We start from the raw sequence: 72,089 nt of genomic DNA, 5'->3' as shown, positions 1-72,089 counted from the left end.
CCAACATCGACAAATTTGTGGATGTGAACGCCATTAGGATCTTCTCAGTTCTTAATCCCGTTCCGACTCTGTTGGGTGATGCCTATTTCTCTTTGCATCTGAGGAATGCAAAGAGTGGAGGAGTTATTGTGTGCTGTTTGCCTCTGTTGTATAAGTGGTTTATTTCTCACTTACCGCAGACGGTTGCTTTCAAGGAGAACAAGGGATGTCTACGGTGGTCCCAGAGACTCATGTCTCTCACTAAGGATGATATCTCTTGGTATGATCGCGTGTATGATACTGTTCAGATCATTGATTATTGTGGTGAATTCCCTAATGTGCCTCTTCTTGGTACATGTGGTGGGATCAGCTACAGTCCTATCTTAGCACGTCGTCAGCTTGGATTCCCCCTAAAGGATAAACCTCATAAAATTCTGTTAGAAGGTGTATTCTTTTAGGAGGGTAAAGATCCGCAAGGCCTGAAAGCCAGGATGGTCCGCGCTTGGCGCAAGATTCACAAGAAGGGTAGAAATGAATTGGGTCCGAAGAACTGCATTGCTTTGGAGCCATATACTTCTTGGGTCAGATAGAGAGCTTTTGAGTATCTTATGCCGTATGATTATCTGAGACCTACACCGTTGGTTGTGGCTGGGCCTTCAACCCTCCCTAACCAAGATGTAGAGGAGTTGAGAGAGGAAGACCTTTCACGTGCCTGGATTCGTGAAAGAGAAGAGTTGCTTCAGCAAATCAAGGAGAAGGACGCTCTTATTGAATTCCTCGAGCATCAGGTGATAGATGATCCGAATGATACCTGGACTTCTCTGCTTCCTCAGTCCTCCAAATTCTGGAAGAGGAAGTATGATCGACTTGCTAAGGAGAAAGCGGATATGGAAGCAGCATATGAGAGAGAGATCAAGAGGCTTTGTGTTTCTCGTCTTCCAGCATCTCGAGCTTCTAGGGATCCATAGGATGTTTATTTTCCTTTTCCCTTGTAATAATAAAAAATGTTGTACTTCTTTGTCTCAAATATATATTTGATGAGATATTTTCCATATGCTATTAAATGCTTTAAATATTCAAAATTTGCATATAGAACCCTAAAAGTTCCTTGAAATAAAAAACAAAGCATATGCACAAGCATTGCATGCATCATTTTGCATAAGCAGGTTGTTCTGGTCTTCTTGTCTGTGGCCTAACTCTGTGCTCTTCATTTATTTTGAAGACAAGTTGACTCACCGGTACTATACCAGAGCCAATTCTGCAAGAGTGATGGATCAACTTGAACAAGAGAACAGAGAGCTGAAGGAAGAGGTCGCCAGATTGGGTGCTCTGATGGAGCAATTGTTGGCTGCTCAACATCAACCTTCTCCACCTCCTGCAACTCCTCTCCAGAGGACTGTTATATCAGAGGTTGCTTCTTCAACTGTGCCAGCTGCTAGTACTCACTTTGTGCCGGATGCCATGCCAGCCGGGTTTCCGTGGGGTATGCCTCCTGGTTTCATGCCAGATATTCCAGCTCCTACTTTTGCTTCCATGCCGGCATCTAGCCCCGGTCCTTGCTATGTCTCCTCCTGTCGTGCATACCATTCCCAGGGTAGACGACACCATCTATCATTCTGAGCCGTCTGAGGGCCCAAATGTTAATGAGAAGATGGATGCAATGAATGATCAATTCCTCGAGCTCCGAAAGGAATTGAAGACCCTCCGAGGGAAAGATCTGTTTGGCAAGTCTGCTGCTGAACTTTGCCTAGTTCCCGGTGTGAAGATTCCGGTCAAGTTCAAAGTTCCTGACTTTGAAAAATATAAGGGGAACACCTGCCCTCTCGCTCACCTGGTCATGTACGCTAGGAAGATGTCTACTCAGACAGATAATGATCAGCTTCTGATTCATTACTTTCAGGATAGTTTGTCCGGTGCGGCTCTTCGTTGGTATATGAGCCTTGATAGTGCAAACATCCGATCCTTCAACGATCTTGGCGAAGCCTTCGTCAAGCAGTATAAATATAATGTTGATATGGCGCCTGACCGTGATCAACTCAGGGCCATGTCCCAGAAGGATAAAGAGACATTCAAGGAATACGCCCAGAGGTGGCGAGAGTTAGCAGCTCAGATTACTCCTCCGCTGGAAGAGAAGGAGATGACTAAGATCTTTCTGAAGACTCTTAGTTCATTTTATTATGAGCGGATGGTCGCTAGTGCTCCCTCTGATTTCACCGAGATGGTGAACATGGGGATGCGTTTGGAGGAAGGTGACCGTGAGGGACGTTTAGCTAAAGACGAGAGCTCTTCTAAACGGTATGGGGCGTTTAAGAAGAAAGATGGGGAGGCACATGCTGTGCAATCCTATGCTAAACCAAGAAGACCCTTTGTTAAGAGGAAGCCTGTGCGTCATGCCGGCAACCAGCACCAGGTGGCTCATATAGCACCCGTTTTCAGAGATAATTCTCAGCAATTTCAGCATCAGCAACAACCTCAGTACCAACAACAACATCGTCCACAGCAACTGGCTTACCAGCCTCGTGGCAGTACCAGTAATCAAGCTAATATGAATTATGATAGGAAGAAGATCAGTTTCGATCCAATTACCATGTCATATGCTGAGCTATATCCTTCCTTGTTGGAGAGGAAACTGGTTACTCCCAGGGAGCCTCCGGCTGTGCCTGCTAACCCGCAGTGGTGGTACAAGCCCGATCAGCATTGTGTTTATCATTCCGGCGCTCCGAGACACAACATTGAGAACTACTATCCGTTGAAGACCAAGGTTCAAGACCTTATGCGATGCGACATCCTGAGCTTTGAGGACTCAGGCCCGAATGTTACAAAGAACCCATTGCCCGAGCATGGGAAATCTGGGAACATGGTCCAGGGTTGCCCTGGCAAGTATAAAGTCAAATATGTGAGCCATATTCGACAGTCATTGGTCGAGTTGCATCGTTTGTTGTGTCCGTACAGTCATATGGAGCACGACCATGACAGATGCCGCATCTGTTCTGTTAATAGATTGGGTTGTCGCCAAGTGCGAAGAGAGCTTCAAGAGCTGTTGGACGAAGGTACCATTGAGATTCTGCAGAATCGAAATGTTGATGAAGACGAACCAGAGGTGAATGTTATTTCTCCTGTGTTCAAGCTTCCCGAGCCTGTTGTCATCTGTTATGATGGCAGCAAGCCGAATGTTTCTCCTTCTCTGGTCATCAAGCCTGCAGGCCCTGTGCCTTATTCTTCGGATATAGCTATTCCTTTCCGGTACAATCCCGTTACTGTGGAAGATGGGAAAGAAGTGTCGTTGCCTTCTACTTATGTGGTTAACATTGCTGATATGAGCGGGTTGACCCGTAGTGGTCGTGTGTTTTCTGCACCCCCGAAGCCTCACGTTGTTTCTGATTCCGCTGAGCATCCGGTTGGGACTGCAGTGAATGTTCAGAACCCGGCACTTGCTGTTTCCAAACCCTCCTCTGTACAAAAGACTCCTGTTTCTTCTGTTGGTCCGAGTGGCACTGTGAATGAAGAATGTGATGAGATGCTGAGGCTCATCAAGAAGAGTGAGTACAATGTTGTAGACCAGCTTCTACAAACGCCGTCCAAAATCTCCGTGTTATCTTTGCTTCTGAATTCAGAACCCCATAGGGAGGCTCTGCATAAAGTTTTGGATCTGGCTTATGTTGATCATGATGTCACCATTGAACAATTTGATAGTATCGTTGCAAACATCACTGCTTGCAACACTTTGAGTTTCTGTGACGCTGATCTCCCTGAGGAGGGAAGAGATCACAACATGGCTTTACATATTTCCATGAATTGCAAGACTGACGCCATGTCCAACGTGTTGGTGGACACTGGGTCATCTTTAAATGTATTGCCAAAGACCACTCTTTCGAGATTGTCATATCAGGGGCCTCCCATGAGGCAGAGTGGTGTTGTTGTGAAAGCTTTTGATGGGTCGCGTAAGACTGTGATTGGGGAAGTTGATCTCCCAATCAAGATTGGACCAAGTGATTTCCAAGTTACCTTCCAGGTAATGGACATCTACCCATCATATATCTGTCTCCTTGGTAGACCATGGATTCACGAGGCTGGCGTCGTGACATCCACCCTACACCAAAAGCTGAAATTCGTCAAGAATAAGAAACTGGTTGTGGTAGGGGGAGAAAAGGCTCTCCTGGTTAGCCACTTGTCTTCTTTCTCCTATATTGATGCTGAGGATGAAGTTGGAACTCCTTTCCAAGCTTTATCTATTGCTGAGCCGATTGAGAAAAAGTCTCCTTCATTTGCTTCCTATCGTGATGCGAAACTGGCCATTGAATGTGGTGCAGTTGCTGGGTTGGGGAAGATGATCGAACTCGAAGATAATAAGTCCCGGGCTGGCATTGGCTATTCTTCTAGGGCATTCAACGATCAAGGTTTGTTCAAGAGTGGAGGGTTCATCCATGCTGATCAAGCTGAAGAAGCTGCTGCTATCTTGGAAGAGGATGCAGAGGACTTGAGCAACTTTGTTATCCCTGGTGGTGTCTGCCACAATTGGGTCGTTGTAGATGTTCCTACAGTCATTCATAGATCAGAGTAATGGTTCACTTTGTTCAAAACCCTTCTCCCATGCCAAAAGGAGAAGTGATGACATTCTTGGCAGCATTTATACAATGATATTTCATTCAATTAATGCATCGTTAAACATTTGTTTTTCCATTTGTTTTCACTTTTTGCTTTTGCATGAAATCAGTGATCACAAAAAACCCTAAAAAAAAAGAATAAAAGCAATCTTTTTCATCTGCATAATGGTTTGCTTGTTTAAATTCTAAAGTTTTCATTATCCAAAATCATTATGCAGGTTGATTCTAAAACCCATTGAACATAATGATCCAAAGCCATCTCCCAATTTTGAATTCCCTGTATTTGAAGCAGAGGAAGATGATGTTGAAAGGATTCCTGATGAGATTACCCGTCTCCTTGAGCACGAGAAGAAGATCATTCAGCCGCACCTTGAAGATCTGGAAACAGTCAACTTGGGGTCTGAGGATTGTGTTCGTATGGTGATGATTGGGGCACTTCTTGAAGAGTCTGTCAAGAAGGGGTTGAACAGTTTGCTACGAGAATATTCCGATATCTTCGCTTGGTCGTATGAAGACATGCCAGGTCTAGATACAAATATTGTGCAACACTTCCTGCCTTTGAAGCCTGAGTGCGTGCCTGTGAAGCAGAAGCTCAGAAGAACTCACCCAGATATGGCAGTGAAGATCAAAGAGGAAGTTCAGAAGCAAATTGATGCGGGGTTTCTGGTGACTTCTACATATCCTCAATGGGTGGCCAATATTGTGCCTGTGCCTAAAAAGGACGGAAAAGTCCGTATGTGTGTTGATTACAGAGATTTGAATAAGGCTAGTCCTAAAGATGATTTCCCTCTACCACACATTGATATGTTGGTAGACAATACAGCTAAATTCAAAGTCTTTTCCTTCATGGACGGATTTTCCGGTTATAATCAGATCAAGATGGCACCCGAGGATATGGAGAAGACAACATTCATCACACCTTGGGGAACATTCTGTTATCGAGTGATGCCCTTCGATTTGAAGAACGCTGGAGCCACGTATCAAAGTGCTATGACTACCTTGTTTCATGATGTGATGCACAAGGAGATAGAGGTCTATGTTGATGATATGATTGCTAAGTCCCGAACGGAAGTTGAACATGTTGAGCATTTGTTGAAGCTTTTTCAGCGTTTGAGGAAGTTTAGACTTCGCCTGAATCCGAACAAATGTACATTTGGAGTCCGTTCCGGCAAGTTGTTGGGTTTTGTCGTCAGCGAAAGAGGTATTGAAGTTGATCCTGCAAAGGTCAAAGCGATACAAGAGATGCCTGCACCCAAAACTGAGAAGCAAGTCCGAGGTTTTCTTGGTCGCTTGAACTACATTTCCAGATTTATATCCCACATGACTGCCACATGTGCGTCGATATTCAAGCTCCTCCGGAAAGATAAATCCCATGATTGGACCGAGGATTGCCAGAAAGCTTTCGACAGTATCAAAGAGTATCTGTCTGAACCTCCGATCTTGTCTCCGCCTGTAGAAGGAAGACCTCTGATCATGTATTTGATTGTTCTTGAAGACTCGATGGGTTGTGTACTCGGTCAACAAGATGAATCAGGGAAGAAAGAATCTGCTATTTACTACCTCAGTAAGAAGTTTACTGATTGTGTGTCTCGATACTCTATGCTTGAGAAGACGTGCTGTGCTTTGGCTTGGGCTGCTAAGCGTTTGCGCCAGTACATGATAAATCATACAACTTGGTTGATATCCCGAATGGATCCAATCAAGTATATTTTCGAGAAGCCTGCTTTAACTGGGAGGATTGCCCGTTGGCAGATGTTGTTGTCTGAGTATGATATCGAGTATCGAGCTTAGAAAGCTATCAAAGGTACTATCTTGGCTGACCATTTAGCGCACCAGCCGATTGAAGATCATCAGTCTGTTCAGTACGACTTCCCAGATGAGGAGATTCTGTATTTGAAAATGAAAGATTGTGATGAGCCTACACTTGATGAAGGTCCAGAACCTGGTTCCAGATGGACGATGGTGTTTGATGGCGCTGTAAATCAGTACGGAAATGGAATTGGGGCAGTAATCATTACTCCTCATGGCACGCATATTCCGTTTACAGCAAGGCTAACTTTCAAATGCACGAATAATATGGCTGAGTACGAGGCTTGTATTATGGGATTAGAAGAATGTATTGATTTGAGAATCAAACATCTTGATGTGTATGGTGATTCGGCCCTAGTTGTTAATCAGATCAAGGGTGAATGGGAGACGAATCAGCCAGGTCTCATTCCGTATAGAGATTATGCGAGGAGGATTTCAACGTTCTTTACAGAAGTTGATTTTCATCATATTCCTTGAGAAGATAATCGGATGGCAGACGCTCTTGCTACGCTTGCGTCGATGATTGTAGTCAAGTATTGGAATGAAGTTCCCAATATTGCCGTGATGCGCTTGGATAGACCAACTCACGTGTTTGCAGTTGAAGAAGTGAATGATGACAAACCTTGGTATTTTGATATCAAGAATTTCCTTCAGAACCAGGTCTACCCGCCTGGGGCATCTGTGAAAGATAGGAAAACTTTGAGAAGGTTGTCAGGCAGTTTCTACCTCAGTGGTGAAGTGCTGTATAAGAGAAATTTTGACATGGTTTTGCTCAGATGCGTGGATAGACACGAAGCAAACCTGTTGATGACTGAGGTCCATGAGGGTTCATTTGGTACTCATTCCAATGGACATGCCATGGCTAGAAAGATGTTGAGAGCAGGCTACTATTGGCTGACAATGGAGTCTGATTGCTGCAAATATATGAAGAAATGCCACAAGTGTCAGATTTATGCGGATAAGATTCATGTTCCTCCGACACTTCTGAATGTGATTTCATCACCATGGCCTTTCTCTATGTGGGGAATTGACATGATCGGCATGATTGAACCGAAAGCGTCCAACGGGCACAGGTTTATTCTCGTAGCAATTGATTACTTCACCAAATGGGTTAAAGCCGCTTCGTATGCGAATGTGACCAGACAGGTGGTTGTGAAGTTTATCAAGAACCAGCTGATTTGCCGTTATGGTGTGCCAGATAAGATCATTACTGATAATGGATCTAATCTGAATAATAAGATGATGGATGAGTTGTGCGTTGAGTTCATGATTGCACACCATAATTCCTCTCCTTATAGACCAAAGATGAATGGGGTTGTTGAAGCTGCTAATAAGAATATCAAGAAGATTATCCAGAAGATGACAGTTACGTACAAAGATTGGCATGAGATGCTGCCATTTGCTTTGCATGGTTATCGTACATCTGTCCGCACTTCAACAGGGGCAACCCCTTTCTCTCTTGTTTACGGAATGGAGGTTGTTCTCCCAGTAGAGGTGGAGATCCCATCAATGAGAGTCTTGATGGAAGCCAAGTTGACTGATGCTGAATGGATTCAGAGTCGTTATGACCAGCTGAATTTGATTGAAGAGAAGCGATTGACTGCCATGTGCCATGGTCAGTTATATCAGCAGAGAATGAAGAAAGCATTTGATAAGAAGGTCAAGCCTCGTGTGTTCAGAGAAGGTGACCTCGTGCTCAAGAAAGTCTTGTCTTTCGCGCCCGATTCCAGGGGCAAGTGGACTCCAAACTACGAAGGTCCATATGTTGTTAAGAGAGCCTTTTCAGGCGGAGCTTTGATGCTTACAACAATGGATGGGGAGGATTTCACTCGTCCTGTGAATTCAGATGCAATCAAGAAATACTTTGCCTAAAAAAAAGTATATGCAAATGAAAAACAGAATAGCTCGCTAAGTTGAAAACCCGAAAGGGCGGCTTAGGCAAAAATGAGCGTCTCGGTGGAGAACTCGAAAGGGTGATCCAGGCAAAAGTTAGAGACATGGAAAAAAAAGAATATTTGCATCCCACTAGATTGAGTACCTCATCCTGGGGCAATCTAGGCAAAAATTAGGGATTTGGCAAGTAACTGCATCCTGACAAGACTTTCTGTTTCGCAGCTGTCTTTTCGTCAGAGACTCTCGATTCGTCGTCGACTGAAGCTTCGAATACATCGAGATTCAAATTGGTAGAGAAAGGATCATTATGTTCAATGTAGCCCTCTTCCAATATATATCATTGATTTCAAATTTGTACAGATCTATGGAGTCTTGCCATTTGCAGGATACCATTCCATCAAATCAATTTGAGCTTTTTATCCAATTATTTGCACTCTTATTTGTTTCAATTCAACAAATGTTTTGCATGATTTAATTGATAAAATATCATTGTTTTAAACAAATAATTTTTTAAATTGTTGTTTTAAACAAAGTGAACATTCACAATGATGAAAGGATACTTAAGAATTTCTCAGTGCTCTCCCGAGGGTGGCATGATTTCCAACAGGTAAGACATTTGTTCATATTCCTGGCATGGTTGTATCCTCTTTCTCCAGATTTTTATTGGGGTTGTTCCCCAAGCAGAGCCTCTGTTGAGATCTTGTTCCCCAAGCAGAGTGCTTGTTGTTAGGACTTCATAGTCCTCTCCAACAGTTTTTCTCCCCAGCATGGGTGCTTTCCTTTAGAAGATTAGGTAGTAGGTGGTTTGAGACCCCGGTACCCCATCACTCTCCCCGGTGCAGTCGCCAGCAGAGTTGTTGCTTCTCTCCTAAACACTGTCGCCAGGGTTGTTGATATGATATACTGCATTTGATGCTATATCTCCCCATCAGAGTGCTTGTTGAGGTTTTTACCTCTTATCCCTTCAGCAGAGCAGTGTTTATCGTCCTCCTCGGCAGTTGTGGGTTTATTCTTGGAAGGTTCAGCATTTGGTGGTTGATCCCCAATTCTCCTCCTCATCCCAGGTGGATTCCCCCAATGGATTCCCCAGTGACGCCAGTAGATTTGTGGTATTGTGGATGGCATAAGTGATATTCCCTTTTATCCCCAGAGGCCCCAACAGAGTCAGGATCCCCGCCGGAGTTGCTTTCCCCAGTTGGGCCGGTTGGTGATCTATCATCCAGAGATTTGGTTGATTTCCTGTTGCTTTTGATCCCTAGTAGAGTGGCTTGTTGCAGAATCTACTTGTGTAATCTATTTTTCCCTCAGTGGGTTTATCCCCGATGGAGTGGCTGATATTTTTCCCAGTAGAGTTGCTTATGCAGTTAGATTCTACATGGATGATTTGTTCTCCCTTTGTGGGTTGTTCCCCAGTGGAGTTATTTGGAGTTGCTTTCGTGGCAGTTTTCGCCTGAGCAGTGAATTGCTATCTCCCAGTTGATACTGAGAATCTCCCTACAGATATCTCGGGATTTCTCCATTTCCCCAACAGATTTGTCTTTGTGGATGTTCATGCCTGTTGTGACTTTTTGTACTCCAGTTGGGTTGATTGTTGATCCATCACTCAGAGATTTTGTGATTTCCTGATATCTCTGATCTTTTGCCTCCCCGCAGATCTTTGCTTCTCAGCATGTGGATCTTCAGCAGATTGGCTTTCCAGTTGGTTTTTCCCCTGGAAGTGTAGTACCGGGTGTTTGATTCCTGGGCCTGTTTGTGTTAGATATGTCTGTTTTGTCAGCATTCATCAAACATAAATCACGCATATTCATGCATAATCATAAACGTTCAGATATTCATGTTGCATTTTTTGCCATATATCTCTTGTTTGTTGTCTCCTGCTATGGGTGATATAGATCTCCAATAGATCTTCCCAAGCAGATGCCGGGTGTTTAATCTCTCAATATAGAGTCCGCCCCATAAGCAGAAAGTGTATGTCTTTCCTTCTGCAGTTCCCCACTGAGATATATCCTCGTGGATGACGGTTTCTTCCGTTTCCTCCCAACACATATATTGGGATGGATTTTCCTATTGAGTTATATCCTCATTAGGATGAGTCTTGATTCAGTCTGTCTTTTCAGTTTGACCCTGAATTGGCATTTTGTCAGCTGTTTCTTGTGCTTCCCTGTGGAATAGATGAATGAATTTCCCAGTAACCGGCAATAATTCTTTTATCCCCAGCGGAATCTTTTGGGCCTCTACCCTCATACCGGTAGTTGTAAGTCCTATGTTCCCACTTCTTGGCGGAATTTGTGGTTATATACCTTTTATTCCTCAGCAAGAGTTTGTTGGTTTTCTACCCAGTATTCGGTAGTCGTAAATCCTAGTTTTTTCGCTCCTCAGCAGTTTGTGGTTTGTTATAAACCCTATTTTGTTTCCCGTGCGGTTTTGTGATTCTTTCGTTCCCCACGCGGAGTTGTTGGTTTTCTACCCCGTATTCGGTAGATGTAGACCCTATCTTTTTATCCTCATCAGAGTTTGTTGGCTACTACCCAGTATTCGGTAGTTGTAAGTCCTATCTCTTTTCCCCTAGCAGATGTAACCTTTGTGGTTCATTCTGGTTGATGGTGGATTTTGTGGTCTACTACCCAGTATTCAGTAGTTGTAAATCCTATGTTGTTGTGGTTTTATTCCCAACGGAGTCTGTGCTTTTTGTGGATAGTTGCCGGATGCTAGCAACCCTATCCCCAGCCAGAGTTTTGGTTTTCTACCCCGTATTCGGTAGTTGTAAACCCTAATTTCTCCCCTTTGCAGAGTTAACCTTGTTGTTCATCCTAACCGATGATGGTTACTCTTCGTGGTTATCTTCATCCAGTATTCGATGTTGATATTCCTCCCTTGCTTCTGGATAATTGCCGTTTGCCTGAAATTTTATCCCCTTTGAAGTCGCCAACAGGTCCTTGTGGATAATTGTTGTTTATGCAATTCATCCCCAGCGGGTCTTCTTTCATTTACCCTTTTGCTTGGTAATGATTGTTGCTCCCTTTGATTGGTCATCATTATATATCTATTTTGGTATCCCGATGCCTTTCTTTTCGGTCGATTTATCCTTTATTAACCCAGTAGCCGGTTGCGGATAATCTTCCATGCGAGTATGTTATCCACGTTTTGACGGTAATGGATAATATATCTCATGCACTCTTCAGTTGAAGCCTGTTATGTTTCCCCAGTCGAGTAAGATTCGTTATTCCTTTGTGGAGTCGAATATTTGTTTCTTGGATAATTGCCGGATGCTTGCAATTTATCCCCTGTGAGTTGTCTTTCGTTTACCCTGTTGTTGTTGGTAACGATTATGTCTCTTTCTGGTTGATCACCTATTATATACCCTGTAACCGGTATCTCTGGTGTCTTCCTTTCGAGTGTATTATTCACGTTCTGACGGTAATGAATAATATATCTCTTTCTCTCTTTGGTTGGAATCCTTTGTTGATTTTCCCCAGCGAAGTAAGATTCGTATTCTTTGTAGAATCGAATATCCATCCTCTCGGATGATGAGTGTTTTGGCATATATACCAATTCACGTTTTCGGTAGGTCACCTATTATATACCCAGTAACCGGTATCCCTGGTGTTTCCTTCCATGCGAGTATATTGTCTACGTTCTGACGGTAATAGATAATATATCTCATGCGGGTATTCTATCCACGTTCTGACGGTAATGGATATTATATCTCATGCGCTCTTTGGGTTTGTGTCCCCAACTGAGTAAGATTCGTTTTCCCGTTGTGGATTCGAATGTCCATCCTGTAAGTCGATTTGCTTTCTCAAGCCCTCCTTTCGGATGATGAGTGTTTTGGCATATATACCAATTCACGCTTTGGTCGGTCACCTATTATATACCCTGTAACCGGTATCCCTGGTGTTCCTTCCTTTCTGCTCCCTATTATGACCTTGGTCCCCTGTGGAGTCAGATTTTCCTGAGTTGATGTACCTTTTTCAGGTCTTTCTCAGATGTTTGATTGATTGATATCTCTCACCCTTATACCGGTCTTAGATATCCATTCTTCCTGAGTTTGTTACCCTTATACCGGTAACACCTCATTTCTTTGTTGCTTCTCCAGGAGAGTCTCTTTGTTAGACCTTCTCCAGTGGAATTTCCGTTGTGATTTTTACCCTTTTTGCTGTATTGGCGTTTTCCCCAATATATGCAAGTTTCCTCGGCAGGGAGGTTCTTTGTGAATCTTTTTCCCCAGTCTGAGTCCGGATTTTCATCCGAAGTATCCTTTGTGGATAGTTTGAGTCAGCTTGTGTCTTTCCAATGGATGTGTTTCCTTGGGAATTCGTTCGTCCCAAGTTTGAGTCCTTCGCTTCCCAGTGAGGTCTTTAATCCAGTCGTGTCGTGTTCACGCCATATCTGTTTTGTTTTCCCCAATTTAAAGTCGTGTCCTGCTCACGCATTCTTTTTTCTTTTTCTTATCCCCATGAGAGTCCTGTTAGAGTCTTTGTTCCTGGTGAGTGTATTACTCCGATGGATCGTCTTTTCTTTATGGACCCATATTCCCCCACAGAGTTTTGTTTGTCTTTGCATGCATACATCTGTATCATGAGGTCTCTTAGGGACCAAAATTTGTCTCATTATTGTTATTTAAGCCCATTCTACCGCGTCGAGATGAAGATTTCTAAACTTCACTTCTCCGGCTAGAATGACCTTAAATAGGGGCATCTATAAGACCCCAATTTTGTCCCTAAGATCCCTCATGGCATCATATTATATCATTGCATTTGCCTCAAGGATCATAGTGCACCTTGCCTCCTTCCCTATGGGTGGGTTATCCTTTTGAGAGTGATTCTTGATCACCAAGCATGTTTTGCATTTGTATATCATTGCATTTCTCTTTACCACTAACCAAAAGTACAAAAATATGTCATCTAACCCTTGTCTTGCAGATGAAGCAATCAACAGTCAAAGCAGTCAAAGGCAACCATTGAGCAATAGATGGTGGCCATTATTGAGAATTTGGACACCAAATTCATTCACAAGAGCTCATATGAGCTATGATGTTATTTTGAATCAGAATCCCAAGTGGTAGAGGCTTGAATCTCATCAAGGCATTCTTCAGTCAACTAAAACCCTAGCCAGTCAACTGCCAAGTCAACTGTGGATTTTGGAGGTAGGAAGTGATGGGAAATACTTCACTCATGTTCAAACAAGTCTCATTTGACATTTTAAACACTCTCATTGAAGGATTTGAGGTCCAGTCAAAATTTGCCAAAAATAGAAAGTGACTTATAATTTGAACTTTCCAAAAATGGAAAGGTTTTCATCCAACTTCAACTTCATATTACATGATAAAAAATACTTCAAATGAAATTTTGTTGAACATGAAATTTGTATATCTTTCTCTCCCATTTCCAAAAAGTCCAAGATCATCAATTTCGCATGTGTGGTTAAGGAGATATGATCAAAACATGGCCAAGTGAACATGAAACTTCAAACATGCATAACTTTCAAACCAAAAGGCCAAATGGAGTGGTTCTTTTTGCATCATTCTTCTTGTGACCTCTACTTTCCAAAACATACCTCACATGCCATGCATTCTCATCACATAATTTTTTGGAAAATCACTTGATTTTGGAGGGAAAAATTCAAGTTTGAATTTGGTTCATTATTTGATCATTCCAACACTTGTATTGGCTCCCAAATGAAATTTCAAGGGAATTCAAGCCCTGACTCGTGTACTGTTCCATTCAAATTCCATGCATAAGGGTGAAATGGAAAATTTGCATTCACACTCTCATTTCCCTAATCCAATTACCAAAAGCTAAAACATGATTAGCAGCATGATTAGGAGGGAGTATAAAGGGCAAAGCATAACTGTTTCTGCAACATCACAATTTTCAGATCTAGAATTTCTTCACAAATTTTCTCTCACTTTGTTCTCTCAATTTCTTCAAACACCATTTCCTTTTCTTGATCAATTCATCATCTGGATGCACATTTGAGCAAGGTTGAAGGAATATCCATAGGAATTCGAGCAAGGTTGAAGCATTCTTGAAGCTTTGAAGCATCCATGGCAAATCCAATTTCTGGAAGAATCGTGCACATCTGAACTTCAATTCTTCATCCATTCAATCATACAAGCACTGTAGAGGAGCTGTTTGAGCTTTGCAAGCCTTGAATCCACGAAATTCCAGTTCTGTATTTTAGCAAGGTTCCAAATCGACCTCTTTAATTCTTGAAATTATTATGTGATTGTTGTAGATCTTGCATTGCTGAGTAAACTGAGCTTCGAATCGTTAGTTTTCATGAAGGATTGAGTTAGTTATGCTGATTTGAAGATTCACATGTGAAATTTGTTTGCTTCGATTTGTTCATGTTAGTTAGAATTAGGATAAATCGTGTATGGATTGTGGATGTATGTTGCAAGATCTACACGATGATATGCTTGATTTTAATTTCTGTGCACTTTTGTTCTTGAGCATGGTACTGTATATGATGAAATTGATGAAGATGATAGGGTTTGCGTTTCCAGATTTGTTTTGATCTTCCAAAATCATTTCCAGCGCGTTTGCATGTGTTTGTGAGAAGCTTGTTTCTGATTGGTGCATGAGTTTTCCATGCTAGCTTGTGATTGGCCAGGCGTTGTTGACTGGTGTTGACTGTGCTAGCGCATAAATGAAACGGCTGCGTTTCATGCAGCCTAGCGCGCTTATTCAAATTGTGTTTGCATTCGATTCCCCGCGGTAGCAATATTCAAATGCCATGTTGATTTATTTGTTTTCCCTCCATATTCATGTACATGCTTCATATGCATTTTTTTATTTTTTCATCCACTTCAAAAATTCATATTAAATTGAAAATACATCCAAAAAATATGAGGATTTTTGCATCATGTTGTATTTTGTGTCTATTATTTTTTGGTTATTTTTTCATGAATTGTGCACGGTTGGAAATTAATTTGCCCTAGGGTTTGTGAACATGTATGCCTTTTATACCTTGCCTTGCTTCTCCATTTGTGAAATGCTGAGATTTAATCCAATGCCTATGAAATTTGACATTTTGAAACTAGACTCTTGGCTGGACATTTTGGTGTTGAGTTTGCATTTTTACCATTTGTGGTTTCTGTTTTATGATCATGTGAATGTAGGTGGGGCAATTTGTGTCACACATTTGCTTGTCCAACTTGATTAATTGATTTACCATGCCAAATGAATTCCAATTGATGTGATTTTTTGTATGATGCTTCATGTGGATATTGTAAATGTTCATGATTTGTCTTGGAATTTTTGGATTGATTGAGATTTTTATTTCTGGATTGCCATGTGTGAGCTTTTGAATAGTCTTAGTTTTCATTTGATCATGAAATGCTTTTGGTTTATCTAATGGATGTGAAATTTTACACATTTTTCCTAGACATGTTGAAGATTGTTTTGGCCTTGATTTGAGGTTTTTACCATGTTTCACTTCTGTTTTAGGCTTGTGCTAAGTTGATGTGTCATTTGGTGTCATATTTGAGCTTGTTTTGATTTCCCTGCCTTATACAATTTGATTACCATGCCTAATCATGTCCAATTGCTCTAATTTTTGGTGTGTTGATCATGTTGTATGTTCTGTTCATCCATGAATTTTCTTAGGATTATTTGAATCATTTTTGAATTTATGTGCATTTGTTCATGCTGATGTCTCAATGTGCTCACAACTTGCACACCTTGTCATGTTTAGTTTGTGAAATTCATTTGGTAAATGATATTGATGTGAGACCTTTTGGATTGTTTCAAGATGTGTTTGAAGTTGATTCATATTAATTTTCAGCTTCTGTTTTGAATTTTTTCCTCATCTTTAACCCTAGGCTTTGACCTAGTGGTTTGCCTCTCATGTTTGAAGCTTTGTTTCAGGTTACACATTCAAGTTACACAATTGATGATGCCTCATCTTGAGAGCATTTGATATTTGCTTTTGATTACTAATGTGTGTTTTGTAGGTTGATGTTGACTCTCTTGAGTTTGACTTTTGGCTTACACATTGTGTATATTGGTTATCTGTTGCATTAACTGTTGGTTATTTGTCTGTATAGTTGTACTGATTTGTTTGATGTTTCCACAGGTACTTTAGTTGCTTAAGTTCATTTTGAACTTGCTTTTGCTTGATTGCTTAACCACTTAGGTATAACCTCTCTTCTTCATGTAGTCTGGAAGATCTGTCCTGTTATTTGGGCAGACACCTGTCTGAAGTCCTCCTTAAGAGGCAATGCTTGTGATTGTTTACTTTTTGTGCCAAGCAGGAAAAGTCCTCTTATGAGGCAATTGGTAGATAAAAGAGATGTGTAGTCCATCTCCTACTATTCAGTGTGTCATCCCTTTGCTCACATAACATGTTGATGCATTGTGGATATTACCCCAAGATCCTATAGAGTCAAATCATTTGTGGAGAAGAGTTCCAACTTTTTGAACTCCCACACCTTCTATTATTCAATGCTCTCCCTGACCAGGGATAAGAGCTATGAGGCACACCCCTCATCTCCATTTCATCAGCTTCACCTTAACTCTCAATGTTAAGGTTAAGAGCACAACTCACCCCATTCCAGTTGACTTTAAAGTCTAACCTTGCTTGAGCCTAATTGCTTGTATATAGTGTGTGCTAATTGACTTGTGTGTCTGCTTACTTGATTCATCTTTGCATATCTGCTTGAGTGTGCCTTAGTGCATTTATCATCATCATTTGTATATCATTTCATAAGCTTTGCTTTATAGCATTTTGCTTTGTCCATAGAGGAGACAAGCATAAGTCCATTACTTGGCAGTTGTTCCAATGATATGGTGTGAGATTGGTATAAGTCCATTGATTGGCATCCGGTATCATTGTTTTGTTTTAGGAGATTGGTGTAAATCCATTGATTGGTATCCGGTATCCATGTTTGTTTGTGAGATTGGTATAAGTCCATTGATTGGCATCCGGTATCATTGTTTTGTTTTAGGAGATTGGTGTAAATCCATTGATTGGTATCCGGTATCCATGTTTGTTTGTGAGATTGGTATAAGCCCATTGATTGGCATCCGGTATCACCTTGCTTTGTTCATTTGCTTATTTGCATTGTTGCCTCATTCCAAAGGACACACTTGAATCATCTACATATGATCTCAAGAGGTGAACATCTAAGAAGTTTTACACTTCCTCACCCTCCCACCTTTTGTTTCTTTAAACCTCCATTTGCATGTTAATCAAAATATTGTGCAAACATTGTCATTTCTTTTCAAATTAGAAACTTAGGCCGTAGGCCTTTGATTTTCAAACTCCATTTCATAATACTTCTTTGAATTGAATTCTAATCATACTTTGACCCTCTTTTGCGAATAAATCCTAATTGGTTAATCCAACTCATTCAATTGTTTTCTGGCTTTGTCCATTCTTGATAAGTTTTCATGCATTAGCCATAGGTTTTATTTATCCTAGTTGGTTGATATTAATCTCACCTTCTTGTCCTTAGTGATTGAATTGTAAGACTTCCTTGCTTATTATAGGGTTAACCCCTCACTAGCAAGTTGAAGCTTTTCTCACATGGTGGACTTGTTGTTTGTATAAGGTCGAGTTTTCTCCCGTGGATAACGAAAGACCTTAGGGCTTTTGTCTTAAAATGAACCCACTCATATTTTGGAATTTTTTTAGCCGAACTACGGCGTTTTGATCCTTACCTTCCATGGAAAGGTACGTAGGCAACGAGTTCATCCGTTCAAACACAAAAATAATAACTAATTTGTATATTCTTTTCTCATCTTTCCAATCATGTTTGCACAATAATATTTTCATAACAAATAAACATTTCGTACAACAAGTGTGAAAAGGGCTCCCTAGGAGTACCTAGGACGTTTTGGGTGCCTAACACCTTCCCATTGCGTAATTAACCCCTTACCCAGATTCTCTGATCTTTTCATTAGTTTTCTATGTGTAAAACTTCTTAGGCTTTTGTTCGCTTTTTAGCCATTCCTTTGGATAAATAAAAGTGCGGTGGCGACTCGATTCTTTGTATGCTTTGCTTTTGATTTAGTTAATAAATCATAAAGTGACGAATACACCGCTACAATTGCCTTGTTCTTTACATTGTGAAATGCTCAAAAATAATCCAATGGCCATGAAATTTTGTGTGTTGACTCTTAGCATGTTGATTGACATTTTAGGTTTGGTTTGATATTTTTCTCATGATCCATCCCTGTTTTATGTACATGTTAATATGGTGTGACAATGCATGTCACACAATTGGATGTCCTATTTGATCATTTTCATTGATAAACCAATTGATCTTTTCTGTTTACAATTTTTGGTATGATGATTTTATTGGACATGTTGTATGCTCATGAAAATTTCCAAAATTGTTTGAGTCATTTCTGATTTAATCTGCATTTTCTCTTCTTGATGTCCAAATGTGACTACCTTTTGCTTGCCTTGCCATGTCTTGCTCATGAAATGAACATGCTTAGTGATTTTGATTTGGTCCTTTTTAGGACATGCTCTTGATTGAATAAACATGCTTTGTGTTGAGTTTTAGCCCCTGTTTTGACTTTTTGCCCCACCTTTGACCCTAGCCTTTGAGCTAGTGGTTTGTTCTCATCTTTTAGACTTTGTGTTTCAGGTTCAAGCTTCTAGTTTTGATGGATGATGTTGATCTCATAAATTGAGATGCAAAATGATATGTTCCACTAACATTTGCTGTTTTGTAGGTTCTTTGACTGATGAAGCAATTTGAGTTGCTTGCCTCTTATGCCTTGTGTTGTTTGTTTGTCTGTGAATAGTTTGTTTGAATACTGTGCTGATTGTTTGGTTGTTTACACAAGTACTTTAGTAGCTTTAACTCATTGCTTGAGTTGCTTAGCTTTGCTTGTGGTTGGCATACCACCCAGGTAATGACTTCTTCTTCATGTAGTCTGGAAGACCTGTCATGTTATGTTGGCAGGCACCTGTCTGAAGCCCTCCTTAAGAGGCAATGTTTGTGCTTGTTTATCTTTGTGCCTTGTACATTCAAAGACCTCCTAAGTGAAGAGGCATTGGCAGATAAAAGGGATGTGCAATCCATCCCCTGCTATTCAGTTGAGTCATTCATCCTGCTCACACCATGTGTTGATGCACTTTGAATAAAAACCCAAGATCCTTGTATATAGAGTCAGTCATGTGGAGTAGAGTTCCTCATTCTCGACTCCCGCACCTTCATTGATTGAAGCTCTCCCAGGCCAGGGATAAGAGCTATGAGGTCTTACCCTCATTATCATTTCATCTGCTTCACCCTAACTCTCAATGTTAGGGTTAAGAGCTAACAACACCCCTTTCCAGTTGGCTTGTTTGTCATGGTTGATGTGACCCCTTGACTAAAGCCCAGCCTCGATGTTTGAGCCCCTTGTTGGTGTGTTTACTTAATACTGTATGTGTTTGTGTGGTGTGATTGTATCCCCTAGGTTTGCTAGACTCCGCGTAGTCTCGTTTGCATGTCAATTAAGGTAGCACGGTTCCTTCGTCTAGGACTTCCTTTCTTGCGTGAGCTTTCCTAAAACACAAACAAACATTATCCCCTCTTAAGGACATGTTAACTCCTTCTACTACAGGAGAGTAAGTCTCCCAAGGTCGAGCATCCGGTAAATTGCGTGGTGACGTTGTCCACTTAAAAAACACAAACTAACAGAAATAGTTTAGCCGAACTACGACAACTCTGATTCTCATGTCCAGATGAGATACGTAGGCACGAGATGCGATGTCTTGTCGAGTTTGACTAATAACTAACAACTAACTTTAATTCTTTTCTCTCGCCCCCGTTGCGATTGAGACCTCCCCTTTCTCTTGCCCTAGTTGCAATTGAGACCCTTCTTCCCCTTGTGTGTGTGCGGAGTCTGATGTAAGTCCAGTGATTGGCATTCGGTTTCCTTGTTTGTTTGTTTTGCCTGGAGTTGGATGTAAGACCAGCGATTGGCATTCCGTTTCCAGTTGTGTGTCTCGTTTGACGTCTCAGCGTATGGTTGTTTAGTGTCTTGTTTGGAGTGCGTTAGCCGAGCTACGAGTGCTCTGATTCTTTCTCTGGTTAGAGAAGATACGTATGCATAGGATGCGAGGTCCTAGCGAGCACGTTCCCCATTCCCCCGAACTACGTCGACTCTGATGTTTGTGTCTGACAAACTACGTAGGCCCAGGATGCGACATCCTGCCGAGTCCGCTTCTTCCGTCTTTTCTGTGTTTCAGTCCAGTGTGTGTGCAGTTTTGAGCAATTATTTAGCAACCTTTCTTCTTTTCTTTCTGAACGTGGATCCCGTCGAGTACGACGGATGCGTAGGGGTGCTAATACCTTCCCTTCGCATAACCGACTCCCGATCCCATAAATCTCTAGTCGCGAGACCATTCCTTTCCAGGTTTACTTCGAGCGTTTCCTTTCACTCCTTTGGGATAAATAACGCACGGTGGCGGCTCTGTGTCTTTTTCCCTCCGGTTTTTTGCGTAATGCGACACCTGGCATGTCCTGATAAGACCAAGCGAAGATGTCAACATACTCTTGCAGCAATTCAATCAGCCCCTTCACATTATCTTCCAAAGCAGCCCCTATCTTGATTTCTCTCTTGGTGTCCTCGGTGCCGAGATTAATCACTTCAACAGACTCTTGATGTGGTTGAATGATCCTTTCCTCCTGTATCAACAACCTGGCAAGTTCTTCAGGGAGTTCACAGTCTTCATCACCCTCTTCTTCAGCTTGAAAGATTGGATTTTCAAAGTCGAAGCGAGCCATAGCAGAACTGTTATCAAAAGGATCCGGTGACGTGTATCTGCATGAGTGATGGTATGTGCTTATGAGTGTGAACAAATAGTGAAAACTAAACAAAACATTGCCAAATATATATATATTTTTTTTGATTTTTGAAAACTGCAAAAATAGAAAGACAGTGAACAAAATATTTGAATGCAAAAGGACGTCCTTTATTTATGATAAAAAATGCAAGTACCCACATAGATGAGCCCTACAATGAGTCATCACGCCCTGGGCGGAACGTAAGACTTGGATATGCATGAATAAACAAAGAAAATTACTCTTTAAGAAGAGTGACTTGGATAATCTCTTCAGAAGACCAGTTGCGGAGAACTTCACCCGAGACCCTTGGACGCACCCAGTTGTCAATGTCGCAATCACTATCCCCATCTTCTTCGTTGATTCCTTCGGGTACCGTATCAGTGAATGCCTGAGTCAGCTATCCTAATAATGGAATACCAAACAAGATGAGAACATTGCGGTGGTACCTGTTATGCAAGACATGCTAATGAATATGCAAATGCAATGACATGTTTATCAATTTCAAAGGGTATTCTACCCCTTGAATCCAGTCTCACATTAGATAAACAGTGTAAGAAAACCCCGACTAGAATCAAGAAGAAGATATAAACCCCTAGGAATAGATAAACATGATGCATGCAATGCTTATGATTTAATTTTTATATCAAAGGAACTTTAGAGTCTTATTTGAAAATTTTGGAAATATTAAACGTTTATCACATATAGAAATATCATGTCAATTAATATTTGGAAATGTTTTTACGCCAAAGAAGTACAGTCTTGGTAACCAAATACAATACAAGAGAGAAGGAAAATGAACATCCTATGGATCTCTAGAAGCAATCGTCCAAAGCCCTCGAGACCGGAAGATAAGCTGCACGAAGCCTCTTCACCTCCCTCTCATAGGGTGCCTCCATATCTGCCTTCTCTTTGGCGAGTCGATCATACTTCCTCTTCCAAAACATGGAAGACTGAGGAAGTAGAGAAGTCAATACGTCATCAGGATCATCAATAACCTGGTGCTCAAGGAACTCTATCAAAGCATCCTTCTCTCTGATCTGCTGAAGCAACTCCTCTCGCTTACGGATCCAAGCACGCGAACGGTCTTCGTCTCTCAACACCTCTACTCCTTGGCTAGGGAGGGTTGAAGGCTCAGCCACAACCAAAGGTGTGGGTCTTGGATACTCATAAGGCATGAGGTACTCGGAAGCTCTCCTCCTAACCCAAGAGGTATAGGGTTCCAAAGCGATACAGTTCTTCGGACCTAGCTCCTTCCTTCCTTTCTTATGGATCTTGCGCCAAGCGTGGACCATCCTGTCCTTCAAGCCTTGGGGATCATTACCCTCCTGAAAGAACACACCCTCTAACAGAATGTTATTGGGTTTATCCTTTAGGGGGAACCCAAGCTGATGGTGTGCCAAAATAGGGTTGTAGTTAATTCCACCGCATGTTCCAAGAAGGGTCGATAATCTACACACCATCATATACACGGTTGTACCAAAATATATCATCATTAGTGAGAGACATAAGTCTCATTGACCACCATAGACATCCTTTGTTCTCCTTGAAGGCGAGCGTCTGAGGCAAGTGCGAAATAAACCACTTGTACAACAGAGAGAAACAACACACAATGGTACCACCGCCCTTTGCATTCCTCATATGCAAAGAGAAATAAGTGTCACCCAACAGAGTAGGAACGGGATTAAGATTAGAGAAAATCGTAATGGCGTTCACATCCACGAACTTGTCGATGTTGGGGAATAACACTAGCCCATAGATGAGAAGTACAAATATGGCCTCAAAGGCGTCCTCACTCATAGCCTTCCCAAACATAGCAGCTTGATCAATGAGGAAATCAGACGGGAGACCTTGAATTCCACCTTTGGTAGTCATATGAGCACCAATAATAGATTCATCTATACGCAACAGATCAACAATCTCTTGAGAATAAGGAACTCTCTCCAAGCCATTGAACGACAATTGATCTAGAATAGGTATACCCACAAGATAGGCATACTCCTCAAGTGTAGGCAAAAGCTGAAAATCCGGAAAAGTGAAGCAACGGTACAAGGGATCATAGAACTGCACCAACACACTCATTAAACCTTCATCCACTTGAGTAGCCAGAATAGACAAAAGCTTCCCATGACGAGCCTTGAATTCCAAGGGATCTAATACATAGGATGTCAAAATCCTTAACTCTTTCAAGTCGGGTTGTTTGAAACTGTACTTCTTCGTATTCCTTCTTTTCTTATCCATGTCTGAAAATTTGCAAATAGACCTCTTAAGTTCCTTGAAAGTTTTCTCATTGTTGATGTTATAGATGTGTATGAATGCATGAATTCATGGATGCAACAATCACACTCAAGGATCAAGCAAATCATACCACACAAAGGTCATGGGATGGATCAAGTCATCCTTAATATCAATCATCCATTTTGGTGGATTATGGTTTACACCTTATCAACACCCAAGTTCCACTGATATTAAGGATACACAAGAACGGATCAACCACGAATCAAGGGTTTGTTGCGAGTCGCGAGCATGGAGTCTTGGTTAAGAACCACCCAAAGGGAGTGTACTATGGTTAAACCTGACAATCATGTTCTACAAGAGGTTCCCATAGTCATCATCCCATCTTTCGGATATTATCGGATAAACGACTACTCGTATTCCAAAAATATTCTCAACAAAGACTCTTATGAGTATAGTATCGTGTAACAATCGTATCAAATCTTACACTTGAACGATCTTTGCACTACGTCCTAAAAATAGGCCAAGATCGGCATGGTAAACTAAGGTCCTTGGCTTCTAAGGCATATATTGGAAAGAGTAATGCCTAACCACGACTACTCGTGTGACATTATTGATCCCAACATAACCTCCACCAAGTGAATGGGCTTACAAGTCAACTTGCTAAGGAATAACTCCATATAAGTCAACAAGAATATGCCATTCTCCTATCCTAAGTGCACTCGAGTTCGGGTATAGAACTCATCTCACGAAGATCACCAAGCACATAAGCAATTGATATATCAAGCAATTCATACATTACAAACAATACAGTCATCCTAAATTTGCACAAAAATATGTCACAAAGCAATATACCATAGAATACAACAAATATGAAAAGTAGGCAACACCCACTAGGCGAATGATATTCCCCAGCAGAGTCGCCACTTTTCTGTAGCGGGGTATTCGTTACCATTAGAGATATTGACTAAATCCAAGGTAAACCATACAAGTCGAGTCGCCACCGCACTTCTATTTATCCAAAGGAATGGTTAGAAAGCGAACAAAAACCTAAAAGTTTTATCGAATTAAAAACTAGTAAAAATGTCAGAGATCTGGGTAAGGGGGTTGGTTATGCAATGGGAAGGTTTTAAGCACCCAAAACATCCTAGGTACTCCTAGGGAGCCCTTTTCATAAGTGTTGTTCTAGTTGATAGGGTGTAGGTATATCTAAAGTACTATTTACTAAAAGGAAGGTTAAAAGAAAACGACTCGCAAGGATGTTGCATCCACTTCCTACGTATCTCATCTGACTATGAGAATCAGAGTCTTCGTAGCTCGGCTACCTATGGGTTAAAGAGAAGTGTGCTTGGTAAGACGTCACGTCTTATGCCTACGTATCTCATCTGGAATGAGAATCAGAGCAAAACGTAGTTCGGCTAACTAGGGGTTAAGGATCGCCATCTGAACATGGACTAACAAAAGAGGACACCAGCTGTGTCAAAGGAGGGTGGGAAGTGTGTTCAACGTCCTAGCATGAGGTGTCGCAGCTCGCTGAATCGAGTCTTAGGCAGTTACCTCTTTGCAATAGAACGGACTGACATGCCACAAGATCGGAGATACACGGAAGGTCTAAAAGTGGGGAAGGTCTGCCCTAGAGTTGTCATGCAATATGGACCTATGTGTTAGGATTTACAAAGGGGAACATCTACCTAATGTTAGCATGCAAAGAATAAGGAAATTCTACCTATGTTATCATACAAAGGGTTCTACCTAATGGGTGCTACCTAAACGGAACAAGAGTAGACGGATGGAGCGCGGAGAGGAGTTACGGATAAGGGTAGATGGCGATGCCGGAGGCAATCGACTTACAGGTAGATGGCGATGCCTGAGGCAATCGACTTACAAGAGGATGGATGAATGCGTGCTGGTTCTGTTAAGTTTTGAAAATGATTACTCGACGTTGGATCGAGCTTTTGATCTTATTTTGAAATGGTTATCAGATGTTCGTTTTAATTCTTGTATTAACAGGTGACTAAAGAAATAAAGAAATAAATATTATACACTTTATGGGAGAGGGGTACATTTGTTATGAATGGGGATTGTTCATGGCAAACAAACAATAAGAATATATGCCTCATACATCATACAAGTAGGCAATAGTTATCAATCAGATCGGATAAATAAACAATGTATAATCAAACCAAAGAATCAAATAATGGAGCATTTAAACAATGCATGGGAGTATGAACATGTTAAATAATCAAACAATAGGAAGCATGAATGAGAGAAACAAGTATAAAAGATAACAGATGAAAATATGCACACGAAGGGTCCACTGAATAATTTAATCAGGAAATGAGGTAAGGACCAAATAAAATCAAGGTAAAATGCCTCTAATACATGGCATATGAGATGAACGAGGGAGGATCAAAAGATCTCTTCAATTGTCATAAGCAATCCCTAAGTCAAACATCGATCATAAAGAAGTCAACTGAAAATTCAAGTCAACTTAAAAAATAACAAATAAATAGCAAATTAATCAAGAAAATTATGAAAAATTAAAATAAATAAGGTGGGGTCAGGACATCATCATCCCCCAAAAAGATTTTTAAAAAAATAAAAATTGGCACGTGAATTAATTAAAACAAAACATAGGTCAAACCAAAAGTCAATTAATAAGACTAGGTTAGAAATAAGTCAAGAATAAATAGTAAATTAATCAAGAAAATTATGAAAAATTAAACAAAATAAGGTGGGGTCAGGACATCATCATCCCCCAAAACGATTTTAAAAATAATGAGAATTGGTATGTGAATTAATTAAAATAAAACAGAAGTCAAATTAAAAGTCAACCAACCAAACTAGGTCAAAAATAAATCCAAAATAAATTGAAAATGTGAAATAAAATTCCAAGAAAAGGTCAGGTTGACCATGAGACAGTGGTCAACCTTCATCCTAAAAATCAAACGCTAACAATAATTTTAAGTCATAAAAATAAAATCAATAAAAAAAGTGTGTTAAAATGGACCATTTAGAATAAATAATTAAAATAAAATATTAATATTAAAAAAATATGAAAATAAAAATTATATAAAATTAAATAAAATGTTCAGAAAAGTGAAAAATATTTTTGGGTAATTTTATGGAAGAAGAAAATACTTTAAATAAGAAGAAGAAATATGAAAATGGAAGGATTAATGGTGAAGAAATATGAAAATGGAAGGATTAATGGTGAGGAAAAAATATTTTTGCCTCCTTGCCACGAAATTTTCATGCCCCTTTAGGGTTAGGGTTTCAGCTTCTTAAATAGGGTGGATTAGGTGTTCTCATGGGATTTTTAATAAGTGATTTATCCATAAGAATAAAAGTGTGAAGTGAGGTGTAAAATGTTGTTATATTGGGCCAAACATAAGTGAATGGATGTCTAATGCATGGCCAAAAGAGGTTGTTGATTCCTTAGGATTGGCATTAATTTTAGAAAACAAATAATGTAATCATCTCTGTTGTTTTAATATGTTGGGTTGAAGAAATTCAACATCTGGACCAACATGTCATGTACGATGTCACGACATCAGGTCTGTGACATCGCACATGTGTAGGAAACTGAATTAATTAATTCAGTATATGTCATGGGATCAGCAAGGATATCTGGTGAATATCCTAACTCCCTTGTGGAGGTCTTGAAGACTAAATCAGAATATATATAGGCTTTAAATATGGAGATATATATGGAGAGAATTTAGGAACTTGAAGACCTTGTTTGTAGCAGAATTTTTCTGCTGAAGTTGCAACAGCAAGAACAAGTCTGCTGCAATTTTCTGAAGGCCCAAATCCAGTTGGGTGATTAGGTTATAAATAACTGATTGTAATCTAGTATTTGTAAGCTTCTTAGAATGAATTTTTAGGGGTGTGTGTAAGGTAAACCTCCCAATCTGTGGGAAGGCTACCATGTGTTTCTCAGTGGTAAAACCTGAGAGTGTTTGTAACTCGAAGCCTGTAGGCAAGAGTGATTTTGTTCTTGAATGAAGCTGTGAAGCAAGTTCAAGGTGTGGTAACATTACATTGTATTTGTAGTGATAGGAATGGAAACTGGAGGTTTCTATCTAGGAGTTCCTAGGTATAGATTGCATTGGGTAGGGATTAAGTGATGAGTTGTAAACGGGTGAGTTTAACTCTGAATTGATACTACTAATAGTGGATCTTCTTCCTGGCTTGGTAGCCCCCAGATGTAGGTCATGTTGGACTGAACTGGGTTAACAATTTCCTGTGTTTGTTTTCCTTCTGTATGATATAATCATGTCTGCCATAATTAAGCATGTATTCCAGTCTGTTCATCAAGATAATAGCAGACCTGATACATAGCCTTCTGTTGGAATGTCAATCAGAATGTTTTGACATTCATCAATAACAGCACATACTGTTTAATAAGCTGATGATTTCAGTTCAGTATGTAGTGAAGTCTGGAGTTCAAAAGCATAACAGACCTGGCCAAAAGATCATTGTGAAACTGTCAAACTGGATGTCTTGACAGTTCCTCTAGTAAGCTGATACTGAAGTAGAGACTGGTTGGTCTTTTACAGTACAGCAAATTTAGCACAGTCTGCTTTCAGGAACAAAGCAGACTTAGCATATGGTTCTGGACTTGGATGTCAAACGGAATGTTGTGACATTCACTCCTGACTACATATGCTAAATTGTTGGATGGTTAGTTTTTCTGTTTCAGGATTTTTCTCAAGCTATTCTTCAGGAATCCACCAGCTGATCTAAAATCTAGGAAACTAACAACTAAGCTACAATTAATGAACCTGGCAAATAATCTATTTGTTAGCTCCTTAATAAGTGGAGATTAGTTTAACTTTTTACAACCTTTAATTTAGGAAATACAAGTACATGACCAACAAACTGGAACAATGTAACAGATAATGTCCAAAACAGGATTGAGACATCTTGCTGACATCTGTGTAGGAAAACAACAGAAGTGAATGATAAGGTGCACATAACTAGGTGCCCCTCCTTTCTAGGATGACATAGAAGGAGAGGTCGTGACACTGTGAAAAGGTGCACATTAGTACAGAGTGTAATAACTGTCTTGCTGTAATAGGTACAATGTTAGATCAGATGTCATGACTTGGAGTAGAACATCTGAATACTGACTACGCCAGAATTTCAATTGGTATCAGAGCAGGCATCCTGTTCTGTCTCTGGATGAGATCCATGGGTGATACTTTCTGGTAGCTGGCAAGGAGTTATGTTAGTACTGATGCTGGAACCTGTGTAAGGTTCTGTAATTCCCTGAATGGTCCCTTGAAGTAGGTGGATGGACTGTTCATGACAGGAATGGTGTGTACCTGTCTCTGGAGGATTGGCAATTGGCCTGTGTGTGGGACAGCTGTGCCAGTACTAAATCACATTCAAACCTGGTATGGTCTTGGAGGCCAATCTGGTGAAGTGTGTGTTCATAGGTTGAGTTGTATTATGATTTCCGCTGCATAATACATGGCAAAACTCAAACTCTGATGTAGTTTCCCCTCATGTGGATGAAAGGCTGCTGTGTTCAAGATCTCATCATAATCTACTGAAGATGTCAAAGATACTTGAGTCTCCTCAAGTCCACTCATCATGACGTTCTCACTTCAGGATGGTAAGAGTCACTTAATCACTGATTCTCTTACTCTCTTGAGTAGTGTATATGAAGACCTTGAAGACCTTCAAGGAAGGGTTGTTCAAAGGAGGTGGAACCAATGTTCTATGTGATGTTAGAACATGTTGTTCAACAAGTATGCAACTACTGGTTGAAGAGCAGATGTTTTTAGGGTCCAAACAATGGGATAATTCTGTTTGGAACCTACTCCTGACCTGGAAGAGGAGACATCTGTGTGTGCTAAGTTGACAAGAGCAGGGTCAACTGGGTGTGTGCTCAAGAAGGTCATCCCTAGAAGTTGAGCTGGTTGAGATGTGACATTGTGCAATCTCCTGCTGTTAGGCATCTCCCTGCAGTTTGATCAGGGTTGGATAGTTGTTCCCTGAAGTACTATGGTGTGTTGGAAGACAAGTCTCCTGGATGTTGGCAGTCAATAATGGGGTAACCTGACTGTGATATCATTTAAGGAGGTTATAACCATGAATCTTGGTATTCAAACACCACGTTCAGAAGTGGCAGTTCTTACTAGGAGTGAGAATATGAAGATTCAGTGGTTGGTTGAGGTAATATGCTCTGGCAATGCATATCTACTATTGACTGGTGTTGTTTGTCTCATTAGTACTTATGGTCAGCTGAAGTCTGATTGGTGTGAGTGGAGGAGTTAGTTGCCACTGGAAGGGATAGTGTATGTCATGTTGAGACATATGTGTACAATGCATGGATATTGGTGTGGAGTATCCATGATTGTTAATTTGAGGGGGAGTTTTGGTTAACCTCCTCAAGTCTGGTCAGCCTAGGGTCTGGTTGGCTGTTGACCTGTGTCACATGGGTTCTGGTGGTTGTGTGACACATTTGCAAGGAAGAATTCATCTCTCTCATTCCTAAGGGTGAATTTAATCTGGGAAGACTTTCAAAATTGTCTAGGTGCTTGCAAGCAGAAGATGTTGACACAAGAAGAGTACTTTCAACGTATTCTTATGGTGGAAGTATCTGAAAGGAAAATTGGGAAAGGATTTAAGATCAATGTCTACTTGTGCCAAGTACAAGTGTGTAATTGATTATCCTTGGAGCTCAAGATAACGGATGTTCTTAAAGATGTTGGAACATCACTTCTTCAAGACCCTGTGCAGAATCACAGGAAGGATAGTACATTGGCGTAGGATCTATCTCTTTGGTGGCAGCAAAAGCATATGATCTCTGAAAAGGTTTCCTGGCAAGAAACTTGATTCAGCCTTGGTATGTACAAGAAGAAGAAGACATCATAGTCTTGATGGTGGTTACTTGGATCAGTTTATTTCTGATCTAGGTAAGGAAGTGCATTAGCTTATGCACACTGTGGAGTCAAGAACAAGTGGCAGCAATCTTGACATCATGGAAACAGCCTTGCCTTAGGATGTGAAATCCTTGGTAGAGCTTAAGGGTTAGTGTCTAACTGGTCCTTCTGAAGACTCATACATCAGAGTGTTTGATGTCTTTGGAGAAGAAGCAGGGATTCATCAAGGTGTGAGCTTGGATGACTTAACTGCAAACCAGCAGGATGGAGGTTGTTCACTCAAACTTGGTTCCACAATCAAGTCTATGAGAACATTGAACTCTTGTTCTATGAAGGGAGGAAGTTCTTTCAAGTGGCAGAAGAAGGAGCGGAATTCAACAGCTAGATGTCAAAACACAATGTTGTGACATTTGGTTCAACATCAGACCCTTAGTTGGTGATGTGGCACATCAACTTGAGATAGAAAGGTCTACAGGGTTGTAGATTGGATACTTCAAAATCTTGAAGTTCTAGTCTCACTTGAGAGGTCAGAATATCTTAGGGAGAAGTCTGATAAACTTGGGGAGGTCAAAAAGCAGCATTTGACCTTTTCATATGAGAATTCATGAAGGAGGTAATCAACCACTGGCAGTTGGTCTATCTCAGAAGTGAGTTCGAAGAATCAAGATAATCAACATAAGGCAGCTGATTATTCTCGAGGAAAGTCTGAGACAAATTACTTTTGAGCAGAAAAGTATTAAGTTGAAGACAAAAGGAGGTGTTTTCTATTCATCCCTTGGAGCTTGTGGTAGGAGTTCTGAGCCATCTATGGAAGATTATCTCATGTAATGGGATGAAAAGGTATAGGTCCCAATTTATGTCTGGATTCTTCTTGATCAAGCCGATGACTCAGTGATATCTGAAGACTATCAGATGGTGTTCCCTGTTATGTGTGAAGGATGTCCTAACGAATGTTAGAACATTTTGTGAAGTGGCTTTCTGTTCTGGTTAGAAGAGAGATTGACACAGGGTGTGGATGTGTTCAACCAAGAGGGTTGAACAGAGGGTGCGCTCTTGAAGACATGAAGATGAGTCTTATGTTTTCCATTCATCAAGTGGGTTGAGTTCTTTTTGAATCAGGAAGAAGGTGAAGGTCCAACCATGTTGGATATGTGTGACCTCCAAGAGAGTAGGTTTTCCATGACAGGGGGAGTTGTGCCTTTGTGCTGCAAGCAATCACCAAGCTTGTGGTCTATGTGTTCTCAGATGACTAGGTAGTTATCAGGATGCTGTGATGTATGTCAAGGCTGAGTGAGCAGAAGAATGTCTGACCGGATGTCATGACATTGCCCTGGACATTGCTGTTAATTCCTTCTGAATTTTAAAGTCATTAGGAATTATAAGGGTGATGTGGCTAAGTCTGATAAACCAGAATAAGCTTGTTGGCTACAGCTGTGTGGTACAGGGGGAGTAACCATCAACTGCAGTGTGAAAAGTTGGCTGTAGCAGTACTAGGTGTCAAGTATCTACTGGAGGTATGACAGAGGTCTTGTTGAATACTGGCTGAATGCAGGAATGTTAAGACATCGCGTGCAACGTGTCTGACTGCATATATGGAATGGTCTCCATGCACTGGAACGACTGTTTTGGAAAAGAAACAGTCAAGAGCTATAAAAGGTATTCAAAGATAGTCTGAGATTTTGTTGGTGATTCTCTGACTGTTTCTCAGCAAAAATAAATGCATCTTGACCAAGCATTTATTTCTACCGGAAATTCCTAGGCACGGGCTGGACTATTTAAAGGATGCAATAGCCCTCTTCCTCTCACAAGAAAAACACTCCATTCTCAGAATCATGGGGTATGTTAAGGTTTGGGCAAGCTGCGCCTGGATCTGGTTTTGTGAAGGGTGCCTTTACAAATGTTTAGCTAAAAAGGGGGAGAGAAATATAGTCCTGGGGTTGAGAATGTACCAGAAGCAAGCCAATTGTGGATGTGGCAGCAAACAGACGTTGGCATCAGGCACAAAATCCACCAACTGGGGCTGCCACTTGTGTCTTGTGATCTGAGTTAAGAAGACAGTTGTGCCTTGTGATCTGAGTTACATTGTCTATGTACTCAGCATTACATATTCTTCTGGAAGCTCTCCGGTTGAGGGGAAGGGTTCTGGTACAACTGAGTATTGTCCCTCTTCTTCCCCATGTACACCAACTTTGGTGTTTGTGGTGGTGGAGCCAATGACGGAGATGAAGAGCATTCCCAAATTGGGATGTTTTGTCCAGTGTATTGTTTATTTGTTTTAGCTAAAATTTGCCAAAGGGGGAGATTGTTGATTCCTTAGGATTGGCATTAATTTTAGAAAACAAATAATGTAATCATCTCTGTTGTTTTAATATGTTGGGTTGAAGAAATTCAACATCTGGACCAACATGTCATGTACGATGTCACGACATCAGGTCTGTGACATCGCACATGTGTAGGAAACTGAATTAATTAAATCAGCATATGTCATGGGATCAGCAAGGATATCTGGTGAATATCCTAACTCCCTTGTGGAGGTCTTGAAGACTAAATCAGAATATATATAGGCTTTAAATATGGAGATATATATGGAGAGAATTTAGGAACTTGAAGACCTTGTTTGTAGCAGAATTTTTCTGCTGAAGTTGCAACAGCAAGAACAAGTCTGCTGCAATTTTCTGAAGGCCCAAATCCAGTTGGGTGATTAGGTTATAAATAGCTGATTGTAATCTAGTATTTGTAAGCCTCTTAGAATGAATTTTTAGGGGTGTGTGTAAGGTAAACCTCCCAATCTGTGGGAAGGTTACCATGTGTTTCTCAGTGGTAAAACCTGAGAGTATTTGTAACTCGAAGCCTGTAGGCAAGAGTGATTTTGTTCTTGAATGAAGCTGTGAAGCAAGTTCAAGGTGTGGTAACATTACATTGTATTTGTAGTGATAGGAATGGAAACTGGAGGTTTCTATCTAGGAGTTCCTAGGTATAGATTGCATTGGGTAGGGATTAAGTGATGAGTTGTAAACGGGTGAGTTTAACTCTGAATTGATACTACTAATAGTGGATCTTCTTCCTGGCTTGGTAGCCCCCAGATGTAGGTCATGTTGGACTGAACTGGGTTAACCATTTCCTGTGTTTGTTTTCCTTCTGTATGATATAATCATGTCTGCCATAATTAAGCATGTATTCCAGTCTGTTCATCAAGATAATAGCAGACCTGATACATAGCCTTCTGTTGGAATGTCAATCAGAATGTTTTGACATTCATCAACAACAGCACATACTGTTTAATAAGCTGATGATTTCAGTTCAGTATGTAGTGAAGTCTGGAGTTCAAAAGCATAACAGACCTGGCCAAAAGATCATTGTGAAACTGTCAAACTGGATGTCTTGACAGTTCCTCCAGTAAGCTGATACTGAAGTAGAGACTGGTTGGTCTTTTACAGTACAGCAAATTTAGCACAGTCTGCTTTCAGGAACCAAGCAGACTTAGCATATGGTTCTGGACTTGGATGTCAAACGGAATGTTGTGACATTCACTCCTGACTGCATATGCTAAATTGTTGGATGGTTAGTTTTTCTGTTTCAGGATTTTTCTCAAGCTATTCTTCAGGAATCCACCAGCTGATCTAAAATCTAGGAAACTAACAACTAAGCTACAATTAATGAACCTGGCAAATAATCTATTTGTTAGCTCCTTAATAAGTGGAGATTAGTTTAACTTGTTACAACCTTTAATTTAGGAAATACAAGTACATGACCAACAAACTGGAACAATGTAACAGATAATGTCCAAAACAGGATTGAGACATCTTGCTGATATCTGTGTAGGAAAACAACAGAAGTGAATGATAAGGTGCACATAACTAGGTGTCCCTCCTTTCTAGGATGACATAAAAGGAGAGGTCGTGACACTGTGAAAAGGTGCACATTAGTACAGAGTGTAATAACTGTCTTGCTGTAATAGGTACAATGTTAGATCAGATGTCATGACTTGGAGTAGAACATCTGAATACTGACTACGCCAGAATTTCAGAGGTAAAAAAACGTGACTGGTTTGTGCAGCATGCTTAGAAAATCTGATTGGGCTAGCCAGGCCCAAAATCTGCCTAAAAAATCAAGTCATGGTGCCCAGTTTAAATGAATGTATCTCTCAAACCATGGATCCAAATGAGATGATTCCAAAAGGATGTGAAAGAGGACATGGCAAGGTACAATTGTTGTGAAGAAAGTATTTTCAAATAATGCCTTGAAGTGCAAGAAAACTGGCCAAGAAGTCTTGACAAATTTTGAAGATTTTGGAGAAATTTTCAAATGGAGCTTTTATCGTGATGCAAAATGGGCTTAAAGTGAGTGCAACGATCATGAAAACTTGCCCTAAATGGAAAGTCAACCATTTCCAAATTAAGTAACTTTTCCAATTCCTGATTAAATGATGAATCCATGATCCAACCTTGATCAAATTTCACATGTAGGATCCCCTAGGCATGGATTTTGAGATTCCACTCTAAAAATGCCAGGAGTTGACTTTTCTGACCCCACCGTTGACTTTTCCCAAACTGTCTGATTCCCGATTCCATTGATCAATTGAAGCACTTCTAGCTCAAATAAAGAGCTGATTTTTTATATGTAGACCCTTGTGGACATATGGAGGGCCATGGAAAAGAGTTTCACCCAAAGAATCAGAAATAAACTGATTTTATACCAAACCCTAGTTTTAGGGCAAAATGATTAGGAACTGATTGCACTGATTGCCAATGGATCTTTCTGAGATAATTGTGAATCTTCCTAGGCCAAGATGCCTGTCTAATCATGACATGGATGAGCTCCTCTACTTCCAACCAAACATTGCATGTTGCAGGTAGCCATGAAACCCTAATTTCTGATTAAATCCAGATGAACACTCTAATAGCTTTGAATCCTTCACTGATGAACTGAGGACCATAATAAGATACTTGGACCCCCCTGAGACCCTTGGGACTTGTATACTTAGAAAATGAAGTCTGATTCTAAATCTTGCTTTGTGTGGGCTCCTTCTGTTAAGGAGTGATCGATCAAAACTTGATCTCCATGTCACTAATATAGTATGCAATGAGTATGACCTAATATGATGCTAATGAAGTGTAAAACATAATCCCATGTTTCGAGGAAAAATGAAGGGTAAATTTTGGGGTATTACAGCCGGGGACCAATTTCGTCAAATTTCGTACCCTATTGTTATATCGTTTAGACTTAGGTTGTTACCTGCCGGTCAATGTGAAGGACTCGTAGCATCGGAAGCTTAGTAGATCCTCTGGCGGAACCTGAACGTTATGCTCGCGCACGCTTATTTTTCCATAGAATTAGGAGAGCTATGGCCGAAGATCAAAATCAAATACCTCTTAAGGATTTAGCCCAACCATCCAACGAAGAACCTAGTTCTAGTATAGTAAACCCAACCATCCAACGAAGAACCTAGTTCTAGTATTGTAAACCCAACCATCCCAGCTAATAATTTCGAACTTAAACCCTCCTTGTTGCAACTAGTGCAACAGAGATAATTCGCAGGTCTTGCTACTGAGAACCCAACCCAACATTTAAAAATCTTTCTCCAATTAGCAGACACTTTTAAAACTAATGGAGTTTTTCCTGAGGCAATCCGTTTAACATTATTCCCTTTCTCCCTCAGAGATAAAGCCCTATCATGGTTAGAATCCCTTCCACCCAATTCCATAACAACTTGGGAAAACCTTATAAAAGTATTCCTTGCTAGATACTTTCCCCCAAGTAAGACCGCTGTTCTTCGAAACCAAATAACCAGATTTACCCAAAATCAAGGAGAATCGTTGTTCGAAGCTTGGGAGAGATATAAAGAGCTGTTGAGAGCATGCCCACATCATGGTTTAGAAAATTGGTTAATCATTCATACCTTCTATAATGGACTTCCCTATAACACTAAGATGACCATCGACGCTACCGCAGGCGGCACACTGATGAACAAACCTTACCCTGAAGCTAGTGCCCTCATCGAAGATATGGCTCAAAACCATCAATCATGGGGAGTTGAACGATCGACATTTGAAAAGAAGGAAACCCAATGAGGAGTACATGAGTTAATCTCTATAGACATGATGCAAGCTAAAATGGCCGCGTTATCCCTCAAGGTTGAGCATATGTGTATAAACCCGAATACTGCAACTTTAGTTTCGTCGGATTGTGAGATATGTGGAACCAAAGGACACCAATCTGCAAAATGCAGTCTCTTAAACGAAACCAACTATGATCAAGTGAACTATGCCCAAGGGAACCCATATTCGAATACCTACAACTCTGGATGGAGGAATCACCCGAACTTCTCCTATAAGAACAATAACCCTATCCAAAATACTGCACCTCCGAGACAACCAGGTTACCAAGCCCCAAGACCAAATCAACCTATGCAACCTGTGCCACCAAAGCCGAGCCTTGAGAAAATTGTGGAAAATTTTATCACTGCTCAAACCCAATAAAACAAAGAGTTCATGAACCAGAACATTCACGTTAACGAACTGATTACCCAGTTAGGAACCAAGTTTGACCAAATAGTTACTCACACTAAGATGCTTGAAACCCAGATCTCTCAGGTAGCCTTAAACCAAGCCCCCAGACTACACCTGGAGGACAGTTCCCTGGACAACCTCAACAGAATCCAAGAGGACAAGCCAATGTCATTACCCTACAAAGTGGGACCGCTTATGATGAGCCATTTAACTCAAGATTGAGTGAACCCAAAACTTCTAAGGAGTATGCCGAACCCACGGACGAAGTGAAGGAACCAGAGGAATTTGAAAAACAGGAAGGTCAAGAAAAAGGAGAAGAACCTAAAGACAAAACTTATGTACCACCCCCGCCGTATAAACCACCGATACCATATCCGCAAAGACTAAAACAGACCCAGATCAATAACCAGTATTAAAAATTCATTAAGGTTATAGAAAAACTTCATGTAGAAATCCCTTTCACAGAAGCCATCACCCAAATACCTTCTTATGCAAAGTTTCTGAAAGACATCCTTACCAACAAACGTAGACTCGACGATCCAAATCCCTTGGAATGCAATTCTATTTCCGAGAATAAGTTAGCCAAAAAAGATAAAGATCTTGGAAATTTCTCCATTCCTTGTGTTTTGGGAAGTCATGTCATCGAAAAAGCTTTTCTAGACTTAGGAACTAGTGTGAGCTTAATGCCTTTAGCAGTTTGTGAGAGGTTAAACTTAGGAGAATTACAACCTACTAAGATGTACTTTAATTAGCCAATAGATCTGTTAAGTATCCGATAGGCATATTAGAAGATGTCCCTGTTAGGATAGGTCAGTTATTTATCCCTACTGATTTTGTTATCATGGACATTAAAGAGGATGATGATATACCAATCCTTCTAGGTAGACCATTCTTATCAACTGCAGGAGCCAAAATAGATGTCAAGAGAGGAAAGTTGACCTTTGAGGTAGGTGACGAGAAGATAGAATTTATACTTTCAAAATTTCTTATGGCAGCTGTAATGGGAGACGCATGTTATGCCATAGATATCATTGATGAATGCATTAGGGAAATAGAACAAGAAGAAATCATAAAAACAATTAAGTTTCCATCAACTCTCATACTGGAAGATGATAACTTTAGGAAGCCCTACATCGATGATAACCTTTACGAATGTTTATCCCTTACCCCAGATCCTATGCCATGCCCTAAGAAACCAACCTTAGAACTTAAGGAACTGCCTAAGAACCTGAGATATGAGTTTCTTGATGAAGAGATGAATCATCCAGTTATAGTCAGTGCTACCTTGAGCCAAGGGGAAACAAACCAACTCTTAGATGTTTTACGAAGATATTCCTCAGCCTTAGGATATAATATATCTGATCTGAAGCCCATCCGTATGCATGCATCGGATTTTGCTCGAAGAAGATTCAAAGCCCTCCAGAGAACATCAGAGAAGAATAAACCCTATAATGAGTGACGTTGTTAAAAGAGAAGTTATTAAGTTACTTGAGGCAGGTATAATCTATCAGATCTCGGATAGTAAGTGGGTGAGCCCTGTGCATGTAGTACCTAAAAAGGGAGGCATCACAGTAGTGCAAAACGATAAAGGCGAGCATATAGAAAAACAGATAGAAGGAGAATATCGGATGTGCATAGACTACAGAAAGTTAAATAAAGCAACCAAGAAGGATCATTTCCCTTTCCCATTTATAGACCAGATGTTGGAGTGTCTAGCCACACACTCCTACTTCTGCTATCTAGATGGATACTCTGGATTCTTCCAAATACCTATCCACCCCGAAGATCAAGAGAAAACTACCTTTACATGCCCTTATGGAACTTTTGCCTACGGACGAATGCATTCGGACTCTGTAATGCCCCAACTACTTTCCAACGCTGCATGATGTCAATCTTTGCAGATTACCTAGATAGTATCATGGAAGTATTTATGGATAATTTCTCGGTTTGCGGATTTGATTTCCAAAATTGTCTTGCTAACCTTGAGAAAATTCTGCAGAGATGCGTGGAGGTGAACCTTGTGCTAAACTAGGAAAAGTATCATTTCATGGTCACCGAAGGGATTGTTTTAGGACATATAGTTTCCGAAAAAGGTATTGAGGTAGATAGAGCTAAAATAGAAGTTATAGAGAATCTAAAGCCACCCAAAACTATTAGAGAAGTCCGAAGTTTCCTTGGACATGCTAGATTCTACCAACGTTTTATCAAAGACTTCTCTAAAATAACTAAACCTTTAACTGGCCTTTTAATGAAAGATGCTGAATTCATTTTCGATGAAAAATGTAATGAAGCATTTAATCTCTTAAAGCAAGCGTTGATTTCAGCACCTATTATGCAACCCCCTGATTGGTCAGAACCTTTTAAGATAATGTGTGACGCTAGTGATTATGCCGTTGGAGCCATTCAAGGACAAAAGAAAGATAAAAAATTACATGTGATTTATTATGCCAGTAGAACCCTAGGCACCGCCCAACTTAACTACGCAACAACTGAAAAGGAACTCCTAGCTGTAGTTTTTGCTATAGACAAATTCAGATCTTATCTAGTAGGATCCAAAATTATAGTTTACACCGACCATGCTGCCATTCGTTACCTATTAAGTAAAAAAGATGCCAAGCCCTGGTTACTCCGATGGATTCTGTTACTACAAGAGTTTGATTTAGATATCCGAGATAAAAAAGGCACTGAAAATGTAGTAGCTGATCACCTTTCTAGGCTAGAACACCTGAAACCAGACTTCGTACCCATAAATGATGATTTTGCCTATGATAGACTGATAGCTAAACTAGAAGCCATTGAAGACGATAGCCTAGGCCCTCATGAGCACTTCCAAAAATCCTTAGCTGTAAGTAATGTGCCATGGTATGCAGACTTTGTTAATTATCTAGCTGCTGATATCATACCCCCTGATCTTGACTACCACTAGAAGAAGAAGTTCTTTAACGATGTGAGAAACTTTTATTGGGACAAACCGCTCCTTTTCAAAAGGGGTAAAGACGGCATTTTTCGCTGTTGCGTTCCAAAAGAGGAGGTAAAAAGTATAATTGAGCATTGTCACTCTGCATCCTATGGTGGACATGCGTGCACCTCTAAGACATACTCCAAGATTCTTCAAGCTGGCCTATTCTAGCCTACCATGTGGCGCGATGTCCATGCTTGCATTGTCAAATGTGATAGATGCCAACGCACAGTAAATATTTCAAGACGTGACGAAATGCCTCTAAGAAACATTCAAGAAGTAGAACTCTTCGACGTTTGGCTGTCGCAACCATGCGAAAAACAACCGGCGAAAGAAAAAGAAACAGAAGAGTCGCCACCGTTCGCTATTTATCCCAAAGGAGGGAAAGGAAACGATCGAAGAAAACCTGAAGAGAAGGAAAAGACAAGGTCTCGTAACCAAATCTTGGGTTTGGGAGTCGATTATGCGAAGGGAAGGTATTAGCACCCCTACGCATCCGTAGTACTCTACGGGATCCACTCTTGTTGTTCTTGTCTAAAGGGTGTAGGTATATCTAAAGTACTATCTACTAAAAGAAGGTTAAAAGAAAATAACTCGCAAGGATGTCGCATCCACTGCCTACGTATCTCATCTGAGTATGAGAATCAGAGTCTTCGTAGCTCGGCTACCTATGGGTGAAAGAGAAGTGTGCTCGCTAAGACGTCACGTCCTATGCCTACGTATCTCATCTGGAATGAGAATCAGAGCAAAATGTAGTTCAGCTAACTACGGGAACAAGAGTCTCGATTGCAACTAGGGCAAGAGAAATGGAAGGTCTCGATCGCAACGAGGGCGAGTAAAAAGAATCGCAGCAAGGGCGAAAACACGCAAGGATTAGCTGTTAGTCGTCAGTAAAAAAAACTCGACAAAACATCGCATCTCGTGCCTACGTATCTCATATGAACGTGAGAATCAGATTTGTCGTAGTTCTCCTAACTAGGGGTTATGGATTTCCATCTGAACATGGACTTACAAAAGAGGACACCAGCTGTGTCAAAGGAGAGTGGGCAATGTGTTCAACGTCCTAGCAGTCAAACAAATAGGCAACAGTTATCAATCAATAAGATAAGCAAACAGGTGTATAATTGAATCCAAGAATTAAAGAATGAGATAATGGAGCATTAAACAAAGCATGAGAGTATGAATATGTTAAACAATCAAGCAATATTAGGCATGGATGAAAGAAACAAGTGTAAAAGATCACAGATGAATCAGACAGATGAAAAGATGCACACAAAGGCCATTGAGATAATTAAATCAAGAAATGAGGTAAGGACCAAATAAAATCAAGATGAAAGGCCTCTAATACATGGCATATGAGATGAACAAGGGAGGATCAAAAGATCTCTTCAATTGCCATAAGCAATCCCTAAGTCAAACATCGATCATAAAGAAGTCAACTGAAAAATCGAACTAACTTAATAATCATCAAATAAATAGCAAATTAATCAAGAAAATTATGAGAAATTAAACTAAGTAAGGTGGGGTCAGGACATCATCATCCCCCAAAAAGATTTCAAAAATAATGAAAATTGGTGCATAAATTAATTGAAACAAAATAAAGGTCAAACCAAAAGTCAACCAACCAAACTAGGTCAAAAATAAATCCAAAATAAATTGAAAATGGGAAATAAAATTCCAAGAAAAGGTCAGGTTGACCATGGGACAGTGGTCAACCTTCATCCCAAAAATCAAAAGCTAAAAATAATTCTAAGTCATGAAAATAAAATCAAGAGTTAAATGTGTGCTAAAATGGACCATTTAGAATAAACAATTAAAATACAATATTAACATTAAATAAATATGAAAATAAAAATTAAATAAATGTAAATAAGACATTAAGAAATATGGGAAATATTTTTGGATATTTTTATGGACAAAGAAAATATTTTAAAATAATTAAAATCAAAACAGAATAAAAAATAAGAATTAAAAAGAAAATGAAAATGGGAATGGACTAGTGCTAATGGGCCCTGAAACGTGGAGGTGTAAAAAGCGAAAAGTGGAAGGCCCAGTCCAAAATGAATTAAATCCAGCGTGACAACTAAATGAACGTTTTATTTTAAAAAATCATGTAAACATTGCATCAATTAGTCAAATTTTCATTAAAACACTACAAGACAAAAAAAGCATGCACGACCAGGATTAAAAGATGCGCCTTGGATCCAATGGTTCATAAGATGACACGTAGTCATCTTCTCCATGGAACAAACCCTAATGCCATGCACAAGGAAACGCAGCCCATGCAGTGAGTTTTTTGAAACTTCCACTCAAGAATACAAGCACTATAACGCACCAAATGACATGAAATAAAATCCAGATCTCATGTATGAAATGTGTAGATTATCATGGTAACTTGGTTTGAGTAAAATGATGGCTTAATCATGGAGAAATATTGACAATAAGATGTCAATATGGGCACAAATATGAACATAGAATAACAGCATAAATCCATAACATGAACATTGCCTCATGTTGAGGGCTTCAAAAAACAGGCATAGCATGATTAGCATGGAAGCAAGCATGATGATGAGCATGGCAATGGCATGAAACAAAGTTGGTAATGATATAGATGTATCAATACATGGCCATGGAAAAGGAGTGATAGAGTTACCTAGTGGAAGTTAGGTCCACTGCCTCTTGATTATGGAGAGAATGGAAGAATATGATGCTTCCTTTGTTCCTCACTTCAAGAACTTGATGAGAAAATAAAGTCTGCTATGTGACCTTGCCTTGCTTGCTTGCCACGAAATTCCAATGCCTCCCTTTTAGGTTTAGGTTTTTTTAGCTTAAATATGGTGAAACAAATGTTTAATGGGCTAAAAAATAATTGTTATCCATAAGAACAAAAATGAAAAGTGAGGTGTATTAGGAATGGACACATGATGTTTGTGTTATTTTAGGCCAAACTTAAGTGAGTGAATATCCAATGCATGGCCAAATGAGGTAACAAAAACGTGGGCTGGTTTGTGCAGCATGGTTTTGCAAGCAAGAAATTCATTTCAAAGTGATGACTTTGAGGCCATGTAACTTAATGAGCAAGCTACCAAATGGAGCTTTTATCTTGATGGAAAATGGGCTTAAAGTGAGGGCAACAATCATGAAAACTTGCCCTAAATGGAAAGTCAACCATTTCCAAATTAAGTAACTTCTCCAATTCCTGATTAAATGATGAATTCATGATCCAACCTTGATCAAATTTCACATGTAGGATCCCCTAGGCATGGATTTTGAGATTCCACTCTCAAAATGTCAGGAGTTGACTTTTCTGGCCCCACAGTTGACTTTTCCCAAACTGCCTGATTCCCGATTCCATTGATCAATTGAAGTACTTCTGGCTCAAATAAAGAGCTGATTTTTTGTATGTAGACCCTTGTGGACATATGGAGGGCCATGGAAAAGAGTTTCACCCAAAGAATCAGAAATAAACTGATTTTATACCAAACCCTAGTTTTAGGGCAAAAATGATCAGGAACTGATTGCACTGCTTGCCAATGGATCTTTCTGAGATAATTATGAATATTTCTAGGCCAAGATGCCTCTCTAATCATGACATGGATGAGCTCCTCTACTTTCAACCAAACATTGCCTATTGCAGGTAGCCATGAAACCCTAATTTCTGATTAAATCCAGATGCATACTCTGAGAGCTCTGAATCCTCCACTGATGAACTGAGGACCATATTAAGATACCTGGAGCCCCTCAGACCCTTGAGACTTGTATACTTGGAGAATGAAGTCCAATTCTCAATCTTGCTTTGTGTGGGCTCCTTCTGTTAAGGAGTGATCAACCAAAACCTGATTTCCATGTCACTAATGCAGTATGCAATGAGTATGACCTAAAATGATGCCAATGCAATGTGAAACATAATCCCATGCTTCCAGGAAAAATGAAGGGTAAATTTTGGGGTATTACATTGGGGTATAGATTTCATGGGACCTTTCCCACCATCCTTAAGAAACAAGTATATCTTAGTAGCTGTGGACTATGTGTCTAAGTGGATTAAAGCTATAGCAACACCCACAAACGACACTAGAGTGTTGATCAAGTTATTTAAAAACTATATGTTCCCCAAATTTGGAACACCCCGTTTAGTCATAAGCGATGGAGGATCGCACTTCATATCGAGAATATTTGATAAACTTTTAAGCAAATATGGAGTTAGGCATAGAGTAGCAACACCATACCACCCACAGACTAGTGGCCAAGTAGAAGTATCCAATAGGGAGATAAAACAAATTCTAGAAAAAACTGTTTCTACATCTAGAAAAGACTGGTCTCAGAAGCTCCAAGAAGCATTATGGGCCTACAGAACCGCCTTCAAAACCCCTATAGGAACAACTCCCTACCAACTAGTCTATGGAAAATCCTGTCATTTACCTTTTGAATTAGAGCATAAGGCCTATTGGGCCATTAAAACTTTGAATTTGGATAACCTGACCGCTGGCGAAACGTATCCTTGACATCCACAAACTGGAAGAACTCAGGCAATCAGCCTACGAGAATGCCATGATATACAAAGAGAGAACCAAAGCTTGGCATGACAAAAGAATTGTGAAAAAAGATTTCAATATAGGCGAACATGTTCTCCTGTTCAATTCTAGGTTACGACTTTTCCCTGGGAAGTTGCGTTCAAGATGGACTGGCCCTTTCAAAGTATCTAAGATTCTGAGATCCGGAGCTGTAGAAATCAAGAACGAAACCTGTAGTCCATTCATTATAACTGGGCAAAGACTGAAGCTCTATGAAGGAGGAAACATTTTAACAGACTACTCCAACCACACTCTGATAGATCCACCAATTCCTACAACAGATGTATAAGTTCCGATCGTCAAGCTAACGACGTTAAACAAGCGTTGCTTGGGAGGCAACCCACAATTTTCTTATCTTATTTTACTTTTTCTGCATTTATTTACTTTATTTTATTTTTTTAATCATATTCTCGTCAGGACTAAATATCATTTGCAATGTTTGTGTTTTCAGGATCCTTTTCCCTAAACGCTATCCGGACCAGGATTGCATGGACGCCCTAGGCATTGAGCCGAGCATCAGATTCCTGTGCCACCAACTCCAATGGGATGAATTTGCTAATGACTTGAACAATACCTACAGGAACTTGACTTTGGAGTTCCTTAGTTCGTTTGCTGATGATCCTTACTCCGGACCATGTGGACATGCTGTTTTCAGGTTATGCGGGACTGAGTACTCTTTCAGCCAGAAGGAGTTCAGTGACTTGTTAGGTTTTCAGACAACCCCGACGATATCCCTGAGACGCCGATGGGATACTTTCTGAGTAGAGAAGTGGAGAAATTCTGGAGCGATATCTCTGGTGGAGGGAGTCAGAATCCTTCCACTCAGTTGTCCCAGGTTATCTAAAACCCTGTTATGAGGTATTTCCAGATGATACTGGCGCACTCTTTTCTTGGAAGACCAGATGCTGAGACTCTGTTGAGTGAGGAGGAGATATTTTTGTTATTCTGTGCATCCCAGTCATGCCTTGTGGCATGTGGGAATTTTCTGCTGTGTGGCCTTAACAATGTTGCCGGATCATCCGAGGGAATTATTCATATAAGAGGGATTGTCACACAGATTTCCACCACCTTAGGGCTGTCCAGCAAGCTGCTCCATCTCAGGACTTTCTGTGGCTACACTATTATGGATATTGATTTCTGCTTGTACAGAGGATTGATGAGGAGAGTCTCTTTCGATCCCAGACAGTTCAGATTGTTGATTGATAGCGAGATGATACACTACTTTACACTGCCAGACCCGATGATGACCAGTGTTCATGACCCAGCTAACTGGAGTTATGCTTTGGAAGGTCATGGAGAGACTGTTGAGGAGCCTAGATCCCCTCCTGTTGCTGAATATACTTCTACGCCACTTTCATCCAAGATTACTGTGCTCTCTAATAATTTATCTTTGCATCCCCCAGATGTCCGCACGCAGATTGCCGAGTGTCGCAGAGAGACTGCCAAGCTTAGGCAGGAGGTGGCTGACCTTACTTTACAGATTGGGGTATCCGATCTTACACATGCTATTGAGGCTGACTTTTTGTACCAAGAGATAGCAGAGCTTTGTCAGGAGATAGCAGCACTTCGTGGATCTAGTCAAGCAGAGGAGCCCCTTGTTGTTTGAGCTTACCGTCTCGTTTACCTTATTTATGCTTATATTATTTTTCGCATTTCCCAGACTTATTTTATATTATCGCATTTGGTACATTTTCAAACTATGCTAGCACTTTTGATATTTCCATATATATATATATATATATATATATATATATATATATATATATATATATATATATATATTATATATATATATATATATATATATATATATATATATATATTATGTGTGTTTATTTCCTTTATATTCATATTATAGTCTAATAGTATTATTTATTTGTTTAATATTTAATTTTATTTTTATGAATTGTGCAAGCCTTATTCTATTAGGAAAAACAATGAAAATGCTATCCGGACCCCCAGACCAAAAAAGCATGGAGAAGCCCATACCAAAATCTTCAAATTTCGGCCCAGCTTGAAGTTGCTCTTGTGGCGCCCGCCATAGACCCTATGGCGCCCGCCACGACGTCTGCTATATGCGGGGCAGATTCAATGAATTCACCATTTTTGGCCCTTCAAACTTCCAAAACCCATTTTTTCCTCTTCCAAAAACTCCCTTGAACCCCATAAAAGCTCATACATTTATCGTCTTCCCACCATACAATATACCTTTCCAACTTCCATTTTAATTTTTATCCATCAATATCCATAAAAATCCCACCTTTACCACCCTATATATATAAACCCATCTTCATCTTCTTCAACACATTCAAAGAGCAAAACAATGGAGTTCGACGGATATATTCTTCGCGAAGGGAAACCTGGGGATATGTAGAGAAAGATAATTGAAAGGTTGCAAAATTGGGAAATTCTCCCGACGAGGTACGTGGATGATAATTGTCTGTATACTTTGGGTATTTACCATAATATTTTTTATTTGTTAGAGTTTTTAGGCTTGCACACTATTTTTGTAAACAGAGAGCCTACCTTTGAGCGACTGACAGTCGAGTGTTTAAGTTCTTTAATTTATATTGTCAGTCCTAACACTACTAGTACAGTTGGTACTGTTTAATTTTGAATGTTTGATGTTGAGTATGAGTTTAGCACCGACGAACTAGAAGGTATGTTAGGAATTCCTCATGGGGAAGGTACTTTAATAAATTCTTTTGAAGGAATTCTTGCCTCAACCATCCATAACCCGACCATCAGAGTTTTTAGATATCTGTTGGCATGTACTATTTTTGGCCGAGAGAATCCAAACAAGGTTGATGCTCGGGAGCTTCTATTTTTACAAGGAAGCCTCACAAATAGGAGGATTAATTCAGTCCCGTTTATGATTGCTCATATGGCTTTAACTCTTAATAAAGTGGGACCTATTGTTTTTGGAGGACTCATTACGTCTATTGCTCGGGCTTTTAACCTGAACAATGAGATAGCTACCTTAGTTCCCTTAGCTCCTCGCACAATCAACCTTAAATTTCTAAAAGATATGAAATTGTGCCAAGTGAGAAGAGAGGGAGGTTATATGCTTATGATTCGTGGTGTAGTTATCCCATTTGTTTCCTTACCGTGCACTAGACGTACTGATGTACGTAATGAAAGGAACTGGACCTATGTTTTAGATGCTCCACCTGTTTTAGTTCCACTTCCTCCTAATGTTCCCGATGAGGAAGGACACGACACTGATGAAGAATTTGATCGGAGAGAGCAATCTCCCGTACCTCATGTGTCCCCCCATCACCCTTCACCATAACACACCGCACCATCTTCTCATTTTGCAGGTTCTGCTCCTGGATTCTATATTACTGAGGAGATGTGGGGCGACCACATGGATAGACAACAAAGGCGTGATGGCCTACTCTCTACCATTCAACAACAACTGGAAGACAACATGAGCTTCATGCAAGAATCGCAGCGGAGGGCAGATCGATCCTATGCGACTGTTTCACAGACCCTGCTTGCAATCACAAATGAGCAATCCCGTCAGTAGAACTACCATCGTCAGCATTCTACGCTGATAGAGGCCACTCATGGTTCCATTTTAGGTAACCTTCAAGAGGTGAGGACTGCTCAGGATGCCTTATCGGCCAGGATGGACCAGAGACACCGTCGTCGCAGCAAATCCCGTCGTCCACCTCAGGATGCCGAAGGGACCAATGGTCAGCAGTAGTGTGATAGGTTACTCTCCCCTTATCTTATTTCGAAACATTAGGGACAATGTTCGATTTAAGTGTGTGAGGAGATTTTATGCTTTTTATTTCCCTTTACTCTTTTTAGTTAGATTGTTTATTTTTATTGCTTTTTAGTTGTTTACTTTGTTTTATTTTGTTTTTAGTCAGTGTGTTTTAGAAAATACATGTGTCTGACGAGTCACCAGTATAGTGCATCTTTAGTACATCCTCATCTCCCCATTCCTTTAGCCCTACCAAAATTTTTTTTGCAAAAGAAAACGGTGTGGTTCTGAAAGTTTTTAGGCTTTAAGACAGGTTTGAGTTAGGATGTGGTGACGTGGGAGAACTTTTTGAAACATCAGTATCGTTTTAGCACCATAGACTTCTGAATATAGGAATCACTCCCGAAACCCCATATACCATGGCCTTAATTATCATTTCAGTATAGTTCTCAGTAGTTTATTCTAGCAGTCAGCTCCAGCCTAAGCATGCTCTACGTAGGGGACCGATGAACATCAGTGAATGATCCAGTGCAATAAATAAAGAAAAAGGCAAACTCTGGAATAAGTGGCCCTCACAAGGTCATTTAAACCAAAAAGTTGTAAAAATGTGTAAAAATTTGCTGCAAAAGAAAAAGAATTAAACTCACCCGCTGTTAGTTGGTTCAGAGGTATGTAGCGTCGAACTCGATAGGATGGATTACGATCTGATCCCCCACAACTGCATTTGGGTCAAATAAAAGGGTTTACGCAGATTTATGTGCCAAAAACCCCATGTTTAGGATCAGAATCACTAACAGGTCACTCTACTATGAAGCATGTACGGATAACGGGCTTAATGTGATTGCGCCTGAATGAAAAGGACCCAAAAAGAGATGAAGAGGTAGGCCAAGGTATTGTGGGATAATATGGGTTGGTTAATATAGGAATGGAGTTTATGTCTGTGTCTACGGATAAGTGTCATCACGATACCCTTGGTTCACTCAGTTAGTACCTATCACTGCATCCCGACTTGAACTTAGAAGCCCTTTTAGCCCGAATCACTCGTCGACATCGGTTTTTCTTCTTTGAGCTTTTAAGTGTTTTGCTTGAGGACAAGCAAGGGTTTAAGTGTGGGAGAATTTGATGACACTGAAATTCACCGTATTTTCGACTCCGATTTCTATGCATTTTAGTTGTTTTATTGTTATTTTGTTATGTTATTACTATGCTTTTCTTCGTTTTCAGGTTTTCAGTCTAATCGGAGCCCCGATCAAGAAAATGAGCGAAAATGAGCTAAAAAGCCATAAAATCAGCATTTTACACTTGTGGCTCCCACTGTGGCGGGCGCCATGGTTCCAGTCATGACGTGTCCCAGTGTCAACCTCTCCTCAACTGCCACGCTTCCCATGATCTACACTTAGGCGCTGAAATCTCCTCCTGTGGCGGGCGCCACAAGAACAAAATGGTTCCCGCCCATTTTCAAACTTAAGGGCATCCTTGTAATCTCCATGTTCTTTTCTTGCCTATAAATAGAACCTTGATTTCACTTGTTTAAGCATCCAAACTTAGTTACAACTAGGCATATATCAGTATTGTGTAAAAGTGGTAATCGCTTCACATCGGAGTGTTGTCACACTGTGTAATCGAGTATGTAATCGAGTTTGGAGCACTTTGGAAGGAAGTTTAATCCTACCGCCGTTTTTATTTATGTTTCACACTTTTTTCGACCCTCCGATTGGAGCAGGTTTTATTACTTTACCTTTGTCTATACTTTCCCGCACTACCTTTATTTTGTTAACTCTCCCGCACTGCCTTTATTTTGTTTACTTTCCCGCACTCGCACTTTACTTTGTTTATTTCTCGCACCGCACTACTTATCTTTATTTCTTGCCCCGCACTCCTTTTATTTACTTTCCTGCACCCGCACTACTTTTATTTATTTTCCGCACTCGCACTACTTTTATTTACTTTCCTGCATTCACACTTATTACCTTTTATTTAAAGTCTTTTATTTATCTATTTTTATGATAAAAATCAAAATGCATCTTTACTTTACCATGTCTAGCTAAACCTATAAAGGCTAGAATGTAAGGATCGTAATTGAACCGATAATCCGTACAATTGTTCGTAGAAACACTTAAGGGCTATTTTGACTTTCAACTTAAGTTTTCTCGCACTTAATTCCCGTTGGGTAAGATCGAAAGCCGTCCGACGTTTGTTTAAACTTAGTTGTTTTTAACTATTTCAAATAAAGCGAAAGCGCTTTGTTTAGTTCATTAGGAGTTTTTAACTTAAAAAGAAAAGTGATTTTAAAACTATTTTCGGACGCATTTATAAGTTTAGAGTCTGGTTCGTGAGAACCTCTTTTGGTTAAAGAAATCCAGGTCAAAATAATTTTCAACTTAGTCAAGACACTATATTTCTTAAAAATAGGTTTACTACTCTAACGCAATACGTGCGTTTTTATAAGTGACAATAAGAGGGTTTGATTAGGGAGTACAACTCGGTTCTGAATACGCGAAAGCGACAGTTCCCGTTAAATTGGTTCTTTTCAAAGTAGGAAACACTGCCCATAAGTAATTTTATTAGCAAGTACTTGGATTATTAATTGATTATGTGAATTACATTCGAACCTGTCTTTATTAATTGTATTTAATTTACTACTTTATTTTTCATTGTGCACTCTAAAAACACTATTTCGATTACCTTGGATAAAAACTGTAACAATAGATAACGATAGATTGACATTTGGTCTTTGTGGATTTGACAATCTTTTATATTACTCTGACGCGTTCGTATACTTACGTAAAATACGCATCACCATCCGCATGGGTGATGCCTCCATAGTCAGGTTTTCTCTCACCTGCATACCATCCACTTGGATCACATGAGACATATCCAAAATGTATCTCCTTAACTGAGACACATGAAACACATCATAAAGATAAGCAAGCAGTGGTGGCAAGGCAATCCGATATTTCACCTTTTATATCCTCTGCATGATCTGGTATGAACCAACAAAATATGGAGTGACCTTCCTATATTTCAAAGCTTAACCGACCCCAATCATCGGCGTAGCCCTTAAGAATACATGATCACCTTATTAGAACTTGATGGTCTCCCTTCTCTTATCATGGTAGATCTTTTGTCGACTCTGAGAAGGTCTCATTTTCTCCCGAATCAATTTAATCTTTTCAGTTGTCTGTTGAACAATATCTTGTCCGAGCACAACACTCTCGCCTGATTTCTACCAACACAAAGGAGTCCTACACCTCCTCCAATAAAAATCCTCGAACGGTGCCATTCTAATACTATAATGGAAAGTGTTATTATAAGTTAACACAATCAAAGGTAAGTAGCTATCCTAAGTACCTCCTTGTTCTAGCACACAAGCTCTCAATAAATCCTCTAAGGATTGAATAGTCCTCTACGTTTGACCATCCGTCTGCAGATGATAAACAAAACTCAACCTCAACTTGGTACTTAACGCCTTCTGCAAACTCTCCCAAAATATCAAAGTGAATCTCGGCCGACTTATCACAAAATCCATAGAAATGCTCTCCCATTTCCATTCTGGAATACTCAACGGTTGCATCAGACCCAATGGCTTATGATGTTCAATATTTGATTTCTGACATATCAAGCAAGCATAGATAAACTAGGCTACCTCTCTCTTCATGCCAGACCACCAAAACAATTTCTTCAAGTCTTGATACATCTTAGTGGCACCGGGATGAATAGTTAACCCACTCCCATGACCTTCTTCAAGAATACTCTTTTTAAGTTCCGGTACATCTGGAACACAAACTTTGTTTCTAAATCTAACCACACCGTTCTCGTCGACTCTGAAGTCACCACCCCCACCTTGGTTAATTAACACTAACTAGTCAATCAATCTTAAGTTTGATCTTCTGGCCTTCCCTAATTTCCTCCAGAATGCCACTAGTCAATTTCGACATACCCAACTTAACATTGTTAGTATTTCCTTCACACACCAAACTCATATCTATAAATTTCTCGATTAACTCTAATTCTCTTACCATAAGCATTGATTGTGTAAGGACTTCCTGCTCAACACATCAGCTACCACATTCACTTTACCCAAATGGTAATTCAGACAAAAATTATAATATTTCAGGAGCTCAAGCATCCATCTGACCTGCCTCATATTCAGTTCTTTCTGATTGAATAAATATATCAAACCCTTGTGATTACTAAAAACTTCAAATCTAGAACCAAAAAGGTAAGGTCTCTAAATTTTAAGGACAAACACAACAACTATTAACTCTAAGTCGTGTAGGATAATTCATCTCATGAACTCTCAATTGTTTAGAAGCGTGAGTAACCACCTGGCCGTTCTTCATCAGTACACCACTTAGACCCATCTTCGAAGCATCATAATATACTATAAAAGGTTCAGTCAAATTTGAAAGAATCAAAACTAAAGCAGTCATCGATTTTTTCTTGAGCTCTGTAAAACTCTTTTCACAAGCAACGTCCCACACATAAAGTTAAACCTTTCAAGTCAAATGAGTCAAAGGAATTACCAACATAAAAAACCTTCTATGAACTTGCGATAATAACCAGCTAACCCAAGGAAACTTTTAATTTCAGTTACAAACTTCAAATTCTCCCACTACAATACATCATCAACTTTCGATAGATCAACAGCAATACCACCATTAGAAATCACGTGCCCGAGAAAACTTACTTTCTCCTACCAAAATTCACACTTGGATAACTTGGCATACAATGTGTTATCTTTTAACGTCTGCAACAACACCTTCAGATGTTCCTTATGCTCTTTATTAGATTTCAAATATCTAAGGATATCATCGCTAAGCACCACAATAAACTAATCTCAGTATGGATTGAAAATTATGTTCATGCACTCCATGAAAACTCCAGGCACATTAGACACTCCAAACAACATTACAGAATATACATAATGACCATATCTCATTCTGAATGATTCTTCGGAATATCTTCTGGTTCCACTCGAATCTTATGGTATCCCGATAGTCGATTCTTAGAAAAGGATATTTATTCTTAATAATCACCTTGTTTAGATGCCGATAGTCAACCAACAACCTCATGATACCATCATTCTTCTTTACTAAGAATACTGGCGCACCCCAAGAAAAAACACTTGGTCGAACAAATTTCTTCTGAAGTAACTCTTCTATCTATTTCTTCATCTCGCTTAACTCTGAAGAAGACATTCTAGATGGAGCCGTTGAAACATGACTAGTACTAGGCACTAAGTCAATAGAAAACTAAATCTCTCGCTTTGGTGGGAAATCATTGATATCTTTAGGGAATACTTCTGGAAATTCACGTACCAGCGATAGCTCATTAATAAATGTCCTGATTTCAGCACTCATATATGCCAACATCATGAAAACATGTTCCTCATCACTCACAGACTTATTCACTTTCTTAACCATCACAAACACTCCCTTATCTTCATTGATATGCACATGGTTAACCTCCAACCAGTTCATCCAAGGATAATATCAAGTTTATTCAGGGGTAGACAAACTAAATCCATTCCAAATTTCTTACCATAGATAGTTAATAGATAGTTCAAACAAACAAGAGAAGTAGTCACTGGACCTAGAGTTGATGTGTCAGCAATCATACTCCCGACCATGGATGATAAATCTAAATTTAATTGCTTAGCACAATCAAAAGAAATGAAAGAATGTGTTACACCAGTGTCAATAATAGCAATTAGAGGAATATTATTAATATAACACGTACCTCGAATCAACCTGTTTGTACTAGTAGTCTTAGTACCACACAATGCAAATACCTTCCTTTTTGACTAAATCCATTAGAGGAATACATTCCAAAGTTCTTACCATAGATTGTTAAATATATAGTTCCAACAAACTAGAGAAGTAGTCATTTGACCCAGAGTCGAAGTGTCGATAATCATACTCCCGACCATGGACGATAAATCTAAGCCCAGTCGCTTAGCATAATCAAAATAAATGAAATAATATGTTGTACCAGTGCCAATAATAGCAATTAGAGGAATACTATTAGTATAACACGTACCTTGAATCAACTTGTCTGTACTAGTAGTCTCAGTACCACACAATGCAAAGACCTTCCCTATTGCCTAATCCTTCTTAAGCTTCTGATCATTGGTATCGATGTGACCATGCTCTTCACAGTTGTCGCAGGTGACAATATTACCCCTGCAATCTGCAACTCTATCACTGGCTTCCCATACTTGAAGTAGTTTGTAGTCGTACTCTTGCACTCAGATATGCGATGCTCAAACTCACCATATTTATAACACCTCACAAAATTAGGAGCTCCTCCCCCTCTTGGCTTTTTCTCATCATAAGTCCTCTGCATCCTCTTAACAGACGGAACACCTTACGATTTTCCATGATTCAGGTTACCATTTATCTTCTCACTGACACTTGTAATGGGAGGATCTAGCATGAATGTCTTCGTCATAGATACAACACTTGTTATTTATCACGGAGAACTGATAAGTTTCCTGATACCCAATAAATTGCTTAATCTTCGAGTGCAGTCATTTCTCAAACTTGATACACTTATACATCTCAACCTCTACTCTATTATAGTGAGGGAAGAACCTAAACAATTCTTCAAATTTGGCGGCATAATCTACAACAATCATATTTCCTTGTTTAAGTTCAAGGAATTCAACCTCTTTCATACCCTGCACATCAGTTGGGAAATATTTTTCAAGGAATGCTCCCTTGAAAATACCCCAAGTAATCACCATACCATTAGCCTCAAACCTCAGTCTAGCATTATCCTACCAATAATCCACTTTTTCATACATCATATAAGTACTCTTTTGAGCATTTGCACATGTTGTCACTCAGAAGATTTTATCGATCTCCTACAACCAAACATGTGCGCCCTCTAGGCCATGCCTTCCTTTGAAGGTTGGTGGCTCATTCCTCATAAACATGTCTAATCTACGGGATTCAATATCTTCAACCTGTGGATTCTACTGAGCTTACACCACTTGAGCCAAGGCCATCAGGGCATCAACAATAGCACGACCATTCCTCCCAGACATTCCTCTAAATATCAACAAACAAATGTTAGAACAAACGTTGTATTGACAATGTTCGCACACATGTCGTACACTAAGAAAAAATTAAAATTTCAAAAACCTCATCGGGCGGATCGACCTGCTCTGATAACACTATGTAACACCCTTAACCCCACATACAATTTTAACACATAATTTCTTGTGTAACATTAGCAATATAGTTTCACATTGAAACTACACATCTTAACTCAACATTTTATCATTATAAGTATAATAATTCATCTTATTATCACATCAATATTATCACAACAGTTGCAAGGATTCATCAACCAAACATATAACCCAACATATTTATTGACACAATAGGCATATCAATAATATCCAAACATTTCACCAATAACTACCATGTTATAGACTTGAGCATTATCTTTCTAAAGCTTCAAACGACACATCATTTGGACAGATAAATCAAACGTTATGGCCGAAATCGCCGAACAATGCAAAAAAGAACATTCTCGTAGTTATGTGTCGACACATAGAAGAGACATTTGCCTATGTGTCGACACATACGAGTTACAGGTCGGCTCATGCACTTCATTTTTAAAGTTTGTAGCTTCTGTTTGATGTGTCGACTACATGTATCGACTGCATGTGTCGACACATAACCTTTACAGGTCGACTCATGACCTATATAGGTCAGTACATGCATCGAACAGGTCAATGCATGACCTTCATAGGTCGGAACATACTGTATTTTTTTTGAAAAAAAATCAATCTTTAACCATCTAAACACTACCCCATGTGCCAAAACTTATGTTATGAAAATCCATCAAACAAAATCCAATTTATTATTGTTATAGCTTCCTAACTCATTATTTACTCCATAGGTTCATGAATCAACATCATATTACAACAATCTCATCATGCTCATCATCTCTAATTCACCATTAATACAATTAAGGTCAAAACATCCAAACATCAATTAATGGCATAACATCATCAACAACATCAAAATAAAATATATGCATACATATACCAACAAATACATCACAAAAATCTGAATTGAGATTTAGAACATCCAATCCTAGGGAAGTTAAATATTCCTTCATTGTACCCTTCCATCACACCTCTTATTATTGAAATAATTTCCCATACTTACCTGAATTCCATGCAAAAATCTGAAGCGGAACCTTCACTCTCTTCCTCTAGATCACCTTTAGCCTTTTTCCCGAGTCTTCCTCCTATTTTCTCCAAGTTTCTACATAAGATTAATTCTTGCCCCTTTTCCCAATTCTCTTTTTTTTCTACTAAACCTCTTTCTCTCATTAGGCTTTTCCTATATACCCCCAACTTAACCTTGTAATTGTCACCTTGCCCTCAAAATCTCTAAACACTCCCTTTTCTCTTATTATTTTATGATTCAAAAAATTTATTTACTCAATTGATTAAAAACACTCCTATTTTCACTATTTAATATAATAAAAATAGTTAAACATTATTTTCAATTACTAAAACAACTCTAAATTATTCTACTCATTTCTATCACCCCTGATTACCTCTAATTCAAGGATACATACCCCAACAACACCTAATAATAAATAATTATTAAAATACATAATTCTAACAAATAAATTATACTAAAATATCTAATCAAAAAAATGGGGTGTTACAACTCTCCTCCACTTAAGAAATATTTGCCCTAAAAAATTATCTGAAGGAAACAAAGTTGGATACGATCTCTCGCATTTGGCTCTCCAACTCCCAAGTTATGTTCCCACTAGATGGTCCACCCCACACCACCTTTACAAAGGCAATCTCCTAACCACGCAACTACCTCACTTCCCGGTCCTCCATTTGCATGGGTGATGCCTCCACATTCAGGTTCTCTCTCACCTGTATATCATTCACTTGGATCATATGAGACAGATCCGAAATGTATATCCTCAAATGAGACACATGAAACACATCATAAAGATAAGTAAGTGGTGATGGCAAGGTAATCTCATATGCCACCTTCCATATCCTCCGTTAGATATGGTATGGACCAACAAAATATGGAGTGACCTTCTTAGATTTCAAAGCTCGCCGACCTCAATTACCAGCGTAGCCCTTAGGAATACATGATTACCTTCTTCGAACTCGATGACCTTCCTTCTCTTATTATGGTAGATCTTCTGTCGACTATGAGAATCTCTCATCTTCTCCTTAATCAATTTAATATTTTCAGTCATCTGTTGAACAATATTCGGTTCAAGCACAACACTCTCGCCGGACTTGTACCAACACAAAGGACCCCTACATCCCCTCCCATACAAAGCCTCAAACAGTTTCATTCCAATACTAGAATGGAAAATGTTATTATAAGTGAACTCAATCAAAGGCAAGTAGCTATCACAAGCGCCTCCTTGTTCTAGCATACAAGCTCTCAACAAATCCTCTAAGGATTAAATAGTCCTCTCCGTTTGACCATCCTTCTGCAGATGATAAGTTGAACTCAACCTCAACTTAGTACCTAGCACCTTCTGCAAACTCTCCCAAAATGTCAAAGTTAATATCGGATCTCGATCTGACACAACACTCTAAGGAATACCACGCAAACTGAAAATCTTCTCAATATACAACTCGGCCAACTTTTGCAAGGTAAAACTGATCTTAATCAGAATAAAATGAGCCTATTTAGTTAGCCTATCCATAATCACCCAAATGGAGTTACATCCCTTCGTCGTCTTAGGCAGACTTATCACAAAATCCATAGAAATGATATCCCATTTCCAGTCTAGAATGCTCAACGGTTGCATCAGACCCAATGGCTTCTGATGTCAAATCTTTGATTTCTGACATATCAAGCAAGCCATGACAAACTAGGCTACCTCTCTCTTTATGCCAGGCCACCAAAATAGTTTCTTCAAGTCTTGATACATATGACCTTCTTCAAGAATACTCTTTTTATGTTTGGGATGACAGTCTTTTAGCCTTCTCTGAATTCTTCTAGAATGCCTCTAGTCAACTTCAACATACCCAACTTAACACTGTTAGGAGTTCCTTCACACACCAAACTCATATCTCTAAATTGCTCGATTTACTCGAATTCTCTTACCACAAGCATCGACATGTGTAAGGAATTCTTGCTCAATGCATAAGCTACCACATTCGCTTTACCCGAATGGTAATTCATGCCAAAATCATAATCTTTCAGGAGCTCGAGTCATCTCCTCTGCCTCACATTCAATTCTTTGTGATCGAACAATATTTCAAACCTTTGTGATCACTGAAAACTTCAAATCTGGAACCAAAAAGGTAATGTCTCCAAATTTGAAGTACAAACACAACATTTGTTAACTCTAAGTTGTGTGTATGACAATTCCTCTCATGAACTCTCAATTGTCTAAAAGCGTAAGTAACCACTTGGCCGTTCTGCATCAGTACACCTCTTTGACCGATCTTCGTAGCATCACAATATACTACAAAAGGTTCAGTCAAGTTTGCTAGAATCAGAACTAGAGCAATCGTCGATTTCTTCTTGAGCTCTACAAAACTCTCATCACAAGCAATATCCAACACATAAGCTTGACCCTTTTGAGTCAACTGAGTCAAAGGCATTGCCAACTTCAATGAACCTGCGATAATAACCAGTTAACCCAAGGAAACTTCTAATTTCAGTAACAGACTTCAAAGTCTCCCACTACAGCATAACATCAACTTTTGACAGATCAACAACAATACCACCACTAGAAATCCTGTGCTCGAGAAAACTTACCTTCTCCTACCAGAATTCATACTTGTACAACTTGGCATACAACGTGGTATCTTTTAACATCTGCAACACCACTTTCAGATGTTCCTTATGCTCTTCATTAGATTTCAAATATCTAAGGATATCATTGATAAACACCATAATAAAGTAATCTAAGTGCGGATGGAAAATTATTTTCATGTACTCCATGGAAACTCCAAGACATTAGACACTCCAAACAACATTACAGAATATACATAGTGACCATATCTCATTCTGAACACAGTCTTCAGAATATCTTCTAGTTCCACTTGATCCTGATGGTATCCCGATCGTAAATCAATTTTACTGAAAACACTAGCGCCGACTAATTGATCCATCAAATCATCGATTCTAGAAAGAGGATATTTATTCTTAATCGTCACCTTGTTCAGCTGCCGGTAGTCAACACAAAACCTCATGCTACCATCCTTCTTGTTTACTAACAATATTGGAGCACCCCAAGTAGAAATACTTGGTCAAACAAATTTCTTCTCAAGTAACTCTTCTAGTTATTTCTTTAGCTCGCTCAACTCTGAAGAAGGCACTCTATATGGAGCCATTGAAACGAGACTAGTACTAGGTACTAAGTCAATAGCAAACTCAATCTCTCTCTTTTGTGGCAAATCACTAATATTCTCAAAGAATACTTCTAGAAATTCACATACCAGCGGTAGCTCATTAACCATTGCCCTAATTTTTGCACTCATAGATGCCAACATCATGAACATGTGTGCCTCATCATTCACAACCGTATTCACTTACTTAACCATCACAAACACTCCCTCATCTTCATTTATATGCACATGGTTAAACTCCAACCAGTTCATCCCAAGGATAACATCAAGTTTGTCAGGGGTAGACAGACTAAATCCATTCCAAAGATCTTACCATAGATAGTTAATGGATAGTTCAAACAAACTAGACAAGTAGTCACTGGACCCAGAGCCGAAGTGTAGACAATCATACTCCCGGCCATGGATGATAACTCTAAACCCAGTCGATTAGCATAACCAAAAGAAATGATAGAATGTGTTGCACTATATCAATAATAAAAACTAGAGGAATACTATTAATATAACACGTACCTTAAATCAACCTGTCTGTACTAGTAGCCTCAATATCACACAATACAAAGACCTTCCCTCTTGACTAATCTTTCTTAAGCTTCTGACAATTGGTTCCGATGTGACCTTACTCTCCACAACTGTAGCAGGTGACAATATTTCCCCTGCAATTTGCAACTCGATGCCCTAGTTTCCCACACTTAAAGCAGTTCGTAGTTGTACTCTTACACTCAAAGATGCGATGCCCAAACTCACCATATTTATAACACCTCACAAAATTAAGAGCTTCTTCCCCACTTGGATTTTTTTCATCAGAAGTCCTCTGCATCCCCTTAATAGACGGAGCATCAGACGGATTTTTGTGATTCAGGTTACCTTTTCTCTACTCACTGACACTCTCGTAATGGGAGGATCTAGCAGGAATGTCTTTGTCATAGATACGACACTTGTTAACCAGCACGGAGAACTGACGAATTTCCTAATACCCAATAAATTGCTTAATCTCGGGGTGCAGTCCATTCTCAAACTTGATAATGTTAGAACAAGATTTTGGTTATGCAATTTATCCTTATGTTTTAATGATAACAAAGGTTTGGCAGCAATTTTGGTTAAACAAAGAGTGTTCACAAGATGTTGCATGTGATGTCTTAACTTAAGATATCTGTGTACCTGCTGGAGTTTAAAAACATCATTATGCAGGATTGTTTCAGGATGTCATACACGATGTCATGGCATCTGATATTATGTACCTGCTGGAAATTATAAATGGAATTATGCAGGATTGTTCCAGGATGTCAGACCCGACGTCATGACATCTTGTACACAGAACATTCAGGGAGAATGTTATGTGTTTGGTGATTGTGCATTTAATGGCAATCTATGTATGATTGAAGATTTGATTTGCAGGCGCATTCAATCATTAATTACAACCTGATTTACTTATTTTCCAAGGAGATCTAACCAGCTGTCATGAGAAGATTTAATTGGAAAATTGTTTTAGGATTTTCAAGATGTCCAAGCCCAAGTGAATGCTTTTATAAATAGGACATGGAAAACCTGATTTGATACACAACCAGTACAGAGCGAAATATTGAGAGAATATAAGGGTTTCTGTCTTGTTTAGTCGTGAGACTTGTAAGCCATTCAATTCATCCATAGATGATTGAATTGGTCTGATTTGTGGGTTGTAAATTGTCACTCTAAGCTTGTAAACAAGAGTGTGTGTCTACTTGATTAAAGCTGTTAAGAAAGATCAAGTTTGTGTCTACTTGATTGAAGCTGTTAAGTAAGATCAAGTGTGTGTCTACTTGGTTGAAGATCAAGTGTGTGTCTACTTGATTGAAGATCAAGTGTGTGTCTACTTGATTGAAGATCAAGTGTGTGTAATTGAAAAGTTTCTTCTTTTCAGAGTAGTTGTCGTTTAAAATCACAGGTGTGATTGAGGTGGGTGAGTGGGTTCTCATATCTAAGAGTGCTTAAGTAGAAGTCGCACGGGTAGAGATTAGGTGAGAAAGACTGTAACTTGTTGAAGTGTACGGAGAGTCTTTGAACTGATTCTATTTAGTGGTTTTCCTTCTTGGCTTGGTAGCCCCCAGATGTAGGTGAGTTAGACCGACCTGGGTTAACAATTGCTTGTGTCTCTTGCATTACTATTCTTTATCTTTATCCTGTTTGTTTTACTCAGATATTAGTGTCGTGACATTACCTTCGACATCTCATATCTGATACCAGAATTTTAATTGGTATCAGAGCAGGCATCCTGCTCTGGTTCTGGGTGAGATATAGGGACAATACTTTCTGGTACAATGGAGAGAGATGGAGGATCTGTTCACAGGCCACAAATCTTAGATGGATATAACTATGACTATTGGAAACCTAGAATGGTAGCTTTTTTAAAATCTTTGGATAATAAGGCTTGGAAGGCTGTGTTAACAGGCTGGGTACATCCATTAATTACTAAGGAAGTAGAAGCCACAACTGACAAGAAGCCTGAAGAACAATGGACTTTGGAGGAGGATGATCTAGCCCTTGGAAATTCTAAAGCATTGAATGCAATATTCAATGGAGTAGACAAGAATATCTTCAGGTTGGTAAACAACTGTGAGGTGGCTAAAGATGCTTGGGACATTCTCAAAACCACTCATGAAGGCACCTCTAGAGTTAAAATGTTTAGACTACAACTGCTCACCTCCAAGTTTCAAAATTTAAGGATGAAAGAAGATGAAAATATTCATGAATTTCATATGAGTATTCTTGAAATTGCTAATGCCTTAGGAGCCCTGGGAGAGAAGATGTCAGATGAAAAGCTAGTAAGGAAAATACTCAGGTCACTCCCTAAGAGATTTGCTATGAAGGTGACAGCCATAGAAGAGTCTCAAGACATCTCCAACATGAGAGTTGATGAGCTAATTGGTTCCCTCCAAACATTTGAGATAGGAATGAATGATGGTTCTGAAAAGAAAACCAAAAGCATGGCCTTCATGTCAAACATAGAGGAGGAAAATAGTCAGGATGTTGATGAAGATCTGGCCAATGATGTAGCAATGCTGGGAAGACAGTTCAACAGACTGTTGAAAAAGATGGATGTAAGATCTAAGGCTAATGTCAAGAACATCGCATCTGACATCAGTAAATCCAACAATGCTGGAAGAAGAACAAGGTTAGATGATAAGCCCAAAGAAGGAAAAGAAGTACAGTGCTATGAATGTGATGGGTATGGACACATTAGAACTGAATGTGGAACCTACCTCAAGAAGCAGAAGATGAGTCTTGCTGCCACTTGGTCTGATGAGAGTGAAATAGAAGAGTGTTCAAATTTGGTGACTGCCTTGACTAGAAGATGGGGTTCTGATGAAGACTCAAGTGATGATGAAGTAACCTTTGAAGAGTTGGCCACTACCTACAGAAAGTTGTGTCACAAAAGTGCAGAGGTGTGTAAACAGGTTGAAAGCCAGAAGAAGGTAATAACTCAACTTGAGAATGAGAAGGTAGAACACTTGGAAACCATCTCCAAATTAAAAATAGAAGAAGTGGTTCTGAATGCCAAGCTAGATGAAAGTCAAAGCCAGAAGAAAATGATAATACAGCTGGAGAATGAGAAGGCAAAGCATGTGGAAACCATCTCCAAGTTAAAAACTGAAGCTATGTTCTTGAATTCTAAACTAGAAGAGATGACCAAGTATGTAAGAATGTTAAACAATGGATCTGACTCCTTAGACAAGATTCTCCAAATTGGACAAATAACAGGAGACAAATATGGCATTGGGTATAATGGATCTAAGCCTGAGTGTAGTCACACTGGTTGCAAACCTAAATCCAAACCTAAGTGCAACCATATTAAAAGCAAACTTGAGATGTCACATCATATGTCATAACATCAGAAGGAAAGACAGCAGAAAGGGAAACACCAAAGATGGAGATGCCATTACTGTGGAAAATTTGGCCACCTGAAGCCCTTCTACTATAAGCTGTATGGTTATCCTAGCCCTGTTCATCATCAGACTCACTATCAACCCAGACCCAAACAACACAGGCCTGTCAACAATAAGCAATGGGTTCCTAAGACAAATGTTACAAGTCTAATAGCTCACACTCCCTTCAGAGTTTCAGCCAAAGAAGATTGGTACTTTGACAGTGGGTGCTCCAGACACATGACTGGAAACAAAGACCTGTTAACTGGCCTTCATCCTCATGCCATAAGCTATGTAACCTTTGGTGATGGAGCAAAGGGTGAAATCAAGGGGATAGGTAAGCTTGATTGCCCTGGAGTTCTTGAACTTGACAAGGTCCTACTTGTTAAAGGCTTGACTGCAAATCTAATAAGCATCGGTCAACTATGTGACCAAGGTCTAAATGTTAACTTCACTAAAACTGAATGTCTGATTACCAACAAAGAAAGTGAAGTGATCATGAAAGGAGTCAGAACCAAAGACAATTGTTATACGTGGAGCTCTCAAATTGGTTACTCCTCAAAATGTACCTTAGTCAAAGAGAAAGGGATGAAGATGAATATATCTGCTAGGGGAACTCCCAAATTGAAAGTCTGCGGGAAATGTTAGACAAGGATGTCACACCAGAAACTCAGACTTGACATCACTTCCAAAGGAGAAAAGCTCATGATGGCTCAAATATATAGGAGGATGGATCAGATGGTTGAACATGTTGCAAGTCATATGCAGTCTGAAGTTGGAAAGAACTTTGTTGGACTTGGGCTACAAGTCAAGCAGATAGAAGGGCCTATGTGTCTATCTCAAAGCATAAGTGCCAAGAACAATGTTGAGAAGATTGGGATGGAGAGTGAAAGGACACCTGCTCATACACATTTGAAAAATGAAAATGGTGTTTGTGCTGAACATATAGCAGCTGGAAGTAGCTGTTCTCAACAGGGTTGGTTGAAACTACTGATGACCGCATACAATGTCACACACGATGTCATGACATTGTACTATGACAACCTGAATGCTACAACTATGTCCAAAAATCCTATTCAGCATAGTTGGACCAAGCACATTGATTTTTGTCATCACTCCATTAGAAAATTTGTGGAAGACAAATTCATAGCACTAAAGCATGAAATGCAATTAGCTGACAAATTTACAGGGGTTTTGGCTAATAATCAGTTTGAATATTTAAGAGGGAAATTGGGGATTTGGATTCTTGTGAAGTTATGGCAATTAAAGTGGAGTGGAAAAGGTCATAAAAATAGTGTCTTCCCACTTAAAAGAAAGAACCGCATTAATGATAAATCATTACCTAGTATTGGAACTAGTATCTATGCCATTTCCACACGCTACCTCAACATTACCATTTCCATCTTTATCCAACTTCTCAGAAAACCTCTGCTAGGGCAAAGATATTTTTTTCAAAAGTCCAACAAAATGTCACAACATCCCTCATCATCAGGATCAAAACCCACTCACAAAGGAAGGACTCCCCTCTCTATTATTCCAGGCGACGTTCCTGGCCCTTCTTCCACAGCTGGAAGTAATCAAGGTAACATTCCTGATAAATCTCCTCATAAGGATGACATGCACTTTACTGATCGTACCATTAGGAACCTAGTTACTAGGATTCTGAATGAAGGGCATGCAGTCAAGGGTGTTTCTACCCCTCTGTCTAGAAGGGTCTCCTCACCTGAGGTGGAAACCCAAACTGAAAAAGATGATGATTCATCTAGATCAGAGAAAGAAGTGGCTGCTGAGAGATTATGCTTTCTAGGTAAAACCTTTCCTAGTAAGAAACCAGCAAATGTGTCTCATGAAACTGCTGAGAATGTTATTGATTTGGAGGAAGAAAGTTCTGAGGAATAAGATGACACCTTAGTTCATCATGTAAAACCAAGTGTTGCTAGGAAGTTGAAGACCAGAAAAAGGAAGACTGTGGCTGAAATGATGACAGCCAGAACTAGGAAGAAGACTGTTGGTGTAGGACCCTCCAAATCTTGGAGTAAAGTTGAGGTTAAGAAGAGGAAGGTCAGAGAGAGTTCTGACTCTGATGATGATATCGAAGACGATGTCCCAGACATCTCTCCTGCTAAAAGACAGACTGTCAAGAAGTCTCCAGGAAAAGTTGCAGCTGTGCACTTAGATAACATCTCTTTCCATCTAGAAGATGATGCTGCCAAGTGGAAGTTTGTCATTCAAAGGAGGGTTGCTGTTGAAAGGGAGCTGGGAAAGGAGGTTGTAGAGGTGAAATAAGTCATGGAATTGATTAAGGTTGCTGGACTTATGAAAACTGTTGTTGCTTTGCCCCAATGTTTTGAGGGGTTAGTGAAAGAGTTTGTTGTAAATATCCCAGAGGATATTTCTGAAGAAAATAGCAAAGAATTCTGCAAGGTTTTTGTAAGAGGTACTGAAGGACGTGTGGATTTAGAGGCTACAAACAATGAAGTCTATAGGACTATTACTGCTGGCCAAGTTAAGGAATGGCCTAGTAAGAAGCATCTATCAGCTGGCAAGCTAACTGTCAAATATGTCATATTGCACAAGATTGGTTCAGCCAACTGGGTGCCAACTAATCATATCTCAACCATCTCTATTGGTCTTGGAAGAATCATTTATGCTATTGGAACCAGGATAAACATTGACTTTGAAAGGTTTATGTTTGATCAAATTGTCAGGCATGCCTCCACTAATGCAGTAAAGCTACCCATTGCCTTTCCATCCATCATTTGTGGAATTATCTTGAACCATCAACCAGGAATTCTCAACACAAGTGATATTCCAAGCAAAAGAAAGCCTCCATTGTCCATTCACTACAAGTTGTTTGAAGGAAGCCATGTCCATGATGTTGTCATGACATCTGCAAGGAAGGAGCCTGCCTCTCAAGGTAGCTTGATTGATCAACTGAAGGAAACTTGTAAGGAGCTGGATACTGGTATTAGGGTTGCCAAGGCAAGGAAAGAGGCTTTGGAGGTTCTTATTGGTAGCTTAGAGAAGGAAGAGATGGAGAAGGCTGGTGAGACCAAGGATTCAGATGCCAATACCTCAAGTGAGAGGTCCAATGCTCAATCTAGTGGAAGCTCTGATTCTGAAGGTGAAGATGATGCTACTTCCTCAGATTAAGTGGTAATGGTTCCCCCTGATATGAAGACTGTGTGTGTTGTGTGAAGACTGGCCCCCCTGCTGTTTTGACTACTTTGGATGCTGAAGAATTTGTTTTTTTGTTGAAATGTGTGTAATTTGTGACAGTCCTTACTGATGCCTTTATGTAATATTTGGGCTCTTAATGAGTTCCATGAATTTCTAATTATCTCAGCTATCATAGCTGTGTATAATTATGGTGTGTATCTCCTAACATTTATGTTTTAACATTTTAAATGTTATAACATCTCTTGTGACATTCTCTACTAGGCTGATTGACATTTATTTTGTCTAATTGGTCACTTTTGGTCAATTTTGACTAAAAAGGGGGAGAAGTGATTATGTGGAGCAGTTAAATTTGTGGAGCTATGTGGAGATGTATGTGCTGGTGTAGCTGAACAGATGAACAACTATTATTGAAGGAGATGTGTTTGATGTAAGACAGAATGCTATTTACAGATGTTGAAGGAGATGTATGTTCTGTTTATAGATGTTGAAGCAGATGTCAGAGGGTGATTCTGACTGTTACAGGTGTTGTGGTTACAGGTGCTGTTATTATTAAAGGAGATGTCTGTATTGAACAAACTTAGAGGGAGAAGAAGTACCCTTGTGCATTTGTGTGTTTTACTAGTTGCTATTATAGCTAGTAATTATGTTTGCTTGTGCTGCTGCTTAAACTGTTGTTTAACTGCTGATAGTTTTTCTTGTGAACAAAAAGGACAGATATATGTTTTAGCCAAAATTTTCCAAAGGGGGAGTTTGTTGGTTCTAAGTTTTGACAACAATTTTGGTAAAACAATGAGTGTTCACAAGATGTTGCATGTGATGTCTTAACTTAAGATATTTGTGTACCTGCCGGAGTTTAAAAACATAATTATGCAGGATTGTTTCAGGATGTCATACACGATGTCATGGCATCTGATATTATGTACCTGCTAGAAATTATAAATGGAATTATGCAGGACTGTTCCAGGATGTCAGACCCGATGTCATGACATCCTGTACACAGAACATTCAGGGAGAATGTTATGTGTTTTGTGATTGCGCATTTAATGGCAATCTATGTATGATTGAAGATCTGATTTGCAGGTGCATTCAATCATTAATTACAACCTGATTTACTTATTTTCCAAGGAGATCTAACTGTAGCGGGGTATTCGTTACCATTAGACATATTGACTAAATCCAAGGTAAACCATACAAGTCGAGTCGCCACCGCACTTTTATTTATCCAAAGGAATGGTTAGAAAGCAAACAAAAACTTAAAAGTTTTATCGAATCAAAAATTAGTAAAAATGTCAGAGATCGGGGTAAGGGGTTGGTTATGCAATGGGAAGGTTTTAAGCACCTAAAACATCCTAGGTACTCCTAGGGAGCCCTTTTCACATTTGTTGTAAGGTTGGTATTTTGTGAAAATTTGTTTGTGAAAACATGATTGAAGAGATGAGAAGAGAATATACAAGTTATTTACAATTTGTGTTTGGATGGATAAATCCATTGCCTACGTACCATCTTAAAAAAAGGTTAGGATCAAAACCTCGTAGTTCGGGGTAAATAACTCAAAATGAGTTGGTGAATTGATTGGTCCAAAAGCCTTAAGGTCTTTTGTTATCCAAGGGAGAAAACTCAACCTAAAACCACAAATCCACCATATGAGGATAGCTTCAACATGCTAGTGAGGGGTTAACCCTATAATAAGCATGGAAGATTCATTGTCCATAACTAAGGATATAGGTGAGTATTACATCTACCTCAAGGATAACTCAAACCTAATAGCTAAAGGTTATGAAAATTTTTATTAAGAGAGTGGCCATTGAAACCACAAAAGTATTTGAATGAGTTATATTTACCAATGAAAAGTATGTACAAAATATGGTCAAAGTTGACTTAGAAGTTCAATTCAAAATAAGTGTTATGAAAAAGAAAGTTTGAAAATCAAAAGCATAAGGCTTAGGTTTCTAATGTTTGAAAAGAGGTGTTAAATGTTTGCACAAAAGTTTTGGCTTGGGTTAGAGTGGAGGGAAGAAGAAGAATGGCTAAACTCCTAATCATACAAGAGGTAAAGGATAAGAAACAAGACCACAAATGGAGTTCCTCTCTTGAGATCATATTGATGATCCAAGTAGCTCCCATCCTTTGGAATATGCAAGCAAAATAATAGCTCAAGCAATCAACATAATCAAAGAAGCTCTTAGAAGATCCCTTAATGGCTCTTAGATCTCTCTCTCTTAGAAGCTCATAGAAATGGTTCCTCACTTAGGCTCAATGTTGGAATCCCGAGCACAAGAACACACACATTAAAAAGTTATATCAAACAAATCAAGAATGAACAAGCAAGAGTTTAGAAATTGGTCCTTCCAAAGTTCTCTTTAGCATTTATAGCATTCTAAAGGCCCAATGCCTAGTTGCTCTTTGACTTTTATAGCACTCTAAAGGCCTAATGCCTAGTTGCTCTTTGACTCCAAATTTGCATAGGGGAAGTCCTAAAGTCTAAGTCCATTTGTTCATTTCTTTGCATTTAGTCCACAACAATCAAAACAAATCACAGACACAATAATATATACACAATTATGTGCTCAAGTGAGCAAAAGGCAAATTGCATTAACATAAACATGTGCTCAAGTGAGCAAAGGGGGAAAAGCAAATGAATAATATGTACAAGAATAGTAAATTGCATAAAAGTAAAGTGCTAGAAGTAAATGTTAAGGGTTAATGGTTAGTGCTAGTAGTTAGTGTGCCATAAGGCAAATTTAGCGCTATGTTAAGCAATCGTAATTGGACTTATGTAGAAGTCACAACTATCTGAGGTCGGTCAATAATAATGTAGGCAACAACACAAGTTAGAGGTCTTGATTAGTGAATCAAACTCCAACAACTTGCCATGCCAAAAAGAAGATGAGAAATGATCTTGTATTGATCTAGGTTCTTTGCATGATTTAGAAAGAAATCTATCCTTAATGCAAAGCCATTCACTTGATCCATGATCAAGATGAATTAGATTTAAATCAAGGAAGATTAAACCTCCCTAATCAATGCTAACCACCAATCTTTAACTCATTGATCAAAAAAGGAAGAAGGAGAAGAAGAAGAAGAATATTAAAGTGCATTAAATGAAATGGAATGAGATAATCAACAAGCTATGACCAAAGATAGAGATGATCAAGGTCAAACAATAGAAAACAGAAGCAAAATGAAGATTAGAAGTCAAGAAACAAATAAAATATTTTTGGCATTTTTAATATTTAAAATAAAACTTGAAAAAAAATAGTAAAGAAAGGTCAAACTTCAAACTCACTTCAAATCAACTTTGAAAAGTCCAACTGAATTATCCCAAGTTCAACAAGGTCAAACAAAGTTTGACAAAAAAATTCTGCATTTTTAAAAGTCAGAAACTATTTTAAATCAATTAAAAATGCATAAAAATAACCTAATTGAACTAAAATCTCAAATAAATCTCAAATCAATTAATAAATTGATGAGAATATTTTTCATAGATCCATCATCATTCAAAGAGGTTGAGAAAATATTTTTGTATTTTTTGAATATCAAAAACTATTTAAAATGAATTAAAAATAACCAGAAAAGAGAAAATTATTAAAAAATAAAAAATTATAAAATAAAAAATATTAAAAATCATTTTTAGAAAGTAGAAAATAAAAGAGAAATAACACAATTGGTCCCATAATTTTTGGACCAATAATGAGAGAGATATGAATTTTAAAAAATGAAATGGAATTAAAAAAATAGAATGGAAATTAAAATCAGAATTAAAAAATAAGGAAAAATGTGAGGCGTTGGATCAGGCTCATTAGTTGAGCTGGCACATCAAACGTTCCTTAAGCGCGCGTCCACCAAAGTCCAGGGTCAACTGAATAACACAAATATTGAAAGAAAGTCATAACATCCAATGGATCTGATTAGATCTGGAAGCATGATCCAACAACCCACATTAAAACTGGCAAACAGACGGTGGCCAGCGCCACCGTCTTTTCCGACTAGCTCTGGTGGAGATCAGAAATTGCAGAGAAATAAGAGTGAACCAAAACGCGCGATCCAGGTACCAAACGAAAGGTGGAGTGATGTACATCACTCCTATACCAACCAAATTCACTCTAGATTCCTATTGAGAGAGAAAGCAGAGGTTGAATTTTAGTGGTGTTCAACTGAACTTGCTTGATTTCAAAAATTCAAAGCTCAATAATGATGCCTCTATGCAGAGGACTTCAGATCACACAAAATCAAGGCAAATGGGACAATATATGAGTTGTTTCGAAGCAAAACGCAGTTGAGTAAAACCTTTGAATTGTGAAGAATTGAGTCACGATCTTTGACTTCTTTTGCAAACAGAAGACTCTATGGATCAAGGTGAAGAGGTCTAGGAACTTTAGATTTGAAATTTCAATCGAGGAAATCAAAATTCAGATCTGAAATTTGAGAGAAAATTGAGATTGTTCCTTTGGTGTGGGTGTGGGATTTCAGTTGCACAGCATGTAAGGCGCCTTAAGGTTGAAGAAATGAGAGGCTGAGCACTTGTATTTATAGATAAAGGCAAGGTGGAAGCATGAACAAAGCATTGCATGAGAGAAGAGGGCCTCCATGCATGGGCCTATACAGGCGCATGGAGGGCCCAATTCTGATTGGAATGGCAAGCTTATATCATAATTAGATGGAATGGACGTGCAAATATGATTGCAAATGAGTATGCATGGAGTTTTCAAATGGTTTCTAAAATTGCACATAATTCTTCATCTCTTCGAAAATGATGCTTCCAAAATCCAAATGCAACCTTATGAGTAATGGTTGGAAAGCTTGTTGTATAAGTAACAAATGTCATTTTGATCAAAACTACATTTGGGCCTTGGAAAATAATGAAATTTGAGCTTGAAGTGTAGGGTGCCAAACATGCATGTGTGAAATTTCCAAATTTGGCCAATGTTCAAGCCCCTCTGTCTCAATGATGCAAGCTCCAAATGATAAAATCTTCAACATGAAAGTTGTAGATCGTTTCAAGGCAATCAATTTTTAATTAAATTTTGCGTCATTTGGATTTTTAATGAAGAAGTTATGGGCACTTTAAGTTGAACTTTTTCACATTTCAATGCACTTGGCCCAAAGTGACCTATAATGTTTTGCATTATCACATGTATTTCTTTTGAGATTTTGAAAATTTTCTCAACATAACATTTGAACTAGACACATTAAGCTTTCCAATGCATTCGATATCACCTCAAAATAATAAAAATGAATGAGTATTGTCCTTGGGAAGTTGACCCAAAACTAGGGTTTCAGTCAAAATGACCTATAATGTCTTGGAATGGATGATGACCTTCCAAGCTTCAAATAAATTTTGGATGAACATGAAAGTTGTTCCTATTGTCCTTAAGAACATTTTTTCTCTTGGGGTCATATCCATTTCACCAACACATAAAAAGTTAGGTCTCAGTGCATTTCAAAATAGTCAAATGAATTGATAGATCAACTTCTCAAGTCCAAACTTCATATCTTGATGAATTGATGATTTAGGACACTCAAATAAGTTCAAATATGAATGAAATGATGAATTAAAGAACTTTCCTTGATTGTATTTGACCATGGGCTGAGGTTGCTTCAAGAGCAAGGCATAGTTGATGAACAGATGGATTAGGGTTTCCTTGGGAAACAAGCCTCAAGCCCTTTTATTTGCTTTGA

At 39.3% G+C, this 72,089-nt stretch overlaps 1 non-coding gene across 1 annotated transcript; it reads right to left on the bottom strand.

Moving 5' to 3' along the window:
- Positions 1-35,971: 35,971 nt before the first annotated feature.
- Positions 35,972-36,078, bottom strand: LOC127108662 (small nucleolar RNA R71). The gene has a single exon (XR_007796186.1). It is a non-coding gene; the product is annotated as a small nucleolar RNA R71 (small nucleolar RNA).
- Between the last annotated feature and the right edge of the window lie 36,011 nt (positions 36,079-72,089).

Source organism: Lathyrus oleraceus, chromosome 7 (assembly GCF_024323335.1).
Source record: "Lathyrus oleraceus cultivar Zhongwan6 chromosome 7, CAAS_Psat_ZW6_1.0, whole genome shotgun sequence".
Taxonomy (NCBI): Eukaryota; Viridiplantae; Streptophyta; class Magnoliopsida; order Fabales; family Fabaceae; genus Lathyrus; species Lathyrus oleraceus.
This window is presented reverse-complemented; position numbering and strand designations above follow the sequence as displayed.